Source organism: Hesperophylax consimilis, chromosome 10, assembly GCF_061612785.1.
Source record: "Hesperophylax consimilis isolate HC1 chromosome 10, BYU_Hcon_1.0, whole genome shotgun sequence".
NCBI lineage: Eukaryota > Metazoa > Arthropoda > Insecta > Trichoptera > Limnephilidae > Hesperophylax > Hesperophylax consimilis.
In genome coordinates this window covers 10,128,968-10,201,056 of record NC_142845.1, presented here as the reverse complement: position 1 = coordinate 10,201,056, position 72,089 = coordinate 10,128,968, and the positions used below count along the sequence as shown (strand labels likewise).

Genomic DNA, 72,089 nt, shown 5'->3' with positions numbered 1-72,089 from the left:
GACTTTATGCTTTTTCAGGAGACCCCAAAGAGCAGAGCTTTACGCTGACAGCATTCTCTGCATACACCAACTCCTTAAGGCTGATCACCCTTAGTAAGGACCCTGGACCGCTAGCGAGCATCCACGGAATAAGGGTCCTGTCCATATGTTGGATCATAATGGGACATCGTTACAGCGGCAGTGGATCATTTCCCGTAGAGAACCAGCGTGATTTCTTTGAAGTAGGAAAAATACTTGCTTTATAATATTATTTTCAAATATTGGTACCTAAATCATTTTAACGATCTCACATTTTAATACATTGGGCAGACTAGTCAGCCAAAGATGGCCAGCTGTAGGAGTCAGTCGATGCAATCATGGGGATTTCAGCCGTGGATATATGTAGCCAGTACAATAAGCTAAAATGAATGTAGTTTCCATAGTCCTAACGCACTAGAGAGGCAGGCCTGCCAAACTGGTAATATTGGCTGCTATTAAAATGGATAGGTACCACAAAGGCTGTAAGAATTGGTTCCTACAAATCTTGTGCAATATATAAAAAAAATATTATAGGTACCTACTCCGTAGAGTTCGTTTAAAAGAAAGATTCAATTTTATCAAAACGTGTATTAACCGATTTGTTTGTTTCAGTGGAGGACATCGTATGCCGGCATGAACATCGTAGCTTCAACCGTCACCGTAGACACTTTCTTCCTGCTCAGTGGAATACTGCTCTCGTACATATTTTTCCGTCGTACTGATAATAGTAAGTCGATTCAGGCCACTTGTTTGTGCTTTTTGCATTTTCTTGACATAAACAATATGAAAATTGAACACCCTACTAGCTCGTCGAAAAAATCTTTTTGACTAACCAACAATTTACTTTATGGTATTTAAAAGGAAGCTACAAGGTAAATAATAAATTGTATATTCTTGGAATGCCTTATATCGTAGGTAATAGGCATTAAAATTGCTTGACAAACGGAGTCTATAAACGTTCGATTTCAAGCATGAAACTGGTTTTTATTTATTTTTTAAATAATTTTATAAGAAATCAAAAAAGTTAATCAACTGAAACTGTCACAGATAATGTAAGCTATAATACAGTATTTTTTTAAGTTGTTTCATTTATGCGTTCATACATTTCTATTGAAAAAATATTTTTTTTAGTAGTTTTCGTTTATGTTTTTAACCAAGTAATTTATTTTTTTATTTGAATTCTACTCAAGCGAAAAGATAGGAAAACCTTCAATTTAACTAAAGCATATTTTTTGGTATTCATAATGTACCTACACCAATTCGTTATAAAGATTAATCAAAATAATGATTTGGCATTAAGCTTCGCCTTAACTTGTAGCAAAGATCCAAACTCATGCTGGGCTTCGAAAGATATATTTCAAATGCAAAAATCATAATCAAGGTTTCAGAGTGCACCCACGAAGAATAAAGAAATTCAAATGTATCTACCTATGAACATAATGCACGGGGAAAAATGAGTACGGATTTTTTATCAAGATACTATTTGATACTAAGATAAAATGTGACTGCATGACCATTTCCTAATAAAATATTCAGAATATATCTGTGTAAACAACACGTTTTTATCTCACATGGCTTTGTCTGAATAAATACAATGAACGAGAAGCGAAAATATTATTTTTTTGAAAAACACGCGTTCCGTCTTCCTCATAACATATTCGTTCTTTAATGATAATTTGTTATGAAACATATGAAATCATTCGTTATAAGCCTCTAGTCCCGTTTTCAATGGGAAAACTTATATTTTGACAAGATTTAAAAAAAATTACAAAATTTTATCTTTATTATATATTCTAGTGTTGTACATTATTATAACAACCAGTTTTTTAAGTTCAAGAGTAACGTAACGGAAATACCCAATTAGAAGTTTATTAATTTACCTCTGTTGCAAAAGTTCAAAGTACGACTTTTTATGGATTAGAACACCTTTGTAAACTTCTTCCTCCTTTTTACTTATGTATGACTGGACCGGTTTAATACTATTAACCTAACAGCAGGTATCTTCAGTGCAAAAGAATATATGTTTATGTTTTTTATATAAGGCATCTACTTCAGGTTGTAAAAATGGTTTATTATTAAAGCGGTTTTAAAAACAATTCATTTATTTGTTGATGAAAAACAACAATTGGTGTGTTTACTTTCAGAATCAATTCGAGATATTCCAAAGATGTATCTTCATCGCTATTTGCGACTCATACCTATTTTGGTTTGTTTACTTTCAGAATCAATTCGAGATATTCCAAAGATGTATCTTCATCGCTATTTGCGACTCATACCTATTTTGGTTTGTTTACTTTCAGAATCAATTCGAGATATTCCAAAGATGTATCTTCATCGCTATTTGCGACTCATATCTATTTTGGTTTGTTTACTTTCAGAATCAATTCGAGATATTCCAAAGATGTATCTTCATCGCTATTTGCGACTCATACCTATTTTGGTTTGTTTACTTTCAGAATCAATTCGAGATATTCCAAAGATGTATCTTCATCGCTATCTGAGACTCACACCTATTTTGATCATGGTGATGCTCTTGGAAATCAGTTTATTCTCTAAAGTTGGCCGAGGACCATTTTGGAATCAGTTAAATGTCGACCAAGGTTACTGCAGGGAATATTGGTGGAGCTTGCTTCTATATGTCCAAAACTACGTAAACCCAGACAATGTTGTAAGTAATAGTATGTTTATGATTTCGTCAACAATTGGCTATCTTCATCTAAAGGAACTACGCTCATATCACCAGTCACGTAGGTTTCAAAGTCCATTTCGTCCCTTATCAATCTTCCCCAGGATGATCAGATGTTTCATACTTCAAGTCTTGAAAAATCTTCCAATCAAACAGTTGACATTGTCACTTCTTATTTTTATTCTTCTAGCCTTAGTTTTTTAGAGTTGCGGTACATAATAATAATATGTCAGTCGATATAGCTAATTAGAGAATGTGTATCTGGCAAACTATCCCCATTCTCATTTCGAATTAAGCTATCCTTGTCTTTCAGTCGAAGGGCCTGACGTATCTCTACCTTTCATTTCTTAATTTATCTTCGCTTCTCGTCTTCCCTACACATGCATAATTATACCATCCATATTAGTGCAAAAAGAAGCGAGACACATATTTTGAATAAAAACAAAAATAAATTGAAGGTAGCAATTACTTTGGGGCGTAGGTACACACTTAGTAAAACACCACTTTTTATTAAATTAATAAATTTCAGCCAACTAGGTTTCGCTTATCTGCTTTGGCAGGGCTATTATATTAGCTAATTATAATTAAATACAAGAAAAAGACACCTTATTGGTGACAAGTGGAAAATAGAGAGACAAAATATTAAAAAAAGGATAGGTAAAGGAGGGGAAAATAGTTTCAGCGGAGTACAACGGAACAAATTAAATAGGGACTATCACACCATTTTCTTTTTTATTAATTTTGTTTTAGTAATTATTGATAGCTCTCTTCAGTTTTTCTAAATTATGAAACACAATGACTTACTTTCAGAAGTTTAATCAAAAGGGCGATTAGATTTTTTTTTAAAATTTTGGTGACAAAATAAGATTTTGTCAAAACCCAAGAAAGAAACTATGTTTGGATTAAATCGATGGATATCTGTCACTTTCGAGGTTTTTATAAATTGAACTTATGATGATAATTAGACTCGCATATGGATGACACTTTATTCTTTCCTCCAAAACAGTTTTTTAGTATCCCATTGCTTTGGTAAGAAGCAAATAGTCGAAATACTTTAACCCCGATACTCTGTTATGTATCTAGGGGTGATTTTTACAAAAACGATGCCATATAAATTAGCCAAGTTTGTAATCTTAAGTTGAATGCTAAAAAACTGTTTGTTCCAGTGTATGGGCAACACATGGTATTTGTCTGTAGACATGCAGCTATACATACTGTCTCCACTTCTACTATATCCAATCTTAAAGAACACGAAGATGGGATTAGCCTGGGGTTATGCATGGTTATTGGCTGCCCTTGTCACCGTCTTTACCATAAGTTACCTTGAAGGATGGATGGCAGCTTCTTATGCGTAAGTTTATAAAAATAAAAATTCTTTCTTTGCGATTTACTGGACGCCATGTACACGATGTTTTCTTATGTCGATTGTAAACAAATTTAACTGCAGCTAAAAAATTAAAACGTAGAAATTAATTATCAATTATTCGTGCCTATTTTACCAATGCTTTAACAACAGAAGAATGGTGCAGCAATTTTCTGAAAAAAAAGCTAAAAGTTGTAGTCCTAGTGGGAACCCTTGATAAACACCGTTGTTAAAATACTCATTATTATTATCGTTAGGCATTATGTGTGATGCACTTAATCAATACCAAAAAAATATTTCAGCGACCCGAAGGTTCGTGAACGCCAGAGGTATTCCTACTTCCCAACCCACATGAGAGCCTCCCCGTGGCTGATAGGAATATTGGCTGGATACTACCTGCGGGTCTACAATAACAAGAAAATCAAGATGAATAAGGTCAATATCCATGAATCGTCGGTTGCCGTTGTGATTAATTTTCTATTTTATCCAGGAGCCTTTTGTTGAAGCTAATACTTTTTATAAATGTTTTCGTCAATTCGTTGGGTTGCTCCGGAATCCTGCAGGACACCAACAGATACTCGTTGCGGTCGAAACATATCTAACTCTTGAATCTTCTTGAAAGTATATTCCTCTTACCCGACACAGATGGTTTTGTTACTTCAATGTTTCAAGGACAATTGAAAAAATATATAATGCCAGACATGTTGATATAATCTAAAAACTTCTATCTTTTTCAGATAGTTGTTTGCATCTTGTGGCTAGCAAGTTTGGCGATCATGTCGGCTGTACTTTATGGTATGAAACCCTTAGCAGAACAATCGCACGTGTTCACTTATCTGGAAGACACCACCTACTTGGCCTTCAGCAGGCCTGCCTGGGCCATGGCCGTTCTTTGGGTCATCGTTGCCTGCGCTTTCGGATATGGAGGTAAGACATTATAAACTACATCTGTGTAGATACCAGATAATTCTATGGAACTTTAGATAAGTGGTTATAAAACCTGAGTTTTAAAATTAGACTTACGTTCCAACAAAAAATTAAATTGTTGGTTTTTGTGATGCACAGTATAAAATCGAATCGTACGTAAGCGAACAAGAAAATTTTTCGTGCTTTATTTTTTACAGGATTAGCATTTATGTCATAAAAAATCAAAATCATTGAAGAGACTTAATTGACAGCTGAAACACCAAAAACATGGTGACTTTGGTGAAAACTTAACTATGCCAAGCAGTAAAATGTGTGATTACCACATGCACCCTTATAACCTAGTCTAAGTATTTTGCTGCAAATAAGATATGTACGAAACATCTGAGAACTTAGAAAACAAACCAACTGAGATCATACATAACTACTGATAAGTTAATGAATGATGATGGTCTGCATTGTACCGACGTAAAACGGTTATTTTTGGCTTCGCATGTATCTACTAATATTATTATCTTTTATTTTCTTTCAGGTCCTATCAACTGGTTCCTAAGTTTCAGACTATGGGAGTTCCTGGCTCGTCTCTCGTACTCCATGTACCTTACATGGTTCAATTGTAACCTATACTATAACCCGTGGAAAAACAGTTCCTTACTTTTCCAGCATCACATGGGTAATCAAAATTCCCATTCTTTCTGTTAAATATACTTTAAACATCCATATAAATCCAAAACTCGAAATTTCACCTAATTTGAATCGAATATTTTTATCTGTTTCAGGTACATCTCTCTTTTGGAGACATTTTGGTAACAATCATAGTTTCATACTTCACGGTTTTGGCCTTTGAATCTCCGGTTACAGTTTTAGAAAATGCTATTTTTGGAACTGGTCAGTAATAATGCTAGTTAATCATGTTACTCAAGTTTACTTTATTCCGTTTACCATAAATAATATGCATATGCATGATAATCTTATAAATATGAAATTCATAAAATTAAGATAAGTACAAAACCATCTGACTCACCATAAAAAGACAAGGATCTTGTGTTTTGTGAGGGAATTTTAGCTCAAATAAAAAAAATCATCAAAGTAATTAATAAAATAATAAAAAAAGATAATTAAGAAAAACTCAGGTTTTATCAATAATAGATTGAAAGATTTTTTAAAAATAATAACAGATATGTGGACTCTTATAGTAGTCATAGATAATTTTTAAATTTTTGCTGAAATTCATAAATATTTTAGATAATTTTGTGATAGTAATATTAATTGATCTGTGCATAATTATTATTTTAAGAATTATAATAAAATATAATATAATAACTTTTGTTTCAACATTTGAATAATTTTGTATAAAAATCATACTAAAATGCACCAACCAAAATAAACCTCGAAGCATGCTATCATATTTTATAACCATTACAAATTTAATTTTTTTTTTCAGAAAAGAAAGAGCCTGTCAAAGTGCCCGAAAATTTGGTTTTGGACCTAGAAGGAATGAAACGTTCGCAAGATGAGCCAAACGCTGTCACATCTACAGAATGAATAATAGATTATTTCGTCTTCAACTTCTTTACAATTTATTTTTATTTTATTCTTGGTCAATATTTACAGTCAATTAAAATGTAACAATATCAATCTGCCAGTAGTAGGTAAAAATCAGTAAGATCTTACCTAATAAATTATAAACTTAAATATTAAATTATTGGACTTAGGGATTTTGAAGACGATAAGATTTTGCTAATGTAAAACTCCTTTCGTTAAGGATCCAATCTCTATTCCAACAATAAACAGATCGAGCACTAGATCTAAAATAACAAATTAGTGCTTAAATCTTTAAGACAACCTGGCAGGATTTGTTCAAAGTAATTTCTCATTTTGGCATTAACGTGGCTTAGTATTTAACATCCTGCTTTAATTTGATAATAAGATGTCAGGAAACAAAAAATAAATCAAAGATTAACTATAAATTGTTTTTGATTATCCCTGTTACTTTTGATTTCAACATTCTTCTGATATAATTATGCTGATTACGTTGCTAATTGTTACACAAAAACAGTTTTATTTAGAGAAACGGCTACGTTTGGTTTTTTAATTATTATGAACTAATATTTAAATACTTAAAGAAACTGTATTGAACACTATTGAACAGTGTTGGTCTTCATTGTTATGAACTGCTTATGAAATATTTCTCTCATTATTATCTTGATCAAGAATTTGTGTGTCGTGTTTTCAGTTTGTTGACATGAAAAATTACTGATTCTTGGGGGTTAGAAAATGTTTTGAAAATAATTAATCTAATTTATTAATAATTATTTTCCTACTAAAACTCACAAAATAATAATTTATATCTACTAACCCCGGTCTGATTTATTAAGGCATATTATTAATAAATTTATAAATAAATTTCCGACCGCAAAGTAATATATTTTTCAACTTTTAAGTTAAGTTCTCTTGTTTTAGCAACAGAGCGCCATCTTCCATTTCCTGCTCTCAAATTGCCGCCGCAGGGGGAAGCGAAATTAATTTGACTCGATTTTTATATTTATTTATTTACTTCACGCCCTAGTGGGTTTTCAAATTTAATTTGATAAATATTTGTTAAATTCCCACGATGTCATTAGTAGAGCAGATCTATAATGATCACGCTCGTTTTTAAATAAATTATGTGTGTGATTCTGTCAAAACCTCCATCTCCTTGCTGATTTTAAATCGAAGCTTCTTCCTGTCATCTGTATAAAACTCGAAAGGAAAATGTGTTACTCGACGTCGTACAACCTATGTGCAAATTTTATACGATGCAAAATCTCAACTTATCGAGTTAAGAACGTTAAATTACATCAAATTCAAATTAAAAAAATATTAATTGCACAAAAATACAGAGTACAAAGGGTATAGCTTATAGGTTACATCCTATTTCTTTCAACTAACCCAAAAAATACACATTATATTACATAACCCAACAATTACATGCTAACAAATTTATGTAAACAAAAAATAAAAAAACAGAGGTATTTAATTTATGTAAAGTTTTCATTTAAGGTGTAGTAACATTTGTTTAAAAGAAATTTTTTTAGTGATGATTTCAATTTAAGTATATCGGTTATTTCTTTGATTCTATATGGAAGGTTGTTATATACTTTAATGACCATGTAGTGTGGTCCTTTTTGAAATATAGTTTTGTTTGCTTTTGGGATTAATAAGTTTTCTTTTATGTGTTGAGTTTTTTTGTGCGAACTTTTCTGGATATGATTGAACCAAAATCATTCATTAATATGATAATAATTATTATCATAATTAATATGATCCACGTTAAAACCGTGACGTTTCAATCATCATTCATCAATCATCATCAGCATCATCATCATCATAATTAGTTAAAACCAAAAACCTACATCTTAAAACTCAAAGGAATCCCACCTCATTATCCTCCGGCAGGAGGCAAAATGTTTCATTATTTTTTAATTTTTTTTTAAATTTATTTATAAAGTTAAAATAAATTTTATATTTCACTTTCTTAACTTAAATAGGTAGATACAACATTAAATAAGTAATTTTCTAATTTTGTTCTGATAAATTAAGATTAAAAAGTTTTTTAAAAATGCATTTAAACTCTCCGTTTAAAGGTTTATTTATTTATTCATTTCACATATCACTGAGCGATCCTTAATTAATTTCTGGAGGCGAGGGGTTGGATTAATTTTGACCTTATCTTCAAAATTATTTGAGATTTGAAGCGGCCAACTAAATCTCAGTAGGTTTTTACTCTAGCCATTTCTAAAATACCCACTCGTGGAAGTAAATTACAAAATCAATAAACCGTAGTTAAATTAATAACCTAGAATTGGTGCATCCTGTATTGAATTAATTTTGAGTGAATTCCATGAACCTGTATGTAATTGTCCATTCGTATTAGTTCTTCATCGACTGTAGTAACTAGATTAGTATTGGCGAAGAAACAAGATAGGGCAAAGGTTGCTAAATTCAAGATAATCAGTCATTGTCTTATTTAAAAATCATAAAGAATGTAACACGCCTTCATCTCAAAGAACTTAAGTTACCACAACCACAACATAAATCTTTCAATGAATTTACACGTGTCGAAAAGAAAAATTTACACAACGTGACAGATTAATTCGATGATATTGAAGGGTTAAAGCTAGAAGCTAGAAATAGCTTAACGCGTAGATAGGGTGAGACGGATACATTTGCTACGGGGGGGAACATTGCAATGTAAATATCCCATTGTATTAGCACTTCATCAATTGTAGTACCCAGACACGTATCAGCGAACAAACAAGGAAGGGTTTTCTCAATAATATGGTATTATATAAAACTATTTCCTGTATTAGGTATTAGGTGAAGTAGCGAGATACTGTTCTCGACGAACACTAGTACCAATAATAATAATTATAATATTTGGCTAATTCATATAGCGCCGTTTTCGTGAGAAATCACCTCAAGGGCGCTGTACAAATTTATTTCTTAAATAGTTAATACTAGAACTACTGAATAATCTCTAAGACTTATATCTAGTGACTTACGACTTAGGCCTATAACTACTATCTTAACGTCATGTATACGAGTATTTACATATTTAGCAACTTACAACTAAAATTAATATTAACAATCTAATCTTACTAACGGCAGAAGAAGAAGGAAGTTCTATTATATAAGGGTGTTTTTATTGTTAGCTGGATATATATGTTAAATGAATGAATAAAATCAATCGTGAATCTTAAACGCATTTAGATGATTCATCTGCCAACAATTAAACCGATTAACTTGTTATGTTCCCGCTGATATTGTCCATTGTCCATTGGTAGGCAAGTCAATAGCAACATTGAATGAACAGAATCGCTAGATAATGGAACAATTACGGTATAAAAAAATGAAAAAATTTTTTTTGGATAGAATGATGGATTTATGGAAATGAGTGTCTGAAAAATTGACTTTTTAGCTTGGATCTAAATTCTGTTGGGCTGGTTATACATCTCAATTCCATAGGAAGTTTATTCCACGCCTTAGGGCCGGATACTCCGAATGCACGATCACCAAACTTAGTGTTTGGATTTCGCTTAGGCTCCTTCAACCTTCCAATTGCAGATGATGTCGCAGATCTAAGGGTTGACTGCCTTAGACCAGTATTTTCCGGAATGCATAAAAAAGGAACAGATAGTTAAATTCAGCAATCAGTCGTTGTCTTATTTATACACCACACATAATGTAATACGCCTTCATCTTAAGGAACCAGAAATTACCACAAACATAAAACATATAACCACAAAATAATTTCTCTTCAATGAATTAATTATGGTCAAAACAAGAAAATAACATAACGTGACCCATTCATTCGATAATATTGAAAAACCGCTACGTGTACGTAGCTATAAACAGCAGGGTCCACATTACAAGCCCGACATATAGTAAAGATTGGATAGGTGACAATGTACCATGACCTTGGTTTACCTAAGTGCAATAATTCATATGTGCAAACTCGATTTCTTTATGTATACGAAAAATGAATTTATACAAAAAAAAAATTAAATGAGCATATAATATCAACATATTTTGGAAAATTGTAGTGTAATTAGACTTGAAATGTTGAATAGCAGTGGGAAAAAGTATTTTTCAAATGTGTTTTCATAATTGGTTATTTGTCATATCAATTATCTAAATGGAGATTGCACGATGCACGTACTACAAGTGGGAAAAACTCATTGTTTTTCCACAAGTTCCGAAAATATTCTTTGTCAACTTGTTCAGTCGGGGTTTTTAGATATCGACCCTAATCTTTTGAGAGATTTTGTTTGCTACAGATTTGAATCAAATATTGAAAAATTTCACAATTCGTTGTAAATTATTTATCTGCCTCCTTGAATATCTGCACTCCGTGGAAGTTTAATTTTCAAAATAAATATTTTGCTTTTAGACAAATTTATTGTGGAAAACTATCAATCATTTTAATATTGTACACGCATTGCCGATAGATAACTCAAACACTTACATTATGTTAGCTTTACGTATTGTACCCAAACTACAGTAATTTTAAATTTAATTGCCAAAATAATGTTTCTTCTTTTTCACACTTCAACCTTTCTGTATGATTTCACGGTTTAGATATTGTATTCTGGATAAATTATATTTGGTTGACTTGGAAACTGTTCTCAAACTCGCAAAGAACTTCAATTCTTTAGAGTGAATAAGTCAGATTAGAGATTTAATTACAACGTCTAATTTTAAAAATAATATTGAAAAAACCAAGAGATTATCCAACACACAGGATCTAATAATTTTAAAGCCTCTAATATTAAAAAAATCGAACTGAAAACTGCCGTATTATTTTTTACACTATTATTATATTAAATATTGGCTGAGTACCTACCTACGTTGAGAGTCCATTGGTCGCGAAATCTGTTTCTTATCGTTATCAAATTAAACACCTTGCAATTAGGTAATTAGAAATTGAATTTAAATCATCTGTGTTATCTTTTTTGATAATTTTCTATTAGAAAAAAACTTTACTAACGAATAATGAAGTAGTTTGTGTGCTATTATAGTAAAAAAAATCTTATATTAATCACTGCCCTTCAAAATTTCAAGTAGTATCGGATTCAAAAAGCCTTTTCAGGCACGGCTTTTATTGAGAATTGGCTGATATATTAGTTTTTTAATGGTTTTCAATATGTGACGCGTTTGATTGTCACTACAAGAAATTGCAGGTTTTCAACAGAATTCTTCAAAGTGAAGTACTGAATTAATTGTAAGAAAGAATCGCGCTTGATGACAGAATTACTGAGAATTGTGCACAGGATTTGTTGCAGTGGTCACAAGATTTTAGTGTCATTCAATACCTGGGCTTTAAAAAATAAGACCTTCTGTGAAATAACTACGTTCTTACCATTTTTACATTACTCCACACTAGAGGAAAATTATTTTCCTCGAGGCCTAAGTCATATTTGGAGCTGTTGTGTGTATTGTTTTTTTAGGTAAATGAATAAGAGGAAGTTCTGGGAAGGAAAAAGGTATGATGCGTGGTTGGGAATCTGGAGGTTGGTGCGTCCAGAAATGACAGACGAATGAATCCATCACTTCTAAATCTTCTAATCTTCTGGTGCAAAGCGATGGGTCAGGAGAGTTCTGATGGAGAGTTTATATTGTTCGTCACCAAAAAAGATACATATTTCGTAAAGTTTAATTTGACAAGCCTCCCCGCGGTCTGTTGCAAGGCAATATGAACAGTTTAGGAATGTTTGAAGGGTGCTTTGGAATCAGCCATCAAAGGAGTGACTCAAGGACTATCAAAAGAGAGTACGCCCCACATCGATAATTGGAATTAATAGAAATATGTTGACCTCCCTCAATTCAATGACAGCTGGAGTTGCTGCAGGAAACCAAAGCATTTATTAAAAATTTGACCTATAAAGTTAATAAGTTTATATTTATATCTCCTGTCATTTCAAAACCTTTGTGATGATCCAGTAAAAATGAAAATAAAATAATAATTTCAAAACCAAAATAAGAAAAATTTCTGTCCTGATTTCGTAAGTATGATGCAATCAGAATCAATCGTTGATATATTTATGTAAAAATATTGCCTCATTTTTGTATTCCAAAAACTTAACATTCCTATTATAGACCTTTACCAAAATAATCTTATTTATTTATTTAAATACAAACGGCACAGCATGTGCATTAACATAAATAAGTATTTAAAATAAGCTATAAATTAATTAAAGTATAAAGTAAGTAATTAAGTATAAAGGTTAAAATCTAACATGTAAAGGTTGAAGTATAAAATATAAATTACAAATAATGTATAAAAAATTATTGTTAGTATGACATATTAATAAATTGAAAGAATTTTTTCCCACCAATGCCAATCTGTAAAGCCATAAATAATCTTAATGATTAGGAAATTACAGGTAAACTAAAAAGCTAAGATATCTATTTATTGTCAGAATAACCAGTTGTTTTTTATGGTTCCCTTAATGACACAAAATCCGAATAATTGTAAATCAATTATCTGTTAAATAAAAACTATGATAAGAAACAATATAAAAGTCACACTAATCAAATAAAAACAAAGCCTGGATCAAAAACAAAAAAATACAAAATACTTCATGAAGATTGTCATGTCAAACAACTATACTTTTCATGTACATGTAGCCATTTGGAGTTTGGGTAGACTACGTGGAGTCCATTTATGCATTAAATAAATATTATAAAAAAACAAAATTGAATGGATTCCGACAAAAAAAAACGTAAAACCAGTTTCGTACAAATTGAACAAACGATATTATAATAATTATCATGTTACAATCGTGTTTTTCAAAATTTGATTCACTGGGTGTAACAATTTACAAATGTTATTGCATAAATCGTAAACAACATTACTGAATGACTTGAATTATTAGATAGAATTGACTTTTTAGCTACGTATACTTGCTTTTGTGCATTATTTTCAATGAAAAATACTGTAAAAAAATCGAATAAAAATGCTAGTATTATAATGTTCATCGTAGTATAATAATATTCTCTCTGATTTAGAATATCTTCAATTGCAACGAAAGTAAATATAAAATCTCTCTTAAAAAATGTATTCATATCCCAAATAAACCAAAGTACTTATATTATCAGGTAACTCTTGTTGTAATTTTAAATTATATGTATAATATAGCAGGTTGTAGTCAAAATTTCCATTGGAACCATTTTTAATTTTTTTCTAAGCGCTTGAAATAGATAATCTCCTCTTCTGTTAGAAAATTTGTTTAGACATTTTTTTTTTTATTGAATATATAAACACATTACAATAATTTACAAATGTAGATATTTCGAGGCTGATTGCGAAAAAATTAGAATTTTTTAACAAAAAATTGCCCAACTCAATTGAGAAATTATTTCTCGTGTTTGAGTTGGGGAGTGTTGTGAGTCATTATGGTTTATAGGTTGTAAAATTTCACTAGTTGATGTAGCTAAAAATTAACAAATAGCTATAAAACTAGATGATAAATTTGATAACACTATAAATTAAGACAATAAGAAATTTAATTACAAACTAAAAAATAAAAAATATAACTTAAATAATATAATAGTTATTAAACTTAGAAAAAATAAGATATAAAAATAAAAATGTACTTATTAGGTACGAAATAATAGTAGGTAGGTACAGTACTGGTAGTAAATTGTTCAAAGACCGAGCTGGCAATCTTGTATGAAATGGGTACTTATTAAAATGCAACAACAATAAACGCATATTAGCACATATTAGGAAGCGGATAATATAACTTTAGAGGATATGTATTTTTTTTTTATATTAAATTTTGTTTATATATATATTTTTTTTATTAATCATTAATCAATTTTCCTAAATTCATAACGTAAATTTAGGAAAATTTAATTAATAAAAATTACAAATGAGTTCATATAAACAATTATTTGAAAAATGTATCCAATGAAATTAAAACTTGTGATTACCGTTGGGTTTATCTAAAAGTTGTTTGATTTGTGATTTGAAATTTTTGTAATTTTTTTCAGTTTTAATTTTATCCGGAAGGGCATTAAACAATTTTATACCTTGATAATTATAATGGTGTTGAACAGCACTAGTATTACATTTAGGAATTTCTAAGTTACCACGTAATCTAGATCGGTTACTTATTTTTGTAGAAATTGTTGAATTGAAATGGTCTTTATGAATTTGTAACAGTGCATTCTTTTTAAAAATTTTGTTTAAGCTAAGAACCCTAAACGAGTCAAACAGCTCCGTGGTTGGAAATATCGATGGTTTTCTTAGGATGACTTTCAAAATTAACCTCTGAACCTTTTCTACAGGTGAAAGGTTAGTTTTGAAAGTCCCTCCCCAGCCGATTATACCATATTGTAATATGGATTGGGCAAGAGAAAAATATATAATTTTAATCATATTATATGAAAGGATGTTTCTCAATCTAATGAATAAGTAAATAAGTTTTCTTACTCTGGTTGCCGTATTTTGGACTTGTTCGTTCCATTTTAAGTGTCTATCTACTATGATACCCAGATACTTTATACTATTTTTGCATGTTATTGGTAAACAATTTACATTACCGCATTCTTTTTTATTTTCACATTGTGATGAATGGATTTTAATGGTAATATTGTTTTCAAATTTTTTTTCCTGCAAAGAGAATGGGATGAAATATGTTTTCTCGGTATTTAGTGAGAGACAATTTAGGTCGAACCATGTTTTGAGTATGTTTATATTGATATTGGCTATCCTCATTGTTTCCTCCCATGATTTTCTTTTTGTGATAACTACAGTGTCGTCTGCGTAAGATATGATATCTCCAACAATGGGAAGAGTGAACATTTGATTTACATATATAATAAAAAGGATTGGACCGATGACAGTTCCTTGCGGTATGCCAAAAGATGAGGTTTTGGGTTCACTAAGGGTATTATTGATTTTGACATATTGGAATCTCTCTTTTAGGTAACTTTGGAACCATGATAGTACTATTCCGTCCAATCCAATTTGTTTTAGTTTCTCAGTGAGTTTTGAGTGTGATATGCTATCAAATGCTTTGCGGAGATCAATGAAGATTCCAAGACACTTTTCTCCATTATCTAATTTTTGCATTATTGTTGATGTCAATTTAGCAATCCCATCCTGTGTGCTGAGATTGTCCCTAAATCCAAACTGATTTGGGCTCATTATCTTCTTATCTTTTATGTAGTTGTTGAGTTGTTTTTTAACAATTTTTTCATAGATTTTTGCTATATTTGATGTGAGTGCTATGGGACGGTAGTTAGAAGTGTTTTTTTCGTCACCAGTTTTAAAAACAGGGGTCACAATAGTCTTCTTATAGATGTTCGGGAATATGCCCTTCTTCAGACTAACATTTATTATATAAGCAATTGGTTTGCTGATTATCTCACGTACAGTTTTTAATGTTTTTACAGTTATGTTGTCGTAGCCAGGGCTCGCTGATTCTCGTAGACTTATTATAGCGTTTTCAACTTCTTTATCAGTTACTGAAGCAAATGTGTGGAAACCTTCTTCAAAAGTTGGGTTTAGCTCTGGTTGTTGAGTTTGTTTTTTGTCTAGGATAATATTACTAGCAAGATTAGCGCCGACATTAACAAAATAATCGTTAAAGATATCACCACAAAGTTTTGGGTTTTTTTCTGTGTCAGTATTGATTCCTTGATGAGTAATTTCTTTTGGAAATTTTTGTTTTGTGCTTTTGTTGGTTATTGTTTTGATAATTTTCCAGAACTCTTTGCTGTCTTGACCAGCATTTTTTAATTTATCACGAAAATACTTTTCTTTAGTCAGTCTAATTAAAAGCGTAAGTTTGTTTCGATATTTCTTGAAGAAAATAGCGATTTTTTCGTCGTTAGGGAATTTTTTAGACTGGTGATAGTATTTTTCCTTATTTCTGATTGAAATCACTAATCCATGGGTTATCCATGGTTTTATTAATCTGTGTTTAGATTTTGTTTTAGAAATAAGTATTTGTGTAGAAAGGTTTATGTGATTTAGGAAAACAGTTTCGAAATTTTCCGCACAAGTATTTGGATTTTCCGATTCAATTATTGATGCCCAGGTTTCCATCTTAAGATTTGTTTCTAAAGTTTCCATATTTAAATATTTTTTTTCTTGTTTTTTTTTGTCATTTTTGTTGGGGTTGGTACTTTTTTTGTCTATGTTGTTAACGAATATACAGGTGTAGTGGTCAGTTATGCTGGTTTTCCATAATATTGACATGTTTTTTTCAGTGTTATTTGAGTTGCACCATATGTGATCGATACAGGAAGGGATTTGTCCGCTGATATTTCGGGTTGCATTATTTATATATGATTTATAGTTTAGCGAAGTCATTACATTTATATAATCATCTTTCGTTTTGCTTTGTACCCAGTGTCCGATATTAATGTTAATGTCACCAACAATAATATTAAAGGTATTTTTTTGACTCAGTAATAATTTTTCGATTTCTATAATGAAATTTGTGGGATTCGATCCGTGCGTCCGGTAGATGGCAATAATATGGTACATAATGTCGTTCACTTTTACACTCAGTTGTAAACAGTTTGCTAATTGCATTTTAATTTCTGTGACAGTGACATTGTTATATTTATTTAGAATGAACACCGCTATACCACTGGTTTTATTAATATAGGTAGTTGACGAAAAGTATGTGTAATTCGGAATACTGTACAGTGTGTCAGCGTTATTTATATTTAAGTGCGCTTCTGTTAAAACAATGAGGTCCGGTAATGTTTCAAGAAGGTTTAGTGTTACTACAAACTCATCTAGGTTTTTTTTTAAACTTCGGATGTTTTGGTGCAGAACAATGAAAGCACTTGGGACTTTTTTTAGCAGATCTCTACAATGTTGTGAATCTTCGCAAATGTGCTGTGAATCATCTGTTAATTTGTCAATTTCCTCGCCTAGAAAATCATCCATCACTTATTCATAATCGATTCTCTGTTGAGCTATGATAACCATTCGTTTTCGGTAAGTACATTTATCACTATTCGCACTGTGTTCAGTATTGTTTTTTGTTCCGAATAAATTGTTGTTTTTGTCGCAGTTGTAGCATTTCACTATATCTTTGGTTTTTTCGCATTCACTAAATTTGTGGTTTTTTGCACAGTGTATGCATCTAGGCTAATTCATTTTGTTCAGGCATTTTAGTGATGTATGTCCGAAACCAAGGCAGTGGTAACATTGCATTAAGGGATTGCAATCTTCTATGTGCGCTCGGACAAAACCAATATTGACCCTTTGTTTATCAAGTAATATCTTTCGGATTTGGCCTGTTGTTTCTATTATTACATTGCGGAGTTGGTCACTTTTCTTGTTTTTTAATATTTTAGTTACTTTAATTGAATCGTTTGGGGCATCACTTAGTTCATTGTTTTGCGACAAAAAGTCGTTAAGAAAATTATCTTCAGTATACTCCCCTCCCACACCTTTAATGACTATGCACGGTCTCTTCTTTTTTAATTCTGTAGCAGATATTCCGTTTTTATTTTTATTTATTTCTGTTTTCAGTTTGTCTGCGTCTTCTTTTTTCGAGCAAGTCATAATTATTTTATTGTTTGATGCTTTTTTGATCCCATTTATACCAATTCCTAGGTTAGGTGCTTTGATTGTTTTAGTAATAATTTTTTTTATATCCTCAGATGTTTCTTTGCCTTCTGCAGCAATCATAACGGCATATTTGGGTTCTTCGATTTGTACTGTTCGTTCTCTTAGTACCATTGCGTACGATTTTGGTTCATAATTTTTTACGGTAGTTATATTTTTTAGGTCACTTTTAATGTTTTCGATTAATTTTAGCACGTCCATGATGTTAAAACTTGAGCAGCCGTGCACAAAATGCACGTCACTCCGGGTCAAACTATGTGACAATACTGAATCTTGTCAATATTTCAACAAAAACAAAAGTGTCTTTTATGAAAACCCGGTAAACGGATTAAATCACAGACACCGATTCACTATTAAATAATTTATTAATACATTTTAATTTAGACAGTAATTTTATAAAATCTTTCATTCAATGTTGTCCATTTAAATATACGAAAATTTATTTTTTTAATCATGTATCTCACAAACACAACTCGAATCGTATCAATAAGTGCTTGTCATGTGCGGGATTTTACTATATGATTATTGTAACAGGTTTACATAGTTGTAATCGTTGGGATATTTGTGTTATCTGTTAATAGTCGTGAACACGTGCAATTTACTTCGTATCTCCGTTATAAGTAGTTGTACATTATGTATAATAAGTACATTGTATTATATTCTTAAGTTGATGCAATTCTTCTGTAAAATACATCACGCAAATTTTTATGATACGAAAACGTAAATTAAATTTGAATTAATAGATATAACCGTAGTTGAGTATTTTTTTAATGGATGTACTTAATAGAAAATACAAGAGTGAGCCGTCGAGCAGTTTGCGAGTAACATGATTTATAGCGATTGGCTTGGACGTTGGATTTTTTAAATTATAAATAAAGTATTATAGTTTTCGGTTTTAAGTTGGCACTCATATATGATTCATTTTGTAGTCAAATGAATGAATTGATTGTGTATTATCAATTACACAGAGACACTAGACTGATTTAATTAGTGTGATCTATTTACTAATAATTTCTCAAATTTTTCATTTCTTATAATTCTCTAACTTCTCCGTTCTCTTCTTGCCACCCAAACTAGCTATACATCATTTTTCTTTTTAAATTATAGTTATGTATAGATTCTATGTCCGCAAACTGTAAAATTCACCCGCCATAACACAGGGTCATCCCTAGCATGGAGGGTGAAATATCACAAAAAACCACATGTACATACATCTAAATACTACGCCTATAAACACGAGCTCAACTTATAAAGTAGTAGAATAATAAGGAAAAAAATATATATAAATAAAGTTTGCATGTTGTTATCATTGTTAATGTTAAATAATTTACTTCTAATAAAAAAAAATAAAAAAAATTACAAAAATAATTCTACACCACAACAAGTCAAAAAATTACAATATTTTTTCAATGATTAAATTCTGTTAACAATCGTCAAATTGCTGAGATATTTAAAGCTTTAAGCACTAGATTATTTTATATAATTGTTACATCAGTATACAAGCAGGTATGCTACCGAGGAGATTCTACAGATGCACCAGCCTTATGAATAGAATGCTATTCAATGCATTCTGTACAAACCTCTACAAGCAGACCTGTAAATACACTTTACACAAGCACAATGGATTGCCAAATGAATATACAACAACGCTCATAGATAATTGTTTCGGTCAACATGGTCTTGCAGTATCAGCGAAATGTTTATTTCAGGTATGGTACATTTTTTTACCCTTAGCGGCAAACCAATCAGGTTGGTTGGTTCAGCTAAAACTCTCAAAATGCTATCATAAATATTGCAATAGGTTGGTTAAAAAGAAAACGAATGAGGTTTATAATATATGTTATTTTAATGTCAATATTACAATCTTTTTGTTGTTATTCTTATTGTATTTTTTTTAATGAATAGCAAATTTACAATATATGAAAATCAAATGATCACAGCTTTACTATAAAAAGTTATAACGCATCACTAAAAATATATATTTTATTTGTTTATTATGTGTGTTTTTTTATTTACATATCATATTCCTTACACAGGGAAAAAACTTTAAAGTACGGCATTAAAAATGCTTTTAGACTTACCAACCTACAGTGTACACTATCAATAACAACAATTCAAATTCAAAATAAAATATTAGAATCAATAATTTTATAAAAACCCCTTTGTAACTACGTCCTCCAACTAAGTGCATTTATTTTTCATATATATTTATAATATTTTCGTACATTATTTATTGATTTAGTTATGCATGTAAATATTCTTTAAGTATCTGAATACGTATGTTTCGACACAGGTGTTTCGACACAGGCTAGTGAGACAGATGTCGATAAATACACGTAAAAAACTTTATATTGATAGATAAATAAATAAATAAAATAAACTATATTATGAAATCAATCCAAATATCTTTTTACGATTCTCACGACAGTAGGTCATGAACACATTGGACCACAGAATGCAAAGTCATATTAATGACGTACGTTTTGGCATAATCTTAAATGTGTCTACATTGAAGGATTCACGGGTAACAAAATCCAAAATGATAGCGATCAATCAACGTTGTAGTAATTATCGGAAGAGAATGTCGTCTCGTTATCTCATTTGATTATCTTGTTATTGGACATATAAAAACCAGGTATAAATTATAACATACGGATCATACTTATCAGTGTCTAATCAAATTTCAACCAGTTTAGAAATTATAAGGCTTTCCGCAATGGCTTACATTAAAATTCAGATCCTCAACGTTGGTTTGTTAGGATTATTTTTAAGTTTGCTGTTAATTTCAAAATGTGAAGCGTACGAATTTTACGACTATGAATTAGAGGAATTCAACGGAATTGTCCGGAAAGGAGTTTTAAACCAAATATCTGAAAGCATCGCGCGTGATGACAGTGGGGTAACGGGAGAATGTTCACAGGATTTGTTACAGTGGTCGCAAGATTTGGTGTCTTTCAAAACTTGGGCTTTGAAAAGTAAGCAAACATTTTTAATATTCAGGAAATTTTTTACTTTTAACTTATTTTATAATACTTATCAATCTAAACGAGTCATGAAATAGAACAAGACAAATAAAATAAAAAAGTTAATGGTCAGTACTAGGAATCGAACCCAGTATTTCTTGCCATGTCACAAAATGAAAAAAAAACTACTCGCGTAGTAAATATATTATGCTGTTATAATATGCATTTTTTATCGTTCATTCAATTTTACATCCTGTTAATAATTTATAATATTATGTATTATTTTAAATGGCGTACAGAAGTATTGCATTCACCGGTCTGTTCGGCTGAAATTAACAAACTTCATTACTTCTTCAATATTTGCAAAATTACTTTCTGGCGTCATTTGTATTATATGAATAATTAATAATCATAATGCTTTTTAAAAATTCTCGAACCCAACAAACGAATTAGACTGGTAATTTGAAATTTGAACGCTCCTAACTATAGGTTAGCATCTGAGATCAGTAGGATAAGAATAATAACAAATTTTTTTACGTAAAATATACGATTAAGAACCCCTATAATTAATAGACAAATTAAAATCATTGGATAGATCGATAATTGAAATATTATAACTTATTCCAAGTGTTCTGCTTGACGAAAGTAAACTCATAATAAAATAATTTCTTGATTCTTCTAATGTATTTCAAAACTTGTCTCTGGATTAACATAGACTTTTAAATGTTGTTCTTACAAAACTTTTTTCAATTTTATAATTTATTTACAAATGAAAGGATGGTTTAGAAATCGGTTCTTGTATAGCCCTTTAGTAGCAGATATATTTTTGGAAACGGTACGTTGATAATATTTTTTATGTATGTACTAACTGGTACTATTCGACAATTTAAAATTTTCCTAAATTTCATTAATAAACTCCACAAAAAATACATTTACAATAGAAATTGAAGAAAATTGTTGCATAATATTTTTTGGATTCTTAAAAATATATGTAAATTTAACATTTTTTGTAAAGACACATATAAAGATATTGTTATACATGAAACATCGAACCATCAATTTGCTTAAAAATTATCAGCTTTTCATGCTTTGCTTAGACTAGTGTTCCTTTATCTTTAATCAATAACATAAAAGTCCATCAATAACGGATTTAGCACAAAATTAATAAATAATACGTCAAACAAAAAATGTAAGAACAAAAAATTATTTGATCTTATGTTAATTCACATATTAGTTGACGATGTTAAGAAGTGGAGAAAAATGTACTTTAAATAATCATACTTCAAATTTAATAATTAAAAATATCCCAAAGGCCATCCAATTAGCTATTTCTTCTAATATCATTTAAATATATTTTTTATATTCAATTATTTTTTAATTCATAAGGACGATATTTTAAACACATAAGAAGTTTATAAATTATTCTGTCATGAGTGTAACTTATTTAAAAAAAAAACTTAAAACTTTTTGAAATTTTAAGTTAAGGAGCACCATCGGTAGTTCAATAGTCAATTATTATGAATAATCAAATACTTTTTAAAAACAGCCATCTCAAATTTATTTTCGCCTTGAAATCTAGTTTAAATATTTTCTGAAATTTTTTTTTTATCTTATAATTAATTAATCATAAAATTATAAGACTTTTTCTGTACGTACTTTGTTGACTATTTTTAAAATCGTTGAGTTTCATAATCGTAACGGAGAAGCCATTGGCTTCGAAAAGACGGTGTATACAAAGTATTTAATTTTAATAATAAAATAAATTATAGCGCTTCTCGTAATGGTATCAGTTTCTTTGAATTGGTTATTACTCAAACATTTGGTTTCGTTCATTACTTGCACTTTCTAAGGTAGTTTTATAAAACTGCAATATAAAGGGTTTCGTTAAAAAAATAATTGTAAACACGTTATTTTAGTTAGTATTGGGGTATAACAGACTGCCTTAGCTTCGTTATGAGTTCTAATCAGTGGCGATTCATTGCCTTAATCATTGGGAGTTCAACATTTAAGCGATTTAAAAAAAGGAAAAAGGTTCGGTTTTCTTTGAGAACCTTTTCGTCCATCGAATATAATATGGATCAATGACTCGTCATTTCAAAAGATGATGTAGGCTTCATGTAATATTTATTAATGTTATAATCCAAGAAAAAGCATAAGTTAATATTAACGACTTGATTTTTTTGCCACAACTACAACTAGTAGCTGCGAAAATTGTGCTAATAATGTCGATAAATCCGACTTGACAGCTCGTTACAGTCGCAACGCTCACGCGCTCTGGTGGAATGAAAAGATAATATCCAACACGGCTACCATCTTACCAAAATTAACCTGACATGGAACACCCAAAGAAATTCACAGACAGATGAAATGCATAGTGGCCGAGTCAAAATAGGATTTCGTTATTTTTTATTTTTTTATTTTTATATTTACTCCACACAGGAGGCCCTGAAGAAAATAATTTCCCTCAGGGCCTATGTCATCTTTGAGGATGCTGTGTGGAGGGTCTTTTTGTGGAGAGGAAGGAGTGAACATGGGTCTTGAAGAGTCCCATGTTGTAGGAGGGAGGAAACACAGAGGCCGGCAGTTCGTTCCACAGCCGAGCTGTTGAACTTAAGAACGAATCGTAGAAGCGACCCGTTCTCATGTGACAAGTGTCAACTGTGTACAAATGTTGGGCGCGCGTTTGGCGTGTATACCGACTACGCACCGGTGCCGAAGGGATCAATGACGCTAGTTCCTCAGAGCATCTTCCATTGTAATACCGATAGAACAAGGACAGCATACCTACCTGACGCCTGTGCTCTAAAGATTGCAGTCCGTTTGTTAAGATTGGGGAATCTATCAAACGGACCGCCCGTTTCTGCACAGAGTCAAGGGTTTTTTTCAGGTATTTTGGGGCTCCAGACCAGAGATGGCTGCCAAATTCGACAGTAGGGCGCACTTGCGATTTGTACAGGGTGAGCAGTGGTGTACTATTAAAGTATCTGCGGGCCCTGTACAGTACGCCCAGCTTCTGAGAGGCCAACTTTACTCTAGCTTCGATGGAGCCCCCGTACCTGAGCTGGTCACTTATAGTTACACCAAGCATATCAATGGAAGGCCTGTTCGGAAGATTGCTTCCGTTGAAGGAGACTAGATTATCATTTGGATCCCTTTTAGACGTAATCAGACAGGATTGGGTCTTTGAAACATTAAATTCGACGAGATTATTTTTACCCCAGGAGGAAATACTCTCGAGATAACCGTCCATTCTCTGCTTCAAAGCCCTCCGAGCCGTTGGAGTTTGTGTGCTCTTTGGGGGCTTGTCAAACAAAAAGCTATCATGAACTGTACTGTCATCCGCGTAACAATGAATCGGTGCACATGTCAAAAGGTCATTGATGTGCAACAAAAACAAAGTCGGAGACAGAACCGATCCCTGTGGGACGCCAGCATTTATGGAGTGCGAGGAAGAGGTGAAACCGTCAGCAACCGCCTGAATCGACCTATCCCTTAAAAAGTCAGCAATCCACGTACACAGGGATGCGGGAAGTCCGTAAGAATGCAATTTGTTGACAAGTCCTCGGTGCCAGACCCGGTCAAAGGCCTTGGATATGTCTAGTGCGACCGTTTGGGTCTCACCGTGACGTTCCAGGCACCACCCCCAAACATGCGTCACATACGCGAGAAGATCACCGCACGAGCGGTTCCGCCGGAATCCGTATTGACGGTCGTTGATAATTTTGTTCTTCTCGAGGTATGTGAGCAGTTTGTCGTTGATCACTCGTTCCATCACTTTGGACAGAACTGATGTGATCGCTATGGGGCGGTAGTTGGCCGGGTTGGAGCGGTCACCTTTCTTGGGAATAGGGTGAATTACCGCTTTTTTCCAACCAGAGGGCACAGTGCCACACTTCAGGGACATTTTGAAGAGCTTTGTCAAAACTGGAACTATTTCCGCAGCACACCTCTGCAATACCAGGGCAGGTATTCCATCAGGTCCACTAGCTTTGTTAACATCGAGCCCCCGTATGACGTGGAGTACATCCCGATGCCGGATCCTCAGCTTTTTCATATAGAAGCCGCAGTGAGGAACCGACGGCGGAACAGCACCCCCGTCGTCGAGGGTCGAGTTTTCCGCAAACATTTTCCCTAAAAGGTTTGCCTTTTCGGTGGCGGTGTTTGCTAGTGAGCCGTCAGGTCTGGTAAGAGGTGGCAAACTGGGTTTGCAAAAATTTCGACCTATTGAGCCCGCAAGCGACCAGAATGCTCTGCTGCCATGCGGGCAGGCAGCCAGCTTTTTGCTGATCTGCAGGTCGTGTTCGAATTTTGACCTATTGATGATTCTCTTGCATTCCTTTGCCGATTTGTTGTATGCTGATCTGCTTTCGGGCGTTCGAGATGTGTTGTAGGCTCGGTAAGCCGCGTTTTTTCGTCGAACTGCTTCGGAGCATTGTCGACTGAACCACGGCTTTGAGCCCACACCAGTTTCTTTAGTAGTCGATTGTATGAAGCCATCCATCGCCGAATTGATGACTTAACCAATCTCCTGGGCACATCTTGAAGGGTCCGAAGTCCGAAAACAAATAGCTGACCACGGAAAAGCATTGAAATGGGCCCGCATACCGAACCAATCTGCTGACCTATAGTGCCACACTTTTCTCCTCAGCCTCTCATTGGTTGGTCTGAGGCTAACGGGGATTGATGTCGTCACTAGGCAGTGGTCAGATGATCCCAGAGGCGCTGTGACGTCAATCTTATAACCGTGTGGCACAGTAGTTAAGAATAGGTCTAACAGATTGGAGCGGTGAGTCTGGACATCAGGAACCCTTGTAGGCTCCTGAACCAATTGCTCTAATCCGTATCAAATGGCAAAGGATTCCGCCTGTCGGCCAGCCGAGTCCGTTGGGCCTGAGAACTTCAACCATGGTTCGTTATGAACGTTGAAGTCCCCCAGAACAACAAACTCGGCCGAAGGGTAGCGGGGCAAGAGATCATCAATAGTATCGCTCAAATGTTTGAAGAGCTCGGAAGTGTCTGATTCGCTATGGTTCGGTGAGCGGTATAGACATGCGTAGAATCTTGCCGTACTGGCAAGATTGACGCGCACCCACATTACGTCGAATCTGGAGTTTTTAGTTTGCTCAGTCAATTAAAAAGGCGGATGACATTTAAGAAATAATATGTTAGTATTGTTTATTTTTGTGTTTCGTTTATTAAGGTTTTTAATTAAAAATTCATATAAGAATATGATCCCCGATATCCTAAAAAAAAACTCCACTCCATACTTTCAAAACACAAAAACTCTATGGATCCTAACATCAGTAATACATTTCAACTACAATATCCATATATTCTACATTTTAACCCCCTAATCTTCCTCCACACATCTCTCACATTTCTCAATTGATTTAATTCATATAAAAAATAGCACTTGTCAATGTTTAATTCATTATTTATCACCTAAAATATTAACTGAATCGTAATTATATAATTTACGTACTATTGTGAATATTATAAAATTCTTCAATCTGTAAACTTCACTCGCCATAAGGGAATTATATAATTTTGTCATTTTTGTCCTTTACAAGCAACTAGATATGATTAGATTCTGAATTCTGGTCTCTCACTATAGTAATTCTGAGTTTACATAAATACAACTGAATGCTTGTTAATTTTAACACAATAATATTATTTCCAGTGCTAGACGCAGGGGGAAAACCACCTCACGGTATACTGGAAGGCAATATCAACAGCGTGGGGATGTTTGAGGAGTGCCTTGGAATCAGACACGAGAGGAATGACTCCAGGATTATCAAGGGACAGTACTGTATGGCCAGGATACCAATTCCGGTCTCCATCTTGGGCACTACTAAAAGGATGTTGGCATCCCTCAAGGCAATAATGCCGGACGTTCCAGCAGCAAATCAAAGGTTAACATTCTTTTGAATAAAATTTGAAAAAAAAATTAAATACATATTTAATCCTTCAGGCTTTTAAATATTTTTACCTACAAATCTTAACGTTAGCGGAATTTCTCATGAAATTTTAGAATGCTTCCAAGGTATAAAGTAAATAAAATTATCTTTCAGATCTTTGTGTTTGAAATCAGCATTTAATATGAAACCTGAAAATGGTCACAACATTGAAAGGTCCGTAATTTTGAAAGAATTCGGATTTAGAAAACACTTTTGTTAAGTTAAGGGAATTAGTAAGAAAACTGTGCTTCACTCTTTATGTCGTCTATTCAATAAAATTTTTGAAATAAGTTTTACTCTTAATTTGTTGACAATTTTGATGTTTTGACAATCTTAATAGTTTTATTCATGGAATCGACAATAAATATTTGAGACAAACTGAAAAGAAATAATGATTTCTCTTTCCAACGGAAAACAGAGAAAATATCTCCGCAATATTGAGAAAAGAGAAAAATACTTTTTTAATGTATGGACGCCCTGGGTTGAATCTGTCCCTAAGAGACTATAAAGGGAAATGATGTTTGTGGCAAGTAATTTCCTTCTGAGGTCTGCAAGGTAAACGTTTGTGCATGTGGTAAAAATAATTGTGCTGAAAAATTGTGTCAGAATGAAAATAATCGTCATATATGTAACGACCAATCAAATGCAGAGAGTTTTTCTTTCATTACCTACAGCACGAACATAGTTTTCCCTGAAATATTACAACTGCTCCCAACAGTTTAAATCATTGGGACTATGGTATTCCCAGTGGGGAGTATGTTCTTAAGCTAAATAAGGAAAGAATGATAGGGAAAGGAAGGAGATGGAAAGAGGAATGTTGGAAAGTACCGGTCTATTCAGATCTGGTTACCAAACACATCTTAAAATATTTCAATAACATTTGGGTATTGAATTGTTGTTCACTCTCAGAGTCTTAAGTCAATCAAAAGTTGTACATGCACGTAAAATTACTACCTGCGTGGAAAAAAAAATTAACACCAACTTTCTGTAAAAAAAATATTCCTCTTATAAAAATGTTGACGTTTGTTTATATAGGAGCTAATCTGTAATATTACAGATATAGACTAGTTATAACTATTTTGAATCGGTCGATTTTCAACAATTTTTTAAAATACATATTTTTCCATATTATATGCATAGAGCTACAATTAGAGTCTTTCCACTATTAGAAGGCAATAAGCGGTGCGCGTAGACCGGATTCGGTAGTTTTAGTTAGAGCGTCGGTAGAGATAAAGGTCAGTTAAAAGCGGAACCTATTTTTTCGCTTCATATTTCATCTAAATATAAGACATCAATTATTTGATTGTATTTTTACTATGAACTAATCTTATTTTTGTGACAATTGAAGTAAAATTTCAATTTCCGTATCTTATTATACCTAACCTAACATAATCACAGTTTAGAAATGGCCTTGAACGCCGAAAAAGCTGCCACAATAATAAAAAGATCGAAAACACTTATTAATATCTGACATTATTCATTTTGATTTACACTAAATTTTTGAAAAATACATTAAAAGAGTTCTGCGCATTAAACACATAAAAATTATAATAAAGTAAAAGCTGCTTTAAATTTAAGAGCTCATCGTTAATAAAACGGTGTTAACAAAACAAGATCTGAATCGATAATTTTGTTAGCATGTTTGGCTCTTATTCTGGAATCCCAGTAAAATAATGTTATCATGGAAACTGATTCATTGTTCTAAGATTTCAGATAATTTTATGTGAATTTTATTATCGATAGTTACATTTACATTAATATACATTTATTCATTTGTAAAACCACTATCTGCAAAAAAAAGATTTAACATCTAAGTCGTTATCGCAAAAATGATGAGCAATGATTGATTTATGGTATTGAGAATATATCAGGATCACGATACAGAAGATTAATAAATTTTACAAAGATTTCATTTAAAAAAAAAACATCTAGATCGATTCCATTTATCTCCTGATAATTGGGAAGTGATTTGATACCATTAGTACTCGTATATCATTTTAAAATAATAATGATGACCATAAATCTACGCTCAAATAAGTATAAAACATATTTTTTAAATTGATCAAGAAAAATACAATAGCTAAGTAATATTCTAATAATTAAATTTAATATTTATTTTCCAATACCGCTTTAATCATTACCTTTGTAGCTTTGTGATATTATTTCCTATTTTTAAATGTTTATTTAAAAAAAAAACACAATTTCGTAACATACAAAAAATATGGTAATAATTATACCACCAATTTTTATACATGATTTACTACCATAATAAAGCTAGGTTGTGTATTTGGGGGTGTGTCATTTTGTTCGTTATTTATTTATTTTAATGCCCAAGTATTTAGTTAATTTTATCAGTGTGTTTTTTAAGGTGATGTTTAAAATCTTTATTGTTAATTATATTTTGCATGCTTACTGGTAATGAATAAAAAAAGTGTACTACAATATATAAATAGTTAAATTGAGGCATTGTTTTTTTTACATTTTCAGTTGGGAGAGTTGACGATTTTATAGTAATACATTATTTTTAAATGGTAAATTTTTACGTAATTGTAAAAAGCATTCACTTTGTGGCTCATCATAATTTACAATAAAAACACATAAATTTGTTTTTGACCACTATAGTTTTATTTTCACTCTACCGGTTTCGGAAGAACCCTTCCTTCGTCAGGAGAATATTAAAAACTGGAGAGTTTTTAATATTCTCCTGACGAAGGAAGGGTTCTTCCGAAACCGGTAGAGTGAAAATAAAACTTTAGTGGTCAAAAACAAATTAATGTGTTTTTATGATAAATTTTTATTTAGATAATTATTTTCGTAAATTTATAATTTTGCATGGTAGAAGTGTAATATAGTAAATTTGTCTGGCTTTAAATTCTTATACAGAAGTTCTGATAAATATTTATATGGCTTAAATATTTTTTTTAAAATTTAATGTTTGCGCTATTTAAAGCGGCTATGTGTCTTTTTATACGTTCCACCTCAGCCTATAATGGAATATGTTGTATTATTGATTAATGGAGGGCAAAGTATGTCATTCTGTGTAAAACTTTATTTAGTATATGTCTTAGACATTAACAGGTGTTTGTTGGTTTCCATTGAGTCCGTTTATTTGTGTGGACCATTTTAGGCATTGGTCTAATGTAATGCCTAGGTATTTGATTTAGATTTTTTTTCTATTTCTAAAAACAAATTATTGCAGTGTTTTTGTCAAAGAGTGGATAATAATTCGTATTTCTTTAGGTTTTTTCTCTTTTTGAATTTAGTTTCAGTAAATTTAATTTTAAACAATTTTTTAGTTTGTTTTTGTCTGTGTTGGCTATGTTATTTACTTCCGTCCATGTATTAACTTTTATTAGCAGTTCTGTGTCGTCTGGGTATTTAATAATTTCGCCATATTTAAATACATAAAATATTTCGTTAACATAAATATTTCGTTGAAGTTCAGAATTCCAATTGAATTCATTAATTGTATGATGAATCAATTGCATCTAATAATACTGTCTGACAGGAGAATTATGTCAGACCTTGTTGTGTTACACAGAGTCATTAAAAACTTAATTTACAGCCTTGCCATCGGGCGAAGAGTGATGGAGAGGAGTAAGCATGGAAGTAATGGTGGTAAATGTGGACGATCTAGATAGTAAGAAGTTTTGAGGGATAAGTTTTAATCTTTTAAATTCTAATCAGTGATACTAGTTCATTTGTCTAGAAGCATTTTGCATCAAAGTTACACGGAGAGAAATCGATAAATTAACAGTACTTTTTGATAAAACATCAGTTTAACAATGTTTTATCGATTTGTTTGGATAATCACGATATCATTATTTAACCACAAAATTACGGGCATGTACTTAGTTTGGTAATCTTAACACACCTAAAAATTGTACAAAAAAAAAAACACTGAATAAAGAAAAAATTAAGAAAAAAATCATAACGATACAAAGAATTTTCGTTGTAATGCATAAATATTTGGTTTTTAAATAACACGTGTTCCAACATAGTAACAATATATTCGTAATTAAGTCAAAATTTATCAGGAAATCTGTTAATTCATTCGTAAAGTCTGCAAACCGGTTTTTGACCGAAATTATCATTTTTTTAATTGATTGATACATTACATTAGAAGTGTTTTTTTTTTCAAAATATCTTTTGGTATTGTGATAGTTTATAATAATCTCTTCAATAATTTGAAGAGATTCAATAAATTAGCTTTAGTCGTTTTTATCCGTGTAGTTTTAGTTAGCGACGTCCAGTCAAGTCAAATCAAATCAGTCAATCGTTGTCACACCGAAAACGTCTGCATGATAAAATTTTACTCAGTGTGATTAATTAATAATGAGGGCTAAAATTTTACATTTTAGGAACATATTTTTTGTTAACTATATAAAAAATAAAACAAAAATCCCGAAATTCTTAATTTTGAGAAAAATAAACTAATTATTTGAATTTCAACAGGATTGTGAACATAGGAGCAAATGGATTGACTTTCAACCTGGCAGTCTGCATGCCTTCTTCCTGCAAAGCTAGTGACGTGGAGAAGACCATGCAGTCAGCATTAGCAACTCTTAACATTACCTTACCCATTGAAGTTCCCGAGGACTTTTGCAGCGTGGACGAGGCTAAGCCGTGGGACGCAGGAGAGATATGCGCAGTGTGAGTTTCAATATCTGTATAAATCATAAACTGGAGTGGGGGCCACGACGTAAGAAAAAGAAGAATAAGTCAAAAGTAAATCTTCTGAAAAGCTGTCATGGAAAAAAAGAAAAAGTATGGTTCATATTTTGTATGTCCAATGTTCATGCCAGAGCACAGATAAGGTTCTACATGTACATTTGTACGACTTTAAGCAAGACGTAGGTACCCTCTTATATTCATTACTCATTAAACGTGTTGGTGCCTGTGTGCATGCGTGAAGTATAATGCGTAAATTTGTTCAAGTTCAACAAACTTATAATTTTCAAAATTGGAACTGGTATGTTTATATCATATTATTTGTAATAGTAAAATAATGTTGCGAAAAAGTAGATACATATAATATTTTATTAAATTTTTTTTTTCATATGAAGTAGTTACTTTGTGATGTTACTTTTTAATTTATAATAACAAGAACTTAGTAAATACCACTTTTATTTTTCATACTTAATGCCGACCGTAGCTTTGTCAGACCTGTATAATACAGACCTGTATAATACAGACCTGTATATTACACATCCCTGACGAGGCCACATTTGTAGAGAAACCTAAGCTTACTAAGTTACTGTTTTAATTTAAATTAAATACTGATTCCTTATTTAAAGAGCGTATTTCTTTTTTTAAATGTTTTAGAGATGTCGTCATTTTTCAAGTTTACTATCATTAGAAAGGTAAATTTCTTCCTTTGAAAGGCATCGATCCTGAGGCAAATACTATTTAACAAATAATTATAGGTACACAAATCCTTCAATTATTATATACAGTGGGTTTTCACGGGTCTACGCTAGTGCTAAAACAATGTATTATAATATAAATGTAATGTCCCACCCAGGTGGAGTGTGTTCAATTCCTCCGCTGGCTAAGTCCTCCATCACAACACAAAAATCATTTTCCGCTTTCTGTGGTGGTAGTAGGAGAATATTGAGAGATATTGTCAGGTTATTCGTAACCCGGGAATGTTTGTCTTAAAAATGTGTGTTTTCCTCTTTTATAAATATTCGAATATTATTTACTTTTAACATCAGAGCATTGTATTTGTAGAGCGGTCTTTTAAAATTAAAATTAATTATTATTATATTAGGATGGTGGAGTACTCGAAAGACCGTAATTGATTCAATATGTTTATTATCTCGGGAGACCGTAATTAACTCAATATGTGTATTATCTCGGGAGACCGTAATGAACTCAATATGTGTATTAATTGATTCAATATGTTTATTATCTCGGGAGACCGTAATTAACTCAATATGTGTATTATCTCGGGAGACCGTAATGAACTCAATATGTGTATTAATCTCGGGAGCCGTAATTAACTCAATGTATGTATTATCTCGGGAGACCGTAACTAACTCAAAATGTATTATTTCGGGAGACCAAAATTAACTTATGTGTATTATCTCGGGAGACCGTAACTAACTCAACATTTGTATTATCATACAATCATCTCTAAGGAGCTTTTGAATTTTTCAATGATTTCTATACCTAGGTTTTATTACAAGCAAAATGTAAATAAACCACAAAATTTCGCAGCCTTCGTTATATTACAAGGAGAAAAATGAGTATTGCCGATTTATTAAAATCCTGTATAAAATGTGATAGCATGCCATTTTATAATAAAATACATTATATATTATGTAAACTACATATTTATTATTTATTATTTTTGTGCTTAATTTGTAGAACTCCATTTAATTTTTTTTTAAATTTAATTAAAATCAAATTTAATAATATAATTATTAAGTTCTGCAAGTATTTTTTGGTTTTTGTTATTGTTAAAGCTGTTTCGGCTTTCAAAGCCATTTTCAAACTGTGGTTTATCCACGTTTAGACGACTTATGATTTTCCCTCTCAAATTTAAACTGATTTATTACCGGTTAAACCAATTTACTGATAAAAATAATTGTGACAATAGATTTCATATTCTGTGGGGGTATTTTGAAGTCTGTTTTCCCCACATTAATGTTTTCTTAATTGTTCAATAATGATGTAGCAGTTATTAATTTATTTAAATGTGTTATATTGTTTAGGTTTTGTGAACATACTTAGAAGCTACATAACTATATTTTCTAATATAATATATCGGTATACTTGTTCAGGCAGCTGCGTTTATCCTGTTATTTTAAAATTAAAAATTGCGAAAATATTGGAATTTTTACGAAAGCGTGTTCCGACGTTGCCATAATATATTCGTGTTTTACCGGTACTTTATTAGGAAATATGACCAATCATTCGGTAACGGCCGTCCTTAACAGGAATACGAATAATTTAAAGCGATTTTTAATAAATAAGCGTTATTTTAAGTCAGCAAGTTATTTTCCGTGTACATAACATTCTTCGCTACCTTTATTTTTGAATGTTTGTTTTACAAGTCAATTATTTATTTTCAGAGTCGTTTTGGCGGTGATCGTGTGTTTGGTTGTTTGCGGCACACTGTACGACGTTTGGTACAGGAAGGTGAAAAAAGGTAAAAAAAATTGTTTTCAAAAAATGATCGTTAAAATCTCATGTGACTTTTTCTTTTTCTAAATATATTTTTTTATGTTTTCAGGAGACCTTCAGTTACAGATTTATTTACTGACAGCATTTTCTGCATACACCAACTCTATGAGACTTACCACACTCAGTAAGGACCCTGGACCACTGGCATGTGTTCATGGAATAAGGGTTATATCTATTTGTTGGATTATTCTGGGACATCGATACACACTTGCTGCTATGTTTCCCATCGAGAACCTTCGAGATTTGATTTCAGTAAGAACTTGTTGATACGTGTATTACTTGTTGTATACTAGGTTAACAAGTCCTGCCATGCTTAAGCTTTACTCAGATTTTCATTGGTGATTTAATTTAATTTGTTTAAAGTCGATTGATCCGTTTATCTCTCTCTCGACCATTCATTTTGCACTTTTGTATATTTCCTCTTATTTCTTCCAAAGACTATTGAATCAAATTATGAAAAGGTTCTCTTATCCCAAAATGTAATCCCCAAGTCCTTATAAAACAGATATTTTATTTAATTGCGTATTTTAACTGTTGCTTACTTCTTAACATACAACACATACCAGTGTAAAAAATAATTCTTGTTATTTGAATATATTAAAATAATCGTAAATTTTTGTTTCAGTGGATGCAATCTTACGCGGGTATGAGCATCGTAGCATCAACCATATCTGTTGACACATTCTTCCTTCTGAGTGGATTGCTACTCTCTTACATTTTTTTTCGCCGAACTGACAACAGTAAGTAAAAGAAAACCGTAAAATAAGAATTGCATCGGACTTGAATTTAATAAAAAAATATATTATTGGAATTATAGCTTGCCCAGATATATTGAATGAAATCACCTTCAACATACCAACTAGAACTACTTGATCGAAAATAATTTTTTATAGGAACAATAATATCGTAATTTTTATACTCGCTTGTGCCTAGATTGCATGCAAATAATACTGTTCCACTGAATAAAATAATACTGTTCCACTGAATTATTATGTAAATTTTTGTAAATGCCCTATTGGGAGCATAATATTCATAAATAAATAAATTTTTCATATGATTTTACTGGAAAATAAAAACAATTTGTAAACTTTTTAGAATCACTTCGAGACATCCCAATGATGTATGTCCATCGCTTCCTTCGACTTACTCCAGTGATGATGATGGTGTTGGTCATACAAATAACAGTTTTCGCTAAAGTTGGACGAGGACCATTTTGGAAACAGTTAAATGGTGGCATTGATGACTGTAGGGAATATTGGTGGAGTATGCTCCTTTACGTACAGAACTACGTCAACACTGAACACACGGTAAGAATAAAATTATTAAGTATCCAAATATAGATACCACATCCAAATTCCGAAAGGGTGGCTAAAGAAGAAGGAAGCGCAACATGGCATAATAACTCAAAATAAATCACGATAAGACACCATACATTTTGTTTAAAGTGTTTCATCTACATAACGCCACGAGCTTTTCTCTTTTGCATAGAAGATAGATTTTTATCAATGTTTCATTGGTTTATCGTTTATAAGTACGTAAATGTTTTATTTTATTTCTAGTGTTTGGGCCAAACATGGTATCTATCCGTAGATATGCAGCTGTTCATACTGTCTCCACTTCTCTTGTTTCCAATCTTGAAAAACGTTAAGATTGGAATGGCCTGGATTGGTGCTTGGATAGTAGCTGCTCTTGCTACGGTGTTTACAATATGCTACCTCAAGGGATGGTACGCTGCCTCATATGCGTAAGTTACATAAAGTTGTATTTATTACTGACACAATGCATAAGAATTTTAAAAAATATATCAAGGGATACCTCGTAATATGATTTATAATAACTACTGAAACTCTAAAACTATACTCATTTACATTCATAAGTACAAAACACAAGAAATAACAACAAACACGTACAATAGAAACACTAGATCTCATGGTCAAAAACTTATCCAACAAATAATTACTAATACAACTTTTGGACAAAAAAGCTTCTTATATCATAGTATTAAACTCTACAACAAAATACCACTCACACTCAAAAACCTCAACACTTTAACATTTAAATCTGAAATAAAAAGGTGGATACTTAACATAGGGAGATCTAAAATAGAAAATTTACTGAAATCAAACACAGACTAAAACAGAATCAACTGAACTATACCAAAAAACATTTCATATACATAACTATACCAAAAAACACTTCATATATATATATCAAAAAACATCTTACTTATTTTAAAATTATTCAAAAAAAATTATATGCATGATATTTGTTCATAATTAAATTTATTTGTAACTTTGATGTAATATTAATTTCCTTTTAATTAAATTAAACATAATATGTAAATGAAATCCTCAGCACGGGAGATCCCAGTTAGGATATCATTATATCTATTTGTTACACAGAAAAAAGATAATAAAACACTTATTATTGTTATTATTATTACTGTCTGCGCACTAAATGTTTATAATAATAACCAAATTTAAATACCCATTTACATTTCTGCACTCCTGGTATTTTGTTCCCATACGGAAAAAAAATGATCATTGCTAATTTATTAAAAAACTCTATAAATTATTCGTAATCCGGTTAAAAACGACTAAGCATTCATCAACGAATGAATCAATAAGTGTTTATAAAATTTTTAATAATTTCGTATTTCTTCGTTACATAAGGCCGTGCATAAACACGTGTTCCGATATATTAAGAATTTACAAAAAGTTTATCAGTAAACGGCCTGAAATAACATTTCTAATGATTTGAGAATCGCAGTACTCATTTTCTACGAGCGTCGACAGGTTCAAGTTTTAATATTTTATTATTTTTATACAAAACCCAAACCCGTGAAAATCAAGGATTGTCTGAATAAAAATATCTTGACAAACCAGTTCCGATTATGAAGATGGCAATTAAAAGCTATTTTTTTAAATATCAAGATATTATATTATATGTAGGTACTTCATCGCCCGTCTGAATTCTACAATAAAACAATCACTTCAAAGCAAAAGTTCTAGAGTTAATTGAACCGGGATTATATGTAAAAAAAAGTGTTTTTAATTTTAGAATGTAAGGGTAAAAAAGTTTTCTTTTGCCACCGATATTAAAATATTTAAAATTTTATTTTTAAAATTGTTTTTTTTTTTTTTAATTTCATTTCCCGTAATTTTAATTAAATACTGTGATTAATTCTCTTCACAATTAAAAAAAAACAATAAATATTCTCAAAAAAATAATTTACTTATACTCGTAATCACTTTCTTCTGCATTCGTTTCTATGAATGAAACATGTTTCTAGCTCCAAGGTTTTTGTGATCTAGTATAATATTACGTTTTGCCAGAAGGTTAGTCTGTCGATCGCCTTTAATAATTATGTCTTTTCACTAAGGACAAGTAGTTTTCACACTATCAGATAAGATTCTTATTGTAAGTGTGAGGCAGCACAATTTAAAGTATATAGTAGTGAAATAATACAATTTTTATGTTTCCAGGGATCCGGATGCTGGTAACAGACAACTCCTCTCGTATTTCCCAACCCACATGAGAGCCACCCCATGGCTAATAGGAATAGTGGCTGGATATTACTTTAGAATTTACAACCTAAGAGAAATCAAAATGAATAAGGTAATAACTTGGTTTTAAGGTTAAATACCGTATTTTTTTCTTTTCATCTCGAATAATTAACACAGTAGATTAGAAAAAAAATATACTGTGTTAATTATTCCAGAGACCGCAATAAACTTCCTTCAAAATTTTGTAACACGATGAACTCAAATTTTATTTAAATATATTTTTACATAAGCCCATAATTTTTTCTATCGAATCAATAATAACCTAGGCCATCTTATCACGATATCTTTTTTGTAGAGAAATAATAATGCTACCTAGACATTCTATTGCCATATCTACAAAATGGAAACTGTTTTTTTTGGTTTGGTCATGGACCTAAACACAAAACATTGTCAAATAACAATGATAGTTATCTTCGAGACACAAAAATATCATGATCTTAAAAGCTTTATCGAAAGAAACAAATTCTTTGGGGGGCTACTTTTATTGAATAAATAAATGACAGCCAACCAGGTTTCCCTAATCTTAAGCTTTGTCAGGGCTATTTTACTAACTAATTGTAAGAGCATTATAGATGCACGTACAGATTATGGCGGATCGAATTTTTTTTTCTAATTTTGATTTGGAATAGTTGTATTAAGTTGCCAATTGCCATCAATTACCTCAATTAAAAATATAAATAATATCAGACAACGGTAAAAGCCCCCGCCAAGACATCGAACATTTACATAATCGACAGTTTAGGGGCTATTTGCGCGGCCTACAAAATAGTACAGAATTTATAAAAATATGTTTATTTTATTTAATAACATATTGAAATATAGTTAACTAGCCATTGCAATCATATATTTCTTTATTTTAATATACTTTGGCGCTGTAACAGAGGTGCAAAGTGCGGGACGAAGCGGGGAGCGGCACCTGAAAATTTACGAAATGCAGTGTTTTGTTTAAACTACTGTCGATAATTGTCTCAAGGTGAAAGGTCGCGCGTCAATTATATTCACGAGTACTTATTGATAAACGTTTTTTAAATGAATTAACATGACTTCTAGAGGACAAAATTTAAAATGTCCGATTTTGGTGTAAGTGCAGAGTTGAAAGAGAATATCCTACCTACGTATGAAAAAGTGAAATTGTACGAATGGGTTCGACAAGACTTAAAAGTAAGGAATAACACAACAGAAAAACCTACTTATTTGAAAATTGCCGAAGTAGTTTGAACGAAAATTGAAGAATTGTGGATAAAATCTTCTATTCCAATTGTCACACACAAAAGAATCTTACAGTTACTAAAAAGTTATCACTCAAAGTGTTATAATTTGAAAAAGTCTTTGAAGAAACTTAAGGAAGAAAAGTAAAAAGAGTTCAGAGTACAGATTAGAAAGATTTTTGACATAGCTGCAAGTAAATGTCAAGAATTTGTACGCTGTACTTGTTTGAGAGAAAAAAAAAGTGCCAAAAGAGGAACAAATGTTTTTAGAAGACCAACGCACTAACTGACTAATGGCTTTAGGAAGAACGGATTTTATCCATAGTAAAAAATTGCTAAATAGAAGATTACGTACTCTCAAACAAGAAATGAGGCATAATAGATAGGATGAAACTAAGAAGAGTAAGACAGAATGAGACGCGAGCAAATTTTAACCGAAGAAAGTGTATCAGAAATTTCTTCATTATATTTCGATGGAAGGAAAGACAGGACGACTAAAACTGTTTTAAAAAGATCGAAGAGGCTTAGAGTGATTGTAGAAGAGGAAAATATTTTGATTATAAAAGAACCAGGTACTGTTTATGTTGGGTATGGGGTTCCAACATCGGACAGTGCAAGAAATATTGAAAGAGCTATCCACAGATTTTTAACGACTGAAAAGATATCACTAGATGGTTTAATGGCTGTTGGCTGTGATGGAACAAACACAAATACAGGGGAAACAGACTATCTCGTCGATTGAAAAGGATAATTTGTCTCTTACATACCAATGAGTTACCATTGAGGCATTTGTTTACCTATTTGGATGGCCCTACTGTAGGACCTAAATCATTTGCAGGTCAAATTGGTAAAGCATTAGAGATATGCAAGACGCTGCCGTTGGCCAACTTTGAGAAGATGGAAGGTGAACTACCAACACAAATATCCACATATCTCAGTACAGACCAGAAATATTTACAAGAAATTATTACTGCTGTCATAAATGGATCCTGGTCTCCGGGATTATTAAAGAGAAGCCCAGGTAAACTACCCAATGCCCGCTGGTTGACAAGAGCAAATCGCATACTGCATTTGTATATTTCTACAGAAAATCCACAACAAAATCTTGTGACTTTAGCAACGTTTGTCGTATAATCATACGCTCCTGTTTGGTTTGCTATCAAAACACATTCATCCTGCAAAGATGGTTCAAATCATTTATGGAAGCTCATTAACAGCACTAAATATTTGTCCAACGAGTTGTTAGCGATAGTGGACCCTGTTAAAATTCAAAACAGTTACTTTGCTCATCCAGAAAACTTGTTGTTGAGTATGATAACAGATTCCCGGAAACACATTAGAGAACTCGCTGCAAGATGCATTTTAAGGGTTCGTCAAGTTAATAAAAATTATGTTTCGCGCATGTTTGAGGTGCCAAAAGTGGACTTAAATGCATGTTCTTACATAGACATGATTGACTGGCAACAAAATATATGTCAAAAACTCAATACTGATGAATATTTCCGATGATCAGTTACAAGATCTTATTTAAAATGGAGAAGATGCATTGTTGAAGTTTATGAGACTGCCTTGCCGCACCCAGGCTGTGGAAAGATTTGTAAAAGTTGTGACAGAAGCAGTTCTAAGTCTATTCGACAAGACAAGACGAGAGGGATTCATAAAATCTAAATTAGCATTTCGAAAACTCATGCCCATGTTTGAGCCTAAAAAGGATTTTTGCCATAAAAATGATTTTATTCATACCAACATAACTTTCTGAATCTGTGTTAATTTTGAAAAAAATGTTTTTATTATTTAAAATCTACTTTCAGTTTATCATTTCATGTATAATATAATATATTATATTTACTAAATATTTTGTTTAAAGGGTGTTTAGTACAAAACGTCTATAAAACCTTAAAAAATAAAATTTCAAGTCTATGGCGGGACCTCAAGATGTCGAGCTAGAACTTTCAAATTGAGAAGTATTATTTAGAATTACATAAAGCAACTTTACCTGGTATTCCAATTCGAATTTCGAAAAAAACAAAATTTCATATAAAAGTGTTCAACCCTAGTACAGATGGCAGTGCATAGAGCTTGCGTGGAAGTCCGCAAGATGGAGCCAGTGGCCAGTTGTTGCCAGGGCCAGTGCGAAGGCTCTCAGAGAAATTCACTGTTTCAGATTCCAATTAGCAAGCTTCTAGTTAGGTCGACTATCGAGTCACCATTATAATACGTGGAGTATTAATAAATCCCTTATTAATATAAAAGAACCATTTTATTAATTCATTTTATTATTCCTTCCAAGACGAGTTGGAGACCTGTTTGTATGAATACAACACATATATACATAAATATATATGAAAATGGGGAGGAGAATACTGTTTTCCCCTACTCTTACGCCCCCTTATAGTAATTTGTTTCCCCCTTCTGTATTTATTTCTGTCACTAATAATGTGTTACTCTATTTGCCTCTTTCTCTCATCGTTTTATTTTCTTATATGTATGTGATTGTAATCATTAGTTGATATAATAGCCCTCAAAAGCTTGAGGTAAGCGAAACCTACTTGGCTGACTATTGTTAATTCAATATAGTTGGTGTATTACCAAGTGTGTTTTTTCATTTAATATTAAAGACCTTAACTCTTGGGCCTCTCTTTACAATGATATAAAATAATGCGTTTGTACATTTCAACAGAATTAAACGATTTTGTTTCTATTTTTAACAGATTGTCGTTTGTATTTTGTGGATGGTAAGTTTGGCAATGATGTTGGCCATAGTTTATGGAATGCAACCCCTAGCGCAGCTAAATCACAAGTTTTCTTACATCGCAGACACCACATACTTGGCCTTCAGTAGGACTGCCTGGGCCTTGTCTGTGCTTTGGGTCATCTTTGCCTGTGCTTATGGATATGGAGGTAAGATTTTTAAGACCATAATACCTATAATGTAATTTTATTTACAAGATTACAAGGAATACATTCAAATGGACCGTTTTTACATTATTTTGAAAGAGAAATATGGAATCAGTATTTTACAGGCCGGAACCTGGACAGAGTTTATAAAATATGTGCATACATTTAACTTGAACCGGCTGTTTGAAAAAAAGAAAAGTGATGTTTAGAAGTTTCAGACTCCTACTGATTATAATTTTGGTGGTTTATTCAATTTGCAGAAAATTATCAAAGAAATTAATTATGGAGTACGAAGTGAATTTGGGAGAAGCACATATCTGGAAAGGAAAACCTTAGTTTGATCGTTGAGATTTACACAGATACCTGAATAGCATATAATTAAAATACATATTTTAAAAACAAACCAAACCAGGAATGCATTATATTGCAAGGGTGTTATTAATAATAATGATCACTACCCTGGAAAGATCTTTGTCTTGGGATTCTGTAAAACACAAAACACACCATTGATGAAAACCCTAAAGATATCTTTATTTCAGGCTCAAACACATATCATGTTTTGTTAACTAATTTTTTATTTTAATCTTGGTGTATATTTTGTTTTCAGGTCCTGTGAACTGGTTCCTCAGCTTGAGGCTCTGGGAATTCCTGGCTCGCCTCTCATATTCCATGTATCTGATACATTACACTCTTATGACATTCTTCATAACGAGTACTAAAACCATACCTTATTTTAATCACGTCACATGGGTAAATCAAATATTCAATAATTCTCATAAACGAAAGACTTTTAAAATAAGTCACACGTACTTTTTGATTAACGAGGTTTATCTAAAATAAATTAACTGTATTGTTTAGGTCCATGAAGCGTTTGGAGATCTTCTGGTGACAATTATTGTTTCATATTTCATGGTTTTGGCTTTTGAATCTCCGGTGACAATTTTGGAAAAGGCAATGTTTGGAACCGGTAAGCATAAAACTCTAATAAAAATCAATTTTTATCCAAACCAAGAGCTGAAGGTAATATAAACACCCCAATGATTACTCCATGAACTATATAATAATAATAATAAGCCTTTTATTCTGAACTTCTGTTAGGTACATTAATATTAGAAATGTTTTGTTGATTATAATATATCCCGAAGCTCAGTTTGCCTCTTGGCATAATAGGCCTCCTCTAACAACTTCCATTGGGACCTGTTACGCGCTACTCCATGAACTAATGTGTGATTATTTTTTTCAGAAAAAAAGAAGCATTCTCAAGAAAAATTAGTAGCAAACCCACAAAAAATAGCTCTTTCGGAAGACGAACCAAATATTGTGATATCCAGTTAGAATGGCGTTGGTTTTCGCTGTTCTGAAGACCGAGTTAGTTGGTTTCCAACTCGATCCTTCTGACTGATATTCGTGGGTTCCATTCACCAAGCAACATACTAAAAAAAAACAGTGAAATTTTTACTGTGTTATCATTGTGTAATGTGTTTTATTGATAATGAAAATACCAGTGATTGATATTAACAGATCTTCACTCTATATATTAGTTTTTATTGTTTTAATATAAGAAATGCTTTAATATTATTAATTTTGTGATCGTGGTTAATATTAAATAAACTTTTTTAGTAAAATTTTATACGCAGCGTATTTATTTTCAAGGGGCCTTTCTTTTCTTTGAAGAAATTAAAAATGTATTCACAGTTTTAGCGCTGCAAACTGATTCTTTAGAAGAAGTGTGTACAAATAAAAAAAGTGTGTACAAATAAATACAACAAGTGTGTAAAAATGTGTACGTTCTTAGTGTGTCCTATACGGCCACCAATAAAGGTAATAGGCAAAAAAATAATTTTTGAATGGAGTTCAGAAACGCTCGATTTCAAGGGCAAAGGGGTCTTTTATTTATTTTGTGGTGAATTTGACAATAAAAAAATGGTGATCAAAGGAAACAGTCAAAGATAAAGTATTGTTTTTTTTTTTAATTTGTGTCTTATATGCGTTTATACATATATTGTTTCAAAATACATTTGTAGTACCAAATTTACGCTTATTTTTATGCCAATTAATTTAAAAAATATTTTAATTCTAATTATGGGAAACGATGGGAAAAGCTTCAATATATCCAAAAAATATTTTTGTTTGTATTAATATAATTTAAACCAATCCGTGGTAAAGATTAATCCAATATCGTGATTTAGCTTCGCCTTAAGTACTGATGGAGAATTTTACTGTAAAAATCAAGCAAAACCAATCAGGTAGAATCAAAATTATGATGAAAAATGGCGGTGACAAAATTCATTTAATTTGAAAAAAAAACGTTTTGATGATTGCCTGCATCTTCAATCAACCATTTATAAATGAAGTTAGCATATACCTTTGAAGTGTCGAATTTCGTACACTGGGAAAAATGAATACTGCTAATTTATTAAGAATGTATTCAAATTATTGGTAACCCGGTTAAAAACGAGATTGCCTTAAGAAAAAGAATGAACATTCTAAATTTACCAAAAGTTTAACAGGAAACTTGTTAATTAATTTATTAAAGGCCTGCAATCCAATTTTTAACGGCGAGGTGTATGAGGTTTTAATTCTTATTTGAATAAATTTTCATTATTTTATGTCTTAATATTAGAGGGCATCATGTAAGTTGCTGTTTTGAACAAATACACTAAATTGTGTTTTTCGGAAAGAAGCTCTTGCAGTTGGGAACCGATAATCCTTTTTTGCCAGTAGAAATTCCGCAACTTGCATTCAATTCATCATTGCCAACACTGGTGAAATACTTTATTTATTGTTATTAAGTTTAATTTGTAGAACTCCATTTTATCTTTTTATTTTTTATAATAACAAAAACAAAAATAACCTTAAATTAATTTACCCAGCGACTAATAATAAGACGAATAATAAATTCGGATGTTTAGAATTCATTGGACAGACATCTAAAAAAATTGCTAAAGTCCTCAAAAAGTGTGGTTTAGATATTGCCTTCCGCACAAATAACAACTTAGGATCATCTCTTAAAAACTCAAAAAGTAAGGTGCTTAAATTACAAAATAGTGGCATTTATAAACTCCAGTGTGACGAATGCAACGTTGTTTATGTTGGACAAACGGGCCGGTCCTTTAACACTAGGTTCAAAGAACATATAAGATCTTTTAAAAATAATAATAAAATGCAATCTCAATTTGCCAAACATCTCCTAGATGAAAATCACTCACTTAATTATAATAATAAACCAACTCCGTTACACGTACAAAATAAAAGCCGTAAACTGAATCTTTTAGAACAGTTAGAAATTAACAAAAACTCTAATAACCCGAAAGCTATTCTAATTAATGAACAAACAAATATAATTCGTTCACCCCTACTAGATATCTTCAAACCTAGTGCAAATATGAGTGCACTATGAAGTACTTAATCATGCTATTAAAATAACCCTATGAGTCATCGATTGGGAATAACTAACATAAAGACATTCAGTCAAATTTAAACATTGCACTAATTGGGAAAACTTTATTGGGGTAATAACCATTAATAATTTCTAACATTTTACTCAGAAATCAATTAAGAAATCAGTAATTGAAATTAAAATACCTACCTAGAAATAATATAAATGTATCGTCTGTAAGTGGGCTACCCACAGTTTGATAATGCCTTCAGAGGGCGAAACAGCTGTCTCGCGTAGTAATAATTACACATCAGAACTTGTTTAAAAAAAAACTGTTTTTATAAACCCAATAACAATATTATTGAATATATAAAAATAAAAATATATAAAATAAAATAAAAAAAAACTGATGAAATACATTTGTAGGAATTTATGTTAACCATATAGAAACTGAAGCAGGGAGCCGGCTAAACAAGTAAACAAGTCCTTTCACTTTGAAAGTTGGCATTAATTGAACTGTTACTATTTCTGCGCCGATCGACGTCATTTGGAAGCATGAGTTGTATTTGCTGATTTGCAACACTTTCCTTTTGTTTCTCCATAAAATTTCATAAGGAAACACTTCATTCATGGTGCCGATGAGAACATGGCGGATCAAACCATAATCATCAACTAGGTTGCAACGGAATACAAGGCGATTGTAATCACCTGTTTGCTGAGCACGGAGTCGTGTTTGCCGCAGATTTTCAGTTTCTCGTTGTCGTCTTTCAGCCACTCTCCGCCTGTTGCGTTTATTCTGTTGAGAGCGAAGCATATCTGAACGTGATCTACGTGCTTGCAACCGTACATCCCCATGCCTGGCTGCACGTCGCTCTGCTACTTCTTCAGCACGTATTTGAGCCATTCTTTGTGTGTTTTTCTCACTCACTGATGCCAGTTCTTCCTCAGTTGCAATTATTCGTCGCACTGCTTACCTACTCACTTAAGTTTAATATTACGCGAGGCATTATTTAGTTAAAAAAATATACATAAAATTGATAAATATCAAAAATGTAATACACAATGAAAAACTAAATAAGTAAATGTACTAACTCTATAAACGCTGTGGTAAATAACACAGTTTAATTCACACGAAATAATTACATCAAAATGAAAATTATTAAAAATTTAGGGAAATTTAATTTAACAATGCATTTGGAAACAAAACAGCGGTTTGCTTTTACGTCTAACAGATGGATAAGTTTAAAAAAAAACAGGTTTGTCCAACAGATGGATCTATTTAAAAAAAATACGTTAGTCAAAAAGAAAAAATACTTTAGCTGTCACAGGTCACATCTAAATAATATGGGTATATAAAAACATACCCGTATTCGATCGCAACGCTGCGCTGTGTCAAAAATTCAATGCAATCGGTGAAAAAAATTTGAACCAACGAACATTTACATTTTTGTTTATATTTTTAAAATTAAATAATTATTTAAAAATAAAAAAAAATTAACTCAACTGACTTAACATCAAATCACTTAACTCTACCAAGGAGAAACCACAGTATGTACCTGTAAAAATAATTTGGTATCTCTTGCTTACAGCACTCCACAAATACATAATTATTTGAAGTGGCTAAAGGAGATTTTGGCTTTCATTTTGGGTTGACTAGGAAAAGTTCTTATGAACTTTGTCACACTTATATAATTATGTCGTTGTTATCGCTATCTACTTTAATTCCTAGGACTATTTTTAACATTATCGTACTGAACACATTAGTTATTATCGCGTTATCTCCACTGATTATTCTACAGATGAATAAAAAAAAATCGCATGTTTATTTATCAACCGAATTATAATAATAAGTCAGTATTTATAAAATATTCAAGCAGTGCGTAAGTTTGAATAAAGCCATGTCTAATATTAGGGTCCGATGGCTCCAAAGTAGTGTCTTTCTTATTGTTTGTTTAGCATTGCTTTCGCAATGTTATGCGTTCGAATTTTCCGAAGAAGATTTTATCGAGAAGTTTAACGGGGTCGTTAAAAATGGACTTTTAAATGAAATTGTTAAAAGCATTCCAGAAGATGATGGGAATTCAGCGTTTTGTGTACAGGATTTGTTACAGTGGTATGAAGACTTAAGTTCTGGTAAAGTGTGGGCATTGACAAGTAAGTGGGCACACTTTTAAATCTTTTGTCCTTTATGGTCTCCTTGATTTTACATACTAAACCTAAGAGTGATTGTTGTTTCTAGCTTCTAGGTTCGAATTATACCAGGATGGTTAAAAACTTTCCATGAATTGAAGCAGAAAAATCAAGAATTGTTTGTCTTTAACACATTTTTTAATGTATCGTGGAGATTTTACAGGTTGTAAACTCATAAGATTCTAGAAAAGCTTATATTTATATTTACTTTGATAACTTTTTTCTTCCTTTGACATCATGCCTAACAATGACGATGCCTTTAAGGTAGTGTTTGTTTATGTGTGGCTTAGATTGCAGCTATTTTATTCAATAAAACTTTGATTTTAACAAAAATTGTGTTTTGATTAGACAAACACAATAACAATATTTACTTTTATTTATTGTTTTTGTGTTTAATTCATAGAACTCCATTTAACTGTACCTACAGTTTGAAAATGGCCTTGAAAGCCGAAACAGCTGTAACAATAATAAAAACCAAAAAATACTTAAAATAATAAAAGAAGGAAATAATAATATTATTAAATTAAAAAAAAAACGATTGTACCTAAACGATAATAAACATAGATAAGAAAACAGCATTAAAAAAAGATGATCTAGAAGAGCAAATTTTATAAAATTCCTTCTCATGAGTTGAGGGTTATCTTTTTTATATTGGCCCTAACAAAAAAATCCTCAGGAACCATGCAATCTTTTGGAATGGTGTGTGGATGGTCTATTTAGAGAAAGGAAGGGGAGGAAGTTTTGGGAAGGCGGGGCGGTTAGGAATATGGGGAATAATATGTCCAGGTGTAACGGACGTATGAAACCATATTTCCCATTGTGGTTCAAGGCGATAGCTCGAGTCCTGTTGGACAAAACCTGAATCATTTTTTTATCCAAAATTTTTATTATACTAAAAAAGTGTCACTATCCGTGTCTGTCTGTTTGTGCGCTTAGTTCTTCTAAACTACGCAACGGATTTCGACAATATTTCCATTCAGAGAATTTCTTCCGAAAGGTTTGTACCTACATATAATAAATGCATATTATATTTACAGAAAGTCGAACAAAGTCAAGCAACGCCAGGTACATGTCGACTTGTATTATACCAATAATAGACCATCTTAATCTGCCATTGAGGTTACGTTACTGCAAAAGATTTTAATCAGCCATTATTGCTTTTCTCACACAGTAGCAAGGACAGTGATAGGTGGCAACTAATTTTTTAAATTGGTTTTAAGTTAATGAAAAATGTTTGCTCACCTTTGCAGAAAATAATAATTTTAATGTTGAAACTTCAATGCTAAAATTTGTTAAAGTATTCAAAACATACCACTGGCCAAAACATAGCAAACCATTTGGAGTGACCTATTGCAGGAATGTTGGTTATTCAATAAGTATCCCTGACCCAAACCCGCCTCCCAAATTGTACGAATGGTTTAATACATCATAAATAATACTCTATTGTTTTTAGTGTTGGACGCGGGAGGCCGTCCACCCCATGGTGTATTGAAAGGCAACATCAACAGTGTGGGAATGTTTGATGAGTGCCTTGAAATCAGCCACCAGAGGACTGACTCCAGGATTATCAAGGGAAAGTACTGCATGGCCAGGATACCACTTCCCAGTATATTAACAGGAAGAAATGAAAAGATATCAACATCTCACAATGCACGAATGCTAAGTAATCCAGAAGTTAATCAAAGGTAGGGAAAACCTTAAATCGGAATTCATGATGATAAGAAGGTTGTATGATGACGATTGTTGTATGCACAATTTTTTGAATCATATGAAAAATAGGATTACTTTTTGCGTGTATTATCAAAGGAGTCAAAATTTAAGTCTTTTCGTGTGTTTTACTTTGACCCGATATTTAAAATGATTTAATATCATGAAATCGTGCTTTTAGTCGAGCATATTTCTGAATTGTTTGATTTCTAACAGAAAATGTATACTTTTTAATTAGTGTATCTACTCTGGGATACTGTAGACTGTCGGCGATCCTAAAATTTAGGTTGGAGAAAGGAATGAGATTTGAAGAAGATATTGACGTTAAGTAAACATTTCTTCAGATCTGGTCACAACTAAAACCAAATACTGAGAGAGTCTACTATACGTTTTACCACAATGTGAAAAATTTAAAAAACCTTAGAAAATGGGATCTTGGCGGATTCATGGGGTTTAAGTCGTCGTAAGCGGTTTCGTGTATATCCATATTCATATTTTGAAGAATAGTATTAATAAAATAATATGGTGAATGTATATATATGACACTAATCGCTCGGGTGGTTAAACGTGTCATATATACACAGTATTGTTTTGAAATTCACAATACCATGTTTATCACAATATTAATTCAACTAAATTAATAGTAAATCTCTCGATCTCAGATCTCAGTCTAGAAAACGAACCCATCGGCACTTAGTCACATAATATCTCCATTGCAAAAAAAAACAATAAACGTCATTGGTCATTAATAATGACGCATCACCATTGACAAAAAATAACGAAATTTTTTTATATGAGAGGCGCGATAAAAATTAATCAGATCGTAAACCGGTGTAGAAATTTAATAATGATAACATAATAATAATAATAATCATAAAAAGGAAAAATTTCTTTGTTTCAAGTCAGGTGTTTAGCAACCAAAGTTTTTTTTTTCAGAATTTGCCGAACAATTAATTAATAATTACCAAACATATAAAATTACCGTAGTCAATTACAGTAAACACGCTGTAAAAATTTAGAATCATTAGAAATATCAAAATCAAATAAAAATGATCCAAAATTTAATTTTTTTTTAAAGTTGTTCCATTTTCCTGATATGTAACCCCCCGACCTCCCTCTTATCAATAAAGTTTTTATTTTTAATTATTAATTGTCAAGCCACAAGGATTTATTTGATAAAAATAACAGTGTTCTTCGAACTGTAAAATGTTCAGTTGATCCCTTTAATACACCAGAAGTCAGTGACTTTGAAAACTGTCTTCCCTTCTTCAGGGCAGAAGTGAAAGTTAGTGATAAAATATTTTTTTGAAAAATTCGGTTAAAAGCCTTTCAGGGTTAGAAAAAATAAATTAGTATTTTCATTTAAAATATTAAATTAAAACTCAAATTCAAAATTCAAAAAAATATTTACTGCACAAAAATACAGAGTACAAAGGGTATACTTATAGGTTACATTCTATTTCTTCCAGCTAACCTAAAAAATACACATTATATTACAAAACTCAACAATTACATGTTAACAAATGTATGTGAATAAAAAATTTAAAAAAAACAGAAGTATTTAATTTATGCAAGGGATTCATTTAAGGTGTAGAGACATCTGTTTAAATAAATGTTTTAAGTGATGATTTAAATTTAAAAGTGTCGGTTGTTTTTTTATTGCAACGTGGAAGGTTGTTGTATACTTTAAATGTTGATAATATTACCTACAGACTTATTTATTATTATTACTTATTTGAAGGTGATTCATCAGAAAGATATCACGAAAATAACGATATTTTTTATCAATTTATAGCAATGTTTGTACGATGATTAAGGTGATTATTATTTGTAATGCAGTGACCACAATCATCTGAGCCTTTTGTATGATTCAGAGAACAAACCCGTTTTTCCCTTATTAATCATCGTGCGTTTTATATCAAAAATCACGTCATAGAATAGATAAAAAGATTATAAGAAATGAACTTACTTATGTTAATATTATTATATTTATGCATTGCGATCATCCATACGATACAACACTGAAGCATTTAAAAAAAAAATTTAATTCAAATATAATTGTTAAGTTCTGCAAGTATTTTTTGGTTTTTGTTATTGTTACAGCTGTTTCGGCTTTCAAGGCCATTTTCCAACTGTCAATAAAACAGTTGTAACAAAAACCAAAAAAATACTTGCAGAACTTAATAATTTTACTTTTAAATTTTATTTTAATTAAATTAAAAAAATAAATAGACGGAGCTCTGCAAATTAAACACATGAACAATAAATAAATAAAAAATAATCGTTAAATAAGAATTTTTCCTTTTATATTTTTCTGATTAAAGGTATCGTAAATTAACGGCTGTTAAATGTCTAGTATTTTATAGAATTATTAAATAGGTACCTTCTTAAGATTAAGATATTTGTGCATTGCAAATTTATGTTGCATTTCGTGACGTTAAAGGTTTTACAATTCATTCAGAGAACTTTAAAAAACAATTTTTTTTTCCAGTTTTCGTAAATCGATAGCATTTTTTTAATCTTTATCTCCAAAATATCCTTCATGTTTGTGGATTTTTGTAAGATTCATATCATTTAACGTAATGATTAAAATACATTATCGTTGCGAACATATTATAAATCGACACAGTTTTGTCGAAGACACAGCAATTTATTAATAAAACCTTATTTTTTTTCTTGGGAATTCTATGTAACAATTTGTAGAAATTTTGCTTAAGGAGAAATTTATTTGGCCTGTGAATTTTGTATCCTTATATACTTTACTTACTACTTTTACTTTTTACAGGACTCCAAACCTCGGACCAGGAAACATATATATGTTTAACCTGGCAGTTTGTTTACCAGCTTCCTGCAAGGCGAGCTTTGCGGAGACACTCCTGACCGCCTCATTGGCAGCTTCAAACATATCGTTAACCATTGGACTCCCAGGGGAATACTGCAGTGTCGATGAGCCTAGGCCATGGGATGCAGGAGAAATTGTTTCAGCGTGAGTTAAATATTACCAATCTCTTTGAGTTGCAAATCAACAAAATTTAATAAGTTATTCTCCTATTGTTTGCTCATGTTAACAAACTTTCTGGTACACATTTTGGATAAATCAGTAAGAAGAAAAATTGAGATTCTTCATTTTCTGACTATTTTTGCAAAATGCATATTACAGTATGTAATTTTTTTCTAAAATAATCCATAAAAGAACCACTAGAAATCTGTCATTTTGTACTTGTATGTAGAAAGCATACTTTTTTGTCGACGTTTTAGCCAACCCTTGCTTCTTCGCAGGATAATTTCTTAAGTCTAACAAATATTTCTAATATACGTGTTTTTTTCAGAGTCGTGTTATCCCTGGTTGGGGTATTGCTAATAGTTGGCACATTATACGATGTTGGGTATCAGAAAGTTAAAAAAGGTAAGTCATTATCCGACGGAAGCAACAAAAATAATATAAAAGTTATATTAAAAAATATTTTTTTTTAAATTAAAATATAAATACTCAAATACTAATGTCAACCAATTTTACCTTTTTAAGGAGACCTAAAATCACAGAACTTAACATTGACTGCATTTTCCATGTTCACCAACTCAAAGAGACTGACCACCCTTAGTAAAGATCCTGGACCACTTGCTTGTATCCATGGAATTAGGGTCCTGTCCATATGTTGGATTATTGTAGGACATCGTTATTCCGACAACGGAACATTTCCCGTGGAGAACGTGCTTGAATTGTTTGCAGTAAGAAAATAATTTGTATCAAGTCTATAATATGTTTTCTTAAATCATTTTTAACTGTTGTTGACTCCAGGTAGCTCAAGTAAAGAGTGATGAAGTTTATAGTATGTTGAAATGGACTAAAATACAAAACATTGTATGGGAATTTTGTCATGAATCAAATAATATGACGCCAATATCTTTAATGGTTCCTTCATCCGATGGTTCCGATGATCTTTCAATCTATAATATTTAGATGAATATTTCACCATGATAACAACATGCTTTTTTTACAGTTACTAAATACTAGGAACCCATTTATCTTTTAGTGGATGAACACATACGGCGCAATGACTCTAGTAGCATCAACTGTGACTGTTGATACCTTCTTACTACTGAGTGGACTACTACTGTCCTACGTTTTCTTCCGTCGGACTGATAACAGTAAGCCAGTAAATATTTTAATGACATAGTCTAAATAACTTAAGCTTGACTTTAAAACATCTTACTAAAGAAGACTTTAAACAAGTTACCCGGGGAAAACATCACAATTTATTCCCCTTTGACAACAATGGAAACAATGACAGACATCAAGGCTAGCAGTTGACATTGTAAATCTGACTACAACCTTATATAAATATCGTGGCAGTATGGCAGTGAGGGTAAGGCAGTCGATATGGCAATAGATAAAAACTGACTGAATTCGTTATAAATGAGATCCCTGCAGTTGTATGAGTTGAAAGGAAAGGAAAGTCAAGAACATAATAATAATAATACGTAGGATTTACAAAAAAGAGCGGTCAGTGGCTGGGTTGGCATCACATCTGGGTCCCACCCAAGCACCGTGAGTTCAATTCCTCGGCTCCCTACCATGGCACAAGTAACATTTTTCGTTTACTGTCATGGTAAAAGTAGATTATTGTCAGGTTATTCGTAACCTGAAAAAGTTTATCTTTCTTTAAAAATAAAATTTTAAAAAAGATTAAGGACGTGTTGTTTCGGAGAATTTGAGCAATTCATCAAATTTCAACGTTCATTTCTGGGTACTGTGAAAGTCTTATTCAAGTTTTGTTATTATATCATCGTAGGCTAGTTGCATGACAAAACTGAAATAATAACAGAACTTGAAAAAATCTTTCAGAGAACTGGAAAATTAACTTTGACATTTGAAGAATTGTTCAAATTCTCCCAAACAACCCGTCCTTAATTATCGCACCATTTTTGGTTGTAAATTTGGTACCTGTAAAAATTTCGCCATAATGCTTTAGTAAATAATATAGAATGCTAAACAAAAGAAAAAATATTTTAAAGACTCATGAAAACGGGGAAAGTTTTTTCGAAACAGTTCGTAAACTTCGTGGATTTTTTCTCTAAAAATTGACTGAAATTTCTCCTTTCGGAAATATTGGAAATTTAGGAATTTTCTTTAAAAAAATTTCTTGGTGGTATAATTTGAAGAAATGTGGGTCTGATTTGGCCAGCAAGATCATCTAATTTGACACCACGCGATTTCTTTCTTTGGGGTTTTATAAAATCACATGGCCGAGTTCATATTATTGCGACAATTATTGAACCACAAATATAAAACGACATTGTCTTAAATTTTATCAAAAGATCAAAGTAGACAGAAAAAGCCTAAGCAAACATTTATTTGACACTTTATTATACTTATTATAGAATTTTTTGTACTTTCAAACAAAATTAAATGGTGTCGATTTTCGAATAAATGTTAAAATTGTTCAAAAACTAATTCCGGTGCACTCATTGAGATATCTTATATAGTTATACGATGAAACGAACCTATTTTGAAAAGTCTGTAATATTAAGAAAGGCACAAGCCAGTTGCTTTTAAATATTTTAGTCGGAATATTACAATAGAAGTGTACGTGTAACATATTGCACCATAGAATAGTTTTTTCGTCATTTTATCAAATGATGGTAGATAGTTGGTAGGTTGATCAATTTTTATACTTTCTTCTCACAGAATCCCTTCGAGACATTCCCATGATGTATTTACATCGCTTCCTACGACTCACCCCAGTTCTGATTATGACGATGCTGATACAATTCACTTTTATCGCTAAAATTGGAAGAGGACCATTTTGGGCCCAGATGAACTACGGCATAAAGGACTGTGTTGACTACTGGTGGAGCACACTCCTTTACGTTCAAAACTACGTAAACCCCTACAATTTGGTAAATAAACAAATATCATTCACTAAAATAAAAATAATTTTTCAAATTTAAAAAATAATAATTACTGTGTTAATAGGTTTTTAATGGGCTTACCCAATAAACCTAAGAAAAACGATTCCTTATTTGGAGTAAGGATTACGATGACGGAGGTGCTGTTCCGCCGTCGGTTCCTCACTGCGGCTTCTATAGGAAAAAACTGAGGATCCGGCATCGGGATGTACTCCACGTTATACGGGGAGTACATCCCGATACTCCACGTTATACGGGGGCTCGATGTTAACAAAGCTAGTGGACCTGATGAAATACCTGCCCTGGTATTGCAGAGGTGTGCTGCGGAAAAGGTTCCAGTTTTGACAAAGCTCTTCAAAATGTCCCTGAAGTGTGGCACTGTGCCCTCTGGTTGGAAAAAAGCGGTCATTCCCCCTATTCCCAAGAAAAGTGACCGCTCCAACCCGGCCAACTACCGCCCCATAGCGATCAAATCAGTTTTGTCCAAAGTGATGGAACGTGTGATCAACGACAAACTGCTCACATACCTTGAGAAGAACAAAATTATCAACGACCGTCAATACGGATTCCAGCGGAATCGCTCGTGCGGTGATCTTCTCGCGTATGTGACGCATGTTTGGGGGCGGTGCCTGGAACATCACGGTGAGACCCAAACGGTTGCACTAGACATATCCAAGGCCTTTGACCGGGTCTGGCACCGAGGACTTGTCAACAAATTGCCTTCTTACCTACTTTCCGCATCCCTTGTGTACGTGGATTGCTGACTTTTTAAGAGATAGGTCGATTCAGGCGGTTGCTGACGGTTTCACCTCTTCCTCGCACTTTATAAATGCTGGCGTCCCACAGGGATCGGTTCTGTTTCCAACTTTGTTTTTGTTGCATATCAATGACCTTTCAACATGTGCACCGATTCATTGTTACGCGGATGACAGTACAGTTCATGATAGCTTTTTGTTTGACAAGCCCCCAAAGGGCACACAAACTCCAATGGCTCAGGGGGCTTTGAAGCAGAGAATGGACGGTTATCTCGAGAGTATTTCCTCCTGGGGTAAAAATAATCTCGTCGAATTTAATGTTTCAAAGACCCAATCCTGTCTGATTACATCTAAAAGGGATCCAAATGATAATCTAGTCTCCTTCAACGGAAGCAATCTTCCGAACAGGCCTTCCATTGATATGCTTAGTGTAACTATAAGTGACCAGCTCAGGTACGGAGGCTCCATCGAAGCCAGAGTAAAGTTGGCCTTTCAGAAGCTGGGCGTACTGTACAGGGTCCGCAGATACTTTAATAGTACACAACTGATGACCCTGTACAAATCGCAAGTGCACCCTACTGTCGAATTTTGGCAGCCATCTCTGGTCCGGAGCCCCTAAATACCTGAAAAAAACCCTTGACTCTGTGCAGAAACGGGCGGTCCGTTTGATAGATTCCCCAATCTTAATAAACGGACTGCAATCTTTAGAGCACAGGCGTCATGTAGGTATGCTGTCCTTGTTCTATCGGTATTACAATGGAAGATGCTCTGAGGAACAAGCGTCATTGATCCCTTCGGCACCGGTGCGTAATCGAGATATACGCCAAACGCGCGCCCAACATTTGTACACGTTTGACATTTGTCACATGAGAACGGGTCGCTTCTACGATTCGTTCTTAAGTTCAACAGCTCGGCTGTGGAACGAACTGCCGGCCTCTGTGTTTCCTCCCTCCTACAACATGGGACTCTTCAAGACCCATGTTCACTCCTTCCTCTCAACAAAAAGACCATCCACACAGTATCCCCAAAGATGACATATTCCCTGAGGGAAATTATTTTCTTCAGGGCCTCCTGTGTGGAGTAAATATAAAAAAAGGAGAAAAGTGAAAAAGTGCTTTTTTAATTTTTTTACCATCGACCCAACTCCAACGCTGTTGTTTATGAGAGCAAAGCCATGTGAACGCGTTAACTAACTAACTAACTAACTAACCATCACGCCGTTTCCCCGCAGGGGTAGGCAGAGAGGACGGACCGCCAAACAACTCGGTCTTGGCACACACTCCTTGCCTCATTCACATTAATACATCGTCTCACACATACTCTTCTATTGTTCTGACACTTGATATGGCCCGAATCAAGTATCTGATTCACTTGGTGCCATGTCTTTCTCGGGCGTCCCCGACTTCTGCTACCATTCACATTTGCTTCGTATATTCTCCTTACACTCCTTTCTTCGCTGATTCGTTCTACATGCCCAAACTAACGCGTTTTAAAATCAAAGTAAAAAAAAAACTACAAATTCCACACGAATTGAAATCTTATTCTTGTTGTTTGAGGAGTACCTTACTATTCAGGCTACTCAGCCAGCCAACTTCTGTAGAATTTTTAAAAAACGAAAATCACATTTGAAACATGATTTCGAAATGAAACTGTAGATTTGTATAAAAACAAAGCCACACCGAGACGGTTTTCAAAAATTTACGAACATTTCTGAGAACTTTGCAGAAGAGTGACCGATATTTATAAATAAAATTGCATAAAAAATAAGGAAATTTTTTAAATTAATTTAATATTATTTGAAGTTATTGTTTTATTGAATAAATATGTAAAAAATCGGAAACCGGACCTTTTTACGAACACTTACAGTAAGTAGGTTAATGCAGATAATAATATGACACATACTTGAATAAGTTGGAAGTGATACAAAATTGGGTATTTGGCATTTTTAAAGAGCATTGCAAAGATCAGGCAAAGAAAATGTGCATTTTTATCGTAATTTTTTTAAATTTTTTATGCATGTATTAATGGGTCATCTGTGTTCTCATCTAAATTCACTGCGATATTCTCAATTAAAAAGACTTTTATGAATCGATTTTTAAATTTATTTTTTATTCTAGTGTTTGGCTCACACGTGGTATTTGTCTGTCGACATGCAGTTGTACATTCTGTCTCCACTTCTTCTGTTTCCTATCTTGAAGAACGCTAAAATAGGAATTGCCTGGGCTGGAGTTTGGTTACTGGCTGCCCTCGTAACCGTGTTCACCATTTGCTATACCAAGGGATGGAGAGCATCCTCCTCAACGTGAGTATTTAATTTTTTTTTTTTTTTTTTTTTTTTTTATAAATTTTATTTAGATTAAATTTGATAATATTATTATTAAGTTCTGCAAGTGTTTTAGTTTTTTTTATTATTGTGACAGCTGTTTCGGCTTACAAGGCCATTTTCAAACTGTGGACTAACCACAGTTTGAAAATGGCCTTGTAAGCCGAAACAGCTGTCACAATAATAAAAAACTAAAACACTTGCAGAACTTAATAATAATATTATCAAATTTAATCTAAATTAAATTTATAAAAAATTAAATAAAAAGTGAGTATTTAAAACACCTTGTATTATTACATTAGAAAAAATAAGTTTTATTAAGGCATTTGTAGCAGCAACATGACAGCACTTGATTCCGACTGATGACAAGTTTTTAAGCAAATAAATTTACTACGCAAGAAACATGAAGAAAGTACTATAAAAATATTTCTTTATACATTTTTGTTTCTATAGTGGAGTAGATTATACAGCTTCTTATTTGGGTATGATGGTAAAATTAAAAAAAAAAAAACGAATATTTGTTGTTTTTTCTTGCTTAGAAAATAAAATTCAACCAAACAATTCAATTTTTTCAGAAAACTACCTATAACTTTAGAATTTCAAAAAAAAATAGTTATTTAATGATGTTAGCGCACTTTACCTCCGAACACCGTGTATTGTATAGTTTACAGTTAATGTAACATTAACACTTGTCATTTTTGTCACAATACATTCGAAATTACAAATACTACTATATCTTGCTAAAATTAATATTGTGGAGTGTGAGGTAGGAATGATGGGTACAGTACTATACATAATGGTTTATAATGTAACATCAATAATAATACTACGAGGAACTGTACTGAAGTGTTCACATGTTTTACTTATGTGATGCCGTTTATTACAGAGTAATTTTATTATGTTAAAAATACACAATATTACATATTACATACTATAATTATTTGTACGTTTTTTACATTATCTACATTAATTCCACTCAGGTGGCCCTGAGGAAAATAATTTTCCTCGGAGCCTATGTCCTCTGGGAGAAGTGTCTTATTGAACAGAGGAAGGAGTGAACATAGGTCTCGAAGAGAGCCTTGTTGTAGGAGGAAAGAAACAAGAAACAAAAGTCTGGCAAATCCTTCCATAGCCGAGCTGTTGAACTGATAAACGGTCGTAGAAACGACCCGTTCTCATGTGACATATGTCAACCGTGTTCAAATGTAATATCTGGTTTGAATAGTATTTGGTAGGGTGTATATTTTGATTTGATCCAATCCAAAACCTTTTCCAAATAAATTAGATTAAAAATAATGTTTCGATTGTAGACTCGAAGACTCAGTGGGCCCATATTACCCAACCCACATGAGAGCCGCCCCTTGGATCATAGGGTTAGTAGCTGGTTACTATCTGCGGATCTACAATCTCAAGAAAATATACATGAACAAGGTAAGATACAGGTTTCTTTCTATCAACGAAAACATTCAAATCATAATGCTTAACTTAACTTACTTAATTCATTCTTTCGTACTATCGATCAAGGAACTCTTAGCAACCTTACTTAAATTCACACACAGGGAATCAATTGTCTAAAATTATGTAAAGTTCGCCCGGGACTTAAATCTTTAGGACAACTAACGATTGCCAAATCAGTTTTTTTTTGTGCTCCGAAATTTTTTAATTGGTGGTAATGGCTTATTGTAGCTTTATTTATTGTTTCTATCAAGTCAGTATTAGGGGTTTCATTATCGACCGTTACAGACTCTAAGCCTTAAACAGTAAATAATTAAACCCTTGATTTACTTGTGAAGTTGACCTTATATGTACTTCGTAAACTAAGTGGTCTGTCAAAAAATGTAATATAAGGATGAGTTGAATAAATTTATTTCAGTCTTCCACAATTAGGAAATTAAATTACCCTTTAAAAATGTCCCTCATAACACAGGAGCACTCCTAGCATAGATGACAATAATATACAATCTCTGTAAATAAACAATATGTTTAGAACAAAAAAAACACCAACTAACCTTCGTTAATTCTATGTTCCAGATTGTAGTAGTTATCTTGTGGATAGCAAGTTTGGTAGTGATGTCCGCGGTGCTGTACGGACTGAAACCATTGTCAGACGGTAATCATGTATTCTCTTACCTGGAAGACACCACCTACCTTACCTTCAGCAGGACAGCCTGGGCTGTGGCTGTACTTTGGGTTATTGTTGCCTGTGCTTTTGGATATGGAGGTAAGAAAATCAGCGCATTACCTCACTTATCCTAGTCCATAATGAAAAATGTTCCATAATGTAATTTAATGAAATACATACTCTTGATATTTTCAATTGCAGAGAAGCCACATTTTGCGGAGAACCACAGATTTTTGGTTACAGTAATAAAACGAGCTTAAAACGTTGTAATACAGTCCTTATTTATCAAATATAAAATTAGTATGAAAAATAAGGAAATTTTTGGCGAAAATAAATTCTTTCTTAAATATATTTTCAATTGATAGGAAAATGTCAGTAGAAGAGCAATGTTTTTCCCTTCACAATCGAAATTCCAGGAAAAGGGCTGGCTTTGAATACTTTCCCTGATTTGGGTCGGAGTTTAAAATGTTGGTAGCTGAAAAGTCTGTTACTTACGAACTTTCCCTGTTATTTTCTCCGGGTTAAATTCCTCACATTGGGGGTTGCAATCACACCGCCTAAGGTTGAGGGATGACTTGAACCTTCTTAATGATTTCCTGTCAGGTATGGGCCGGAACACACGAATTCCACTCACAAAGATGTTGAAAAAATATTCTCAAAGATCCTATTTTTCTTATAACATTTTATTGTTTGTTCGAAAATTTCATGTTTTATGAGTGATAATTTGATTTGTTTTATTTTACATATCTTGCACAATAGAAAAATAAAGTAGAATCCATTGTAAGATTACAATTAAATTATTAGTATAGACTCATTAAAGTTTAAACCTCATCATAATATAAAATCATTGAATATAATATTTACGATTCTCAACAAAACCATGAAAATGGGATAAGACACCGAAATAAAAGATTACGTTCGAAAGTGGGACTAGAACCCAGATCCTCTAGTTTTACCGGGACCAATACTCTACCTATGAAGCTACTGAGGTTAAATTAAACTTGGTTTATTTTTATCGATCTCCTATTTTAATTTATAAATTACAATCATTATCTTTATTGTAATTACGCAGACTGTAAATGACTTATTGTAAAAAATAAAATAATGGAAAATGGATTTATTGTTTCGGATTAAATATTATCACAAATATTCACTCTTACGCGAAGATACACGTATTTAGTAATAAAGTCACAACCAAATAAAAAGCACTTTCTTCCCACACATTTGACCTACTTCCTCCACTCAGTAGGTAAGTTTTTTAAAATCCGCATCTGTAATACGTGTAATCAATTTTAGTAAAGCATAACACTGCCCTGACGAATCTGCGGTGTTTGCGAAAGCTAATAAATAAAAGTGGTGTTTACAGAGCTATTAATTGTTTATTTTTTTTAAATACCGTTCATGTTGGGTTTAATTTACACATATTTCATCTTTTTTTATGTTAACTCCACACAAGAGGCCCTGAAGAAAATAATTTCACTCAGGGCCTATGTCATCTTAAGGATCCTGTTTGGAGGGTCTTTTTGTGAAGAGGAAGGGGTGAACATGGGTCTTGAAGAGTCCCATGTTGTAGGAGGGAGGAAACACAGAGACCGGCAGTTCATTCCACAGCCAAGCTGTTGAACCTAAGAACGAATCGTAGAAGCGACCCGTTCTCATGTGACAAATGTCAACCGTGTACAATTAGTGTTGGGCGCGCGTTTGGCGTGTATCCCGACTACGCACCGGTACCGAAGAGATCAATGACGCTAGTTCCTCTTCCATCTGAAATCATTTTCAAGAATTTCAACTACTAATTTATTCGATTAATGCATTTACTAAAACGTTGGATAAAACAAAATAAATGAAGACGAAAAGTGAAACGATGGAGATGAAGTTTTTAAATACTCGATGACTTGTGTGATATTTAAGAAAAATATGACGTGCATTAATTTTATTGTTACATAAAAATCTTTTTATTCAACAAATGACGTCATTATCTTTTACTTAAAGTTGATTGTCTCTGACTGTCCGGCGGGCGGGCAGACGGCGTGGAATTGACTTGTATACAAATCTACAGTTTTATTCCAAATTTGAAGAAAATTAGCACACTTGACCTTCAAAACAAAAGGATGGTTACTGTCTAAGTCTGATTACGTGAAACTATGTGTAAAGCCCGAGCAACGCCGCGCCGGGTTTAAAAATAACACATATTATGACCTGATGTCACTGCAATGCTGTCCGAAACGTTGGCTAAAGAAGGAGTTAGCGCAACACGGCATAACACCCCAAAAACAAATAGCAAAAATACTTTTGGCCATGAAAATCTTAAATCAAATTTGAAAAAGTGCTTGTAAAATGTAAATGTTTGTCCCCTGATCTAACATTGACTTTATATCTTTTCAGGTCCTGTGAACTGGTTACTGAGTTTGAGGCTCTGGGAGTTCTTGGCTCGTCTCTCCTACTCCATGTACCTGATACACATCACACTTATGAACTATTTTGTGTCGACCTCTAAAACAGTTCCACATTTTTCACACGATCAGTGGGTAATGGACCATTAAATTAAAAAGTTCATCAAAAATAAATATTAACAACTCCCCCAAGGGAGACATAGAGGAAAACCTCAAGATTTAAGTCACAGGAGTTTGGGGATTTTGTGGTGGCTTAAGGAAATAAAGAATCGAAATTAAGTTTTCAAGACACAAATTATCGTTCCACACCCTTACTGTAAAGTAGGATGTTTAAAAAATAGTTCTTTTGGAAAGTCATAATTTTAAGTTGATTAAAAATTATCTTTATGAACCCAAATACACTAAAAAAAAATTCCTCATTGAAAAACATTTAAGTAGGTCTCTAGGTATAAAGTTTATAAAAAATTAGGTCTTCCGCAAGAAGCCAAAAGTTTATAAACTTTAGATCTCCCGTAGGAAGCCTAAGGTTGATAAATATTTGGATCTCCCGCAAGAAGCCTAAAGTTTAAAAAAAATTTAGGTCTACATAAGAAGCCTAAAGTTTATAAATATTTGGATCTCCCGCAAGAAGCCTAAAGTTTAAAAAAAAATTAGGTCTACATAAGAAGCCTAAAGTTTATAAATATTTGAATCTCCCGCAAGAAGTTTAAGATTTATAAAAAAATATTTTTCTTTAAATTTTTCACGTTCTTCATTAAATATAAAATTTAGCCAGAAAAAGTAGGGTAATTTTTTATTTTAATATGGTAAGGGTTATTGAGATAATTTTACAGTGAAGAAACGAAGAACTTCCCAATATTTTCAACATAACTAAGACCGACATATCTATCAAAATACAAAAATTTTGAGATAGTTTTTACAGTTTTAAAGGTCTAAAAATATGTATGAATATTTACAAGCACAAAAAAAAATTTATTCTGTATATTTTAAAGCATGTTTAATTTGTTTCAGGCGCATCAATACATTGGTGATCTTCTGTTGACAATTGTAGTTTCCTATTTTATGGTTTTGGCTTTCGAATCTCCGGTTACGGTTTTGGAAAAAGCAATTTTCGGAACCGGTAAGCATCAAATTTAATAACCAACAACAATTATTGGAAAATTAATTTTAAAATTTTGCTTTCTAAGCTAGAATACCAAAAAATCATTGCAATTAATTGTTATTAATTTTCTTTTGATTTCAGAAGGAATCAATTTTTTAATGCACCAATAATGTCTTTCCTTTTTTTTCTTTTTTAAAAAAAATTTTATACACTTCCTCTTTCGTAGCTAATAGATTGCTTGCTTTTTTATTTTGGTGATTTATACTTACTCATAAAATTTAAACAGCTTTAGAATTGTACCACTTTACCATAACTCACATATATACCCCTTTTCCAGAGAAAAACAAGTCCATTCCAGAAGCCGTACCAGGAACCATAGTTTTAAATGATGAACAATTAAAACGTATACAGATAAATCAAATATAATCATTTTCTTGTTAGAATTATACAGTGTATTAAAGGTAACTGTTTTGATTTTATGTGTTTTTTATACGAAAACAGAGATTGTTAAATTAGTCTGAGAAAAATTTTCTAACATTGTCGACCTTAATTAATTTTTTAATAACTTTATTTTAATTAAATAACAAATTATTATGAAAAAAACAAATATTCTAACTTATTACAATATTCCAATTAACTGTAATCTAAATTGGAATGATTAGTAAAATTCTGAATTAAAATTACAACATTACAGAAATACCAATGCTACAGGGTTAAATTCTTAAATATTTATGTTTACCTATGTAAAATACTTCCCTTTAGTTATTATATCAATTTTGGCAGAATTTTATTTTTATACTTACCATCTAATTGGTTAGTTTCCATTTGTCTCTCTGAAATTGTTTGAAATTTCCGACATCCTGCTCTAATAAACATGTTCACATCAGCAAAAATAATACTAATAGTGTTTTATTGCGGAAGTGGGAGGATAGTGCACTATACATCTCATTAGGGCATATATTTACTCTTCAAAATTAAGAATAAGCAAGTTAAAATAAATAATATAATATACATAAAGATTTCTTTTTCTAGAACCAAAATAATCTGTATCTGTTATCGAGTAGCTCTGGTTATTTTTTGCGTTCTACAAATCTACAATAGTTCAAGAAAGCTGATTAAAAAAACAGTTTATTTTTAAACAAGTTCTGCTGTGTAATTATTATTACGCGTGACAGCTGTTTCGCCCTCTGAAGGCATTATCAAACTGTCACGCGTAATAATAATTACACAGCAGAACTTGTTTAAAAATAAACTGTTTTTATAAACCCAATAACAATATTATTGAATATATAAAAAATAAAAAAATAAAATGGAGTTCTACAAATTAAACTTAATAACAATAAATAAAAAAGCTGATTAATTTTAAATAACCTATTTTAAATGACGTATATAATGGAAATCAATTTATAAAAATAAATGAAAAAAATAATGTGAGAAATAATATCTTTTTAGCAGTTCAGAAGGTTTTGCAGTGTCTGTTATTGACTAAAAAAACACCCCTGATTTTTATTCCTGTCCAAAAGTGGCTTGAGGGTATAAAATAATCCAATTTTAATCTTCCATTTAAAACTTAACGAACTACTTTTGTCGTAATAATCACATTAAATTCTCGTTTTCTTTATTATTTTATTTTCCTAATATATAATTCAATATTTATTATTCGAATCGATGGATTTTTGGTTAAATGAGTTGGAAAAAATGAAGAAATTCTTTAAAAGTGATCTCCACAAACAAGAACAATTAAATTCCACGAAAATTATTCCCGATGGCAGTGAGTAAATGGGCAAAAAATGGAAATTTACACAGGAGAAAAGTATCTATTTCCTTTGAAATTGTGAATATTACAGTTTGGCTCTGAAGACATAATATTTATAATCCTACTTTGTGTCTGACGATCATCATTGGTGGTTTTTTTACAAAGAAATTGATATATTATACCTATTATAACTTAATAATGAAATTAATTTGAAGCAATAATGATTTATGATTATGGTTTCTGAGAAAAATTCACTTTGTGGAATCATAAAATTTATCATTAAAACTTTGTACAAAGCCCCCAATTATTGTTTTAATGATGCTCAGGTGTAGGTAAAATAATTTTATTTTCTAAACTGATTGTTTGAATTTAAAAAAAAAAATATGTTACCAAAATATTGCCTAAAAAATTGTCGTAAAAATACGATGTGGTACTCTGTACCTACCTACGGACCGCGGGGAGCGGGGAGCGCTTCAGCGGTAGTCTGTTGTGCATTCCGTATTCTGTAGGCTCACAGATAACAGTATAAAAAACGATCTCTGTAAATACTTAACCTGCCTATCGTGATTGAAGACCAACCCTGAATCCACGTTCCTGATGTGAATCTACAGGATACTACAGTGGCGATGAGGAAACTTAGTCATTATTTATAATAAAACAGTGGCGAAGTTTTAAAAAAATTTACGTGGCAAACGGGCGTGTTGTTAAAGTTGAAGAAATTCGGAGAGTATTCGCGTAATGGCGTCGGTGCAGTTTTAAATGTTACGGACGGGGAGTCTTGCAACATTGAACGAACAGGTTCGTAGAATCTTTGAAAGAAAAGATTGCAAGGAATTCAGCGGGGAGCTGAATTTCGAAATACGGAATGCACAACAGACTACCGCTGAGGCGCTCCCCGCGGTCTGTAGGTAGGTACAGAGTACCACATTCTCCCCCACTTAAGAGGAGAACTCCTACCAGGTTTACAATTCACCCGAGCCTGTTTACAATATAAATTTTATAGATATCATATATATTGAACATATATTATATTGACAATTAAGTATATCACATAACACAGTGTATAATAGTGAAATACGTTCCGTATTAAATTTACATAAACGAGGTCGGTTTGCAAGCAAATACAACAAAAAGTGTCACTCAGTATAAATCATCTCGTGTTTAACATTTTAAGTCAGTTAGATTTCTGCATAATAGTGAGTGCTGTACGGTATTGTGAATTTAAAATCACAATTATTTATTAAAAATTTACCTGAAATCAATAACAATCAATAACGCGCAGACGCAAACATTTGAACGATCATTGGCTGAAAGTGTCATCACCTAGTGCTACCATTGGTGGAAAGTGTCATCATTGCCCGTTTGTGCTCAACGGGTTGCGGCAATCAGGCGCTGGTGCGAATTAACCTAATAAATTTAAACAATAAACATTACTAATTGATCATGAATAACTGCGGAGTTTGCAAATCTACAATCTCACATGGTCCTCAATGCTCATCATGTAAAGAATACTTCCACTACAAATGTGGAGGTATTTCGGAAGAAAACTTTAAAAAACTGAAATTAGAACTGAGATCTGCCTGGCGATGCAGTTCCTGCAAATCCTCAAACATTGTTGTCGGTCACCAGGATATAAGTACTATTATGGCAGATATCAGAAGAATCCAGAGCGACTTATCATCCTTCAAGACTCTACACGAAGAGATAAAAGTCCTACGCGAAGAAGTACAAGGAGTTCAAAATTCAGTAGAGAGCTGTCACATGGACGTAGCAGCATTCGGGAAGAGAATAAACACACTCGAAAAACGTTTAGAAAAAGTTGAGAATCTGGAAACGGAGGTCACACATCTACGAAAGGAAGTGCGCGCTTTTGCAGACGAATTAAATAAACGCGACCAATGGGCAAGGTTACAAAACCTGGAAATCAAGGGAATACCTCACCGAAATGATGAAAACCTGATGAATATAGTTAAGAAAATATCAAACGTAAACAACATTAACATTGGCGAAAGTGATGTGGAATTCGTGACTCGTGTAGCTACAAAAGGAAACCGCCCTGATATGATAAAGCCTATTATTTTAAAACTCTCTAATCGAAGCCTGAAGAACCAGTTTCTTCAGGCGGTTAAAGCGAGGAAAGGCTTAACCACGGCTGACATCGGGTTCGCTGGAGCACCAAAAAATATCTACGTCAGCGACCACCTCACTAAGGTAAATAAAAATCTTTTCTTTCGGGCGAGAGTTCTGGCTAAGGAACGGGGGTTCCAATATGTTTGGCTAAAAAACTGTCAAATCTTTGCACGACGCAACTCAACTTCCCCGCCAATCATCATATCCAAGGAGGAAGATCTGAACAAGATGGAGGTCCAGCGGAATTTCTCTCCTCACTCTGGATCCAACGCTGGAGACCCTCGTCCCAGCCAACCATAAAATCAGCGAGACCTAAGCGAAAACTATTCTCTCTTTTTTTCTTTACTTTCATATATTTTTTATTTAAATATTTTTCATTCAAATATCTATCTCTTAAAATTCTATTTCTTAAAGATTACTGTTATAAATTTTCCTCCTTTGAATATTTTTCATTCAAATATTTTCCTTTTGAATGTTTAACCTTTGTATATTTTTCATTTAAATTTTTTCCTTTTAAATATTTTTCTTTTGGATATTATGGTTCTCTTAAAGTTTTTATCTTTAAAGATTACTGTTTAAAATGTTTTTTCTTTAAATATTTTCTTTTTAGATGTTTTATTTCTGTATATTTTATATTATATTTCATATATTTTTTATTTAAATATTTTTCATTCAAATATCTATCTCTTAAAATTCTATTTCTTAAAGATTACTGTTATAAATTTTCCTCCTTTGAATATTTTTTATTCAAATATTTTCCTTTTGAATGTTTAACCTTTGTATATTTTTCATTTAAATTTTTTCCTTTTAAATATTTTTCTTTTGGATATTATGGTTCTCTTAAAGTTTTTATCTTTAAAGATTACTGTTTAAAATGTTTTTTCTTTAAATATTTTCTTTTTAGATGTTTTATTTCTGTATATTTTATATTATATTTCATATATTTTTTATTTAAATATTTTTCATTCAAATATCTATCTCTTAAAATTCTATTTCTTAAAGATTACTGTTATAAATTTTCCTCCTTTGAATATTTTTCATTCAAATATTTTCCTTTTGAATGTTTAACCTTTGTATATTTTTCATTTAAATTTTTTCCTTTTAAATATTTTTCTTTTGGATATTATGGTTCTCTTAAAGTTTTTATCTTTAAAGATTACTGTTTAAAATGTTTTTTCTTTAAATATTTTCTTTTTAGATGTTTTATTTCTGTATATTTTTCGCTTAAATGTTTTGATTTTAAATATTTTTCTTTGAAATATTTTTTTATGAAATGTTTTTCTTTGAAATATTTTTCTTTTAATTATTTTTCTTTTGGATATGTTTCTTTTGAATATTCTACTTCAAATTATTTTTCTCCCGTATATCCTCCGCACCTACTATGCACCTCTTCCTCAATCTTTCCTCACCTCCTACTCCCCCCTATCATTACATGTTATGTACACACTTCTACCTTACTGCACTACACTTTAAAAAAAAAGAGTATGAGTACTACAAATTACTTTAAAATCAATTTGACCTCCCATATGAAATCAGGCATACAACTAGCTAACTATCTTACACCTAAATACAGATTAACACCACCCATAAAATGACATTAAATATATATTATCAAAACGTAAGAGGCTTACGCACAAAGACTGATACACTGATAAATGCTGTCAGGTCCAACGAATACGATATTATCGCCTTAACTGAATCGTGGCTAACTGATGGCATCCGTAACGAAGAACTGTTCGACGATCGTTATGACGTGTTCCGCCGAGATCGAAATTACTGTGCAACTGGTCAACGCTTGGGAGGAGGTGTCTTGCTCGCTGTTCGACGCAAACTGGTAGCCCGCGGGCGTCCAGAGTGGCACTCAAAAGCGGAAGACTTATGGTTATCCTTACAAATTAAGAGTTCGTTGTGCAATACTTTAAACATATGTTGTGTTTACCTTCCCAAAGGTCCAGCGTATAATGAAAATATGGAAAGCTTTCTCAGCGAAATTTCAAGATTAACCTTACAATGTCCTTGTGAAAAATTTCTTATTTTAGGCGATTTCAACTTCACTGACATTCTGTGGAACAAAAGTCCAAACAACACTTCATACACACCCACCAATCGTTTATCTCCTCTCAGCTCTGCATTTGTTGATTGCCTGCATTTTTCGGGTCTCTGTCAATATAATGGGATTTCAAACTCCAACGGCCATTTTCTAGACCTCGTCCTCTGTAACGATTGCGTTAAGGTATCAGCCTGTAATGACTCACTAATCGTCGAAGATATTCACCATGCATCCATAACGATAGATATAGCATTCTCAGAACCCGTTGCATTAAGGGAGGAAATACGAAAGGTTCGCGTCTTTAAACGTGGTAATTACGAACTTATAAATTTTCTTCTTAATAAAGTAAACTGGCACGAGCTTCTCTCAGTTGGTGATATAAATTCAGCTTTACTAAATTTTTACTCACAAATAAACCAACTTATAGATGCTCACATTCCGCAAAAATCGAGTAAAAACTCAAAATATCCTCCATGGTATAACTCAGCTCTTATAAAGTTAACGAAGGAAAAATACAACTATTTCAAAAAGTTCAAAATTTACAAAAATCAATCTGACTACTCCATTTTCTCTCTCTTAAGATCACGCCATAAAAAACTACAACGAGAATGTCACAATCAATACCTAATTAATGTTGAACACAAAATATCCTCTGATCCAAAAAATCTTTGGAATTATGTTAAATTAAACTCCAAATCACAGGGTGTGCCAAACACTGTATTCCTAAGGGATGAAAAAGCTGAGAACGGATCTGAGATTGTTAACTTATTCTCCAAATATTTCAGTTCTGTCTACACCAACGACATTCAAACTTCTCAAAATATGCCAGACAACTACAACATTCATAATTCTTCCACTATTCATTGTATTGAAGTTGACGAACGTCTGGTGCAGACATATCTGGAAAATTTAAAACTAAATAAAGGCGCAGGCCCAGATCAAATTCCCCCCTTCTTCATCCTGAAATGCGCAAGCAGTCTCTCTAAGCCGTTATCCATTATATTCAATCGTTCCTTAAAAGAGGGTGTGGTACCTAATACTTGGAAAACTGCCTTCATAACACCCATTTTCAAAACTGGGCAAAAATCTGACATTGAAAACTATCGTCCTATTTCAAAATTGTGTGTCTTCAGCAAGGTGTTTGAAAAAATAATATACGATCAGATGTTTCCCGCTTTGAAATCCTCACTCAATGTTAACCAACATGGGTTTATGAGTGGAAAATCAACAACAACCAATCTAATAGCATTCACGGAATTCTTGCAAGATTATATGGATCAACGTGTACAAGTAGACGCAATATACACGGATTATAGCAAAGCTTTTGACCTAGTGAATCACGACATATTATTACGCAAGCTTATGCAAATCGGAGTCCACGGTGATCTTCTCAGATGGCTCTCATCTTATGTATCAAACCGTAGTCAAGTCGTAGTTGTGGGTGGCTTTAAATCGGACTGGGTAACCGTCCCATCAAGTGTGCCTCAAGGATCTCTATTGGGACCGTTACTATTTAACATTTACATCAATGATATAGGCCAATGCTTCAAATACTCCAAAACATTACTTTACGCAGATGATATGAAGGTTTTTTATCCTATCAGATGTACTGCTGACTGTCAAAAAATGCAAGAGGACCTAAACCGTCTTAATATTTACTGTACACAGCATAACCTTAAAATTAATGTTAAAAAGTGTTTCGTTGTGAATTTCACACGAAATAAAAATTTCATTATCAATGAATATAATCTGAACGGCTCAATATTAATCAACAAAAAAGAAATCAAAGATTTGGGAGTGACATTGGACTCTAAGCTAATTTTTGATATTCAAATAGACTTAGTGACATCAAAAGCCTCTAAAATGTTAGGATTCATTCTTAGGACATGTAAAAAATTCAATAACCTAAAAACAATGAAAATCCTATATTTTGCTTATGTCCGCAGCTTACTAGAATATGCGTCACAAGTTTGGAACCCGCAATACATATCGTATGTGGAAATTCTAGAACGTATTCAAAATCGTTTTCTACGTTACTTGGATTTCCGCAGCTACCGCCCACATCTAAATCACCAAGATTCAGCAGCGTACTTCAATATACCATCATTAGAAGTTCGAAGAAGCTCGGCCGATGTACTTTTTCTTCAAAAAATAGCCAGGTCCGTTGTTGATTGCCCTGAACTCCTCGAACGAATTCAAATACGAGTTCCTAACAGACGAACCAGATCAAACATGATTTTTAGCCTCCCCCAATGCAACACTAATTCTAAGCAGAATTCTTTCATCTATCGTGCGTCCAACACTTTTAACACACACTATTCACAATTTGACATATTTAACTCTGCACCACACTCCTT

At 32.3% G+C, this 72,089-nt stretch overlaps 3 protein-coding genes across 3 annotated transcripts in view; all 3 read left to right on the top strand.

The window, feature by feature from the left end:
- LOC149420264 (uncharacterized) overlaps window positions 1-6,536 on the top strand; it is a 10,896-nt gene extending 4,360 nt beyond the window's left edge. Inside the window, exons 4-9 of the mRNA XM_089636329.1 lie at window positions 19-221; window positions 631-716; window positions 4,370-4,502; window positions 4,805-4,994; window positions 5,524-5,664; window positions 6,436-6,536. Coding sequence (XP_089492455.1) covers window positions 19-221; window positions 631-716; window positions 4,370-4,502; window positions 4,805-4,994; window positions 5,524-5,664; window positions 6,436-6,536 — 854 coding nt within the window. The remainder of the gene's footprint in view (window positions 1-18; window positions 222-630; window positions 717-4,369; window positions 4,503-4,804; window positions 4,995-5,523; window positions 5,665-6,435) is intronic.
- Window positions 6,537-20,815: 14,279 nt separating this feature from the next.
- Window positions 20,816-43,545, top strand: LOC149420263 (nose resistant to fluoxetine protein 6-like). The gene is made up of 13 exons (XM_089636559.1): window positions 20,816-21,107; window positions 26,776-27,007; window positions 31,508-31,705; window positions 34,132-34,208; window positions 34,293-34,495; window positions 34,869-34,983; window positions 35,339-35,550; window positions 35,803-35,987; window positions 37,729-37,861; window positions 41,729-41,918; window positions 42,523-42,665; window positions 42,774-42,882; window positions 43,159-43,545. The coding sequence occupies exons 1-13, from the start codon at window positions 20,849-20,851 to the stop codon at window positions 43,248-43,250; spliced, it is 2,148 nt and encodes a 715-aa protein (XP_089492685.1). The 5' UTR covers window positions 20,816-20,848; the 3' UTR covers window positions 43,251-43,545.
- Window positions 43,546-47,041: 3,496 nt separating this feature from the next.
- Window positions 47,042-64,756, top strand: LOC149420262 (nose resistant to fluoxetine protein 6-like). The gene is made up of 13 exons (XM_089636560.1): window positions 47,042-47,448; window positions 48,938-49,169; window positions 51,977-52,177; window positions 52,521-52,597; window positions 52,718-52,920; window positions 53,226-53,340; window positions 54,881-55,092; window positions 57,974-58,158; window positions 59,490-59,610; window positions 60,211-60,400; window positions 62,687-62,829; window positions 63,706-63,814; window positions 64,134-64,756. Exons 1-13 carry the CDS (start codon window positions 47,193-47,195, stop codon window positions 64,220-64,222), a joined length of 2,133 nt encoding a protein of 710 aa, XP_089492686.1. The 5' UTR covers window positions 47,042-47,192; the 3' UTR covers window positions 64,223-64,756.
- The last annotated feature ends 7,333 nt before the right edge of the window (window positions 64,757-72,089 follow it).

Excerpts from the sequence above, each read along its gene's own strand:
- LOC149420263 (XM_089636559.1), top strand. The coding sequence starts at position 20,849 with ATGGCTTACATTAAAATTCAGATCCTCAACGTTGGTTTGTTAGGATTA. Across the intron at positions 21,108-26,775 it reads CAAAACTTGGGCTTTGAAAA|TGCTAGACGCAGGGGGAAAA; the intron begins GTAAGCAAACAT and ends TATTATTTCCAG. Across the intron at positions 41,919-42,522 it reads CTGTGCTTATGGATATGGAG|GTCCTGTGAACTGGTTCCTC; the intron begins GTAAGATTTTTA and ends TTTTGTTTTCAG.
- LOC149420262 (XM_089636560.1), top strand. The coding sequence starts at position 47,193 with ATGTCTAATATTAGGGTCCGATGGCTCCAAAGTAGTGTCTTTCTTATT. Across the intron at positions 49,170-51,976 it reads AATCCAGAAGTTAATCAAAG|GACTCCAAACCTCGGACCAG; the intron begins GTAGGGAAAACC and ends TACTTTTTACAG. Across the intron at positions 62,830-63,705 it reads ATTTTTCACACGATCAGTGG|GCGCATCAATACATTGGTGA; the intron begins GTAATGGACCAT and ends AATTTGTTTCAG.